This window comes from Emys orbicularis, chromosome 1 (genome assembly GCF_028017835.1).
Source record: "Emys orbicularis isolate rEmyOrb1 chromosome 1, rEmyOrb1.hap1, whole genome shotgun sequence".
In the NCBI taxonomy this organism is placed as follows: domain Eukaryota; kingdom Metazoa; phylum Chordata; order Testudines; family Emydidae; genus Emys; species Emys orbicularis.
Genome location: NC_088683.1, coordinates 287,533,934 through 287,604,784, shown reverse-complemented (window position 1 = coordinate 287,604,784; position 70,851 = coordinate 287,533,934). Strand labels below are relative to the sequence as shown.

At 44.7% G+C, this 70,851-nt stretch overlaps 3 protein-coding genes across 6 annotated transcripts; 2 read left to right on the top strand and 1 right to left on the bottom strand.

Moving 5' to 3' along the window:
* The first annotated feature begins 14,947 nt into the window (after positions 1–14,947).
* Positions 14,948–24,832, top strand: ACOD1 (aconitate decarboxylase 1). The gene is made up of 5 exons (XM_065423436.1): positions 14,948–15,007; positions 17,849–18,010; positions 19,431–19,520; positions 22,093–22,298; positions 23,865–24,832. Exons 1-5 carry the CDS (start codon positions 14,996–14,998, stop codon positions 24,814–24,816), a joined length of 1,422 nt encoding a protein of 473 aa, XP_065279508.1. The 5' UTR covers positions 14,948–14,995; the 3' UTR covers positions 24,817–24,832.
* A 4,912-nt stretch (positions 24,833–29,744) lies between these two features.
* Positions 29,745–50,234, bottom strand: LOC135886980 (glutamine amidotransferase-like class 1 domain-containing protein 3, mitochondrial). Of its 4 annotated transcripts, none has more exons than XM_065414766.1 (5): positions 50,167–50,234; positions 43,544–43,623; positions 34,862–35,033; positions 31,830–32,034; positions 29,745–30,040 (listed from the first exon to the last, which is right to left on the bottom strand). In XM_065414766.1, the coding sequence occupies exons 3-5, from the start codon at positions 35,001–35,003 to the stop codon at positions 29,848–29,850; spliced, it is 540 nt and encodes a 179-aa protein (XP_065270838.1). In that variant the 5' UTR covers positions 35,004–35,033; positions 43,544–43,623; positions 50,167–50,234; the 3' UTR covers positions 29,745–29,847. The 4 variants fall into 4 exon arrangements, with proteins under 4 accessions (XP_065270838.1, XP_065270847.1, XP_065270832.1 ...); XM_065414775.1 differs by lacking the exon at positions 50,167–50,234 and adding an exon at positions 49,141–49,247; XM_065414760.1 differs by lacking the exons at positions 43,544–43,623; positions 50,167–50,234 and adding an exon at positions 36,800–36,924.
* A 181-nt stretch (positions 50,235–50,415) lies between these two features.
* CLN5 (CLN5 intracellular trafficking protein) lies at positions 50,416–70,632 on the top strand. Its single transcript, XM_065423659.1, has 4 exons — positions 50,416–50,528; positions 54,307–54,472; positions 55,960–56,185; positions 69,929–70,632. The coding sequence occupies exons 1-4, from the start codon at positions 50,416–50,418 to the stop codon at positions 70,438–70,440; spliced, it is 1,017 nt and encodes a 338-aa protein (XP_065279731.1). The 3' UTR covers positions 70,441–70,632.
* The last annotated feature ends 219 nt before the right edge of the window (positions 70,633–70,851 follow it).

Below are 70,851 nucleotides of genomic sequence, written 5' to 3'. Positions count from 1 at the left end.
CGACTTTGTAATATCGATTCCACATATTCAATTTAAGTAAAATCGAACTACTCTTGTAGTGTAGACATACCCTAAGTGACAAAATAAGAGGGAGGTTGCCCATTTTACTTTTGAAATGTTATAAGGGACTTTCCTGATGTAGAATTTGTCCCAGGATGTTTGGCAAAGGGCATAGTTGATATTTATTGGAATCGTTAAAGTCTGATAAGAGATTCCTATTGTCTGTGCTGGAGATTTTGTTTAACTTGCGATTCTCCTGGCAAGAGGAAGACCGATGCTTTTTGAGGACAGTAGGTGGCAGTGTTGTCTCTGTTCCCAAGTGTCAAAGCACTGAACTATCACAGCTCAGAGAAGCCATTTCATGCAATATGCTAAGGGCTAGGCAACCTATGGCACGCGTGCCGAAGGCGGCACGTGAGCTGATTGTCAGTGTGGCACTCACACTGCCCAGGTCCTGGCCACCGGTCTGGGGGGGCTCTGCATTTTAATTTAATTTTAAATGAAGCTTCTTAAACATTTTAAAAACCTTATTTACTTTACATACAACAATAGTTTAGTTATATATTATAGACTTATAGAAAGAGCCCTTCTAAAAACATTAAAATGAATTACTGGCACGCGAAACCTTAAATCAGAGTGAATAAATGAAGACTCGGCACACCACTTTGGAAAGGTTGCTGACCCCTGCAAAGTTCCAGCAATCATAGGTACTTCTGCCCACAAGCAGTGGAAAGATTCACTGGAGTAGCTGTCAACATATCCTCCAAATTCAGAGTGAAACTATATAAATGCTTTTAACCAGTGACACCTATGGTATGTTTTTGCTCCACTATGTAGTGTTTTTGTGTGTTTTTATTATTTGGACGAGAGTAAAAAAGGGATCCTTCAGCTTTTAAAACGGGAAAATATTATAATGCTTTTATTAATTTTATTTTTAATTGTGCTTTTCTTTGCTTAAAAAATGAGGACCTTGAACAGCATTAATCATGCTGCTGACTCCCCTCTCTGGCAGGTGGTTAGTTCCAAACTCGCATCCCTTGCCTTAAGGTGAAGATCCCTCCTGGACCCTTTGGGGAGGTAGGAATTAATTCAGGAATCAGTCCAACGCACATCTGTTACAACACATTTATCAGCATAGATTGAATCACAGCATCCTTAAAAGCAACGGAATTAAATAAGGAACTTTTTTCTGTAGAATTCTATAGAGTGGTTTTTAAAAAAACTATAGAAAGGGTATAATTTATTAAATATATGAATTTTAAAGTAATTTGTATAGACTCCTATTACATTTCTATAAAACACTATTGGTAATGCATCTACTACATACACTATAGGGTAAAAGCCTGGCCCCATTGAAGTTTGCCATTTATTTCAGTAGGGCCAGCATTTCACCCTAGGATTTTCCCATAGGGGAGTTGTACAAAGTTTGGTTGTTTAAGAAGATAGTGGTGGTTGATCCACAGAGTGCATATAAAGAAACATTGATAACTGCACTTACTGAATGAAAAAGCTAAATTAACTTCAATGTTTTCCAAGTCCGTTTCACTGGTTCTATAGGATGTCATTTCTGGATAAGGTGTGCGTGTGTGCACATGTGCATGTGTGCGTGCCTATGAAGTGAAAATCAGTGGTCTGGATACTATATTAATGACACTGGAAAGCATGACCTTTGTTTTCTCAGTGCTCTATTTAAACACTAGCTGTGCTAATTCAGAAAGTGTTTCAATGTATGAAACAAGCAGATTATGAAAAGGAGCCTGTGGATAGAAGGCTAAAGCTGTCTTTCACAAAATATTGGTTAAATAGCAAAATTAGGGCCTGAGTTAATCCCTGCTGACTTCAACAGGGAAACTGCCGCTAATGGTTAATCTGTTCAACAATGTGATTTTTAAAAAATCGCTGATTATGTACAGAGAGAATCCTAGAATGTGCATCTTTCATTCAGTGTCTTGTTACAGCTCTTCCTACAGGCACCAAAATCCTGTGACACAAGATCAGTTCTTGCACTGCAACACTGTCTTTCCCTGGCTGCTGAGAGGGAACTAGGGTGACCAGACAGCAAATGTGAAAAATCGGGACGGGCATGGGGGGGTAATAGGTGCCTATATAAGAAAAAGCCCCCAAAATCGGGACTGTCCCTATAAAATCGGGACATCTGGTCATCCTAGAGGGAACGCCCCATCCCCACCGCTACCCTTAGGCTAGGGGAGATGCCATCCAATCCCTCCATCTCCCACCTACCGCATCACTGTCCTCTATGCCCACTCAGCCTCCCTCCTGCACCCCCTAGCCCCCTGCACCCCCTAAATCTGTCTCCTGCTCCTGCTCACTCTCCACATCCACCGTTCACACACTCTGCTGCTCCTTGCAGTCCCTGTGTCCTGTCCATCCCCCTGAACCCTAGAGATAGACACCTAAATTCAGGCACAGGGAGGTGCCTACCTCTACTAGTGATCCCCAGCCAGGAATCCCTTGCCAGGAGTCAGGCGGCTTAAGTGCTTAAACTGTTTCTTGTGAAAATGCGTTAGCTACCTGCCTCACTGCACCTGAAACAGCACTGAGAGGAAGAGGTGATTGTGCCCATCTTAGGACTTCCAGCCTAGTGGCTAGTGTACTCCCTCAAGATGGGGGAGACCCAGGTTCAATTCCCCCCCTTTGCCTGGGAGAGGGAAAGGATTTGAACAGTCGTCTCCCACCTCTCAGAAGCATGCTCTAACCACTGGGATATGGGATATTGTAAGTCTCCCTTGCGCTCCCCTGTTGAAGCTATTCCACTGTGGATAAATAATGAACAAATAATTGGACTAAAGGGACTTGAGTCTGAGTCACCCACTTCCTGGGTGGGTGCCCTAACCACAGTCTATAGAGTAACATTCTCTCTCTCTCTGGCCTGAGGACTTTTGAAATGGCAAAAATATCTCAATTGAGGGCCTCCAATTTGTATAAAGTTCTCACCACTTCTAAAACTAAATTTCTCAGAACCATGATGATGTGTGGATAAACAAACTTTTCCTTTGTAGAAGTTTACAAACTGTTACCAATTAAACGCAGGTGAAAACTCAGCAAAATCTGTGAGCAGGTAACTGAAAATGGCACTAATGGTGTTCTCTCCTGATTTCTTATAGTCTTGCCCTGTTTCTCAGGTCATAGAATCATAGAATATCAGGGTTGGAAGGGACCTCAGGAGGTCATCTAGTCCAACCCCCTGCTCAAAGCAGGACCAATTCCCAACTAAATCATCCCAGCCAGGGCTTTGTCAAGCCTGACCTTAAAAACTTCTAAGGAAGGAGATTCCACCACCTCCCTCACTCACTCATGCCCGTCACCGCAATCGGGGTATGGGCTGGCAACCACAGATCTCCAGAGTCCTTTATCCTGGGCCATTTGCTCTAGCTGGTTCCAGGTATAGTCCATTTTTATGCTATCAGCCTGAAGGTCGCGTCGCCAGGTGTTTCTTGGACGGCCTCTTTTCCGCTTGCCTTGGGGGGTTCCACTGCAATGCCTGTCTAGTGATGTTGGTTGGCTGCTTGCGTAGTGTGTGTCCTATCCAACCCCACCTTCTCCTTCTAATTTCTTCCTCTGCTGGAAGTTGACGGGTCCTCTCCAAGAGGTAAATGTTGCTGACAGTGTCTGGCCAGCGGATCTGGAGAATCCTTCTAAGGCAACTATTTATGAAGGTCTGGATCTTCCTGGTGGTTGTTTTAGTTATCCTCCAGGTTTCAGCTCCATACAATAAGACTGATTTCACGTTGGAGTTGAACAGTCTAATCTTTGTTGCCAAAGACAGCTCTCTAGAGCTCCAGATGTTCTTGAGCTGTAAGAAAGCTGCTCTTGCCTTACCGATCCTTGCTTTGATGTCTGCGTCTGTGCCACCCTGTTGGTCGATGATGCTGCCTAGGTAAGTGAAGGACTGCACTTCTTCCAGAGGGCTTCCATTCAGTGTGACTGGGTCATTACTGATGGAGTTAATCTTGAGGATCTTGGTCTTGTCCTTGTGGATGTTGAGGCCAACCTGTGATGACGTGGCTGCCACTACGTTGGTCTTCTCTTGCATCTGCTGTTTGCTATGCAAAAGGAGTGCAAGGTCATCGGCAAAGTCCAGGTCATCAAGCTGGGTACACAACGTCCACTGGATTCCAGTCCTACGCTCATAAGTGGATGTCTTCATAATCCAATCAATGACAAGGAGAAAGAGAAATGGTGACAACAAGCATCCTTGTCTGACTCCGGTTCGCACCTGGAAGCTGTTTGTAAGCTGCCCTCCATGGATCACTCTACAGTGTATGCCGTCATATAAGTTCTTAATCAGGTTGACCACCTTTACTGGGATGCCATAGTGCCGAAGGAGCTTCCAGAGATCCACGCTATCAAATGCTTTCTCATAGTCAACAAAATTGATGTACAACGAGGAGTTCCACTCCATAGACTGCTCGACTATGATGCGGAGCGTTGCTATCTGGTCCGTGCATGATCTATTTTGCCGGAAACCTGCTTGCTCATCTCGTAGCTGTGGATCGACGGCATCCTTCATTCTCTCTAAGAGGACTCGGTTGAAGACCTTCCCTGGCACCGACAGAAGTGTGATTCCTCTGTAGTTGGCACAATTGCTGAGGTCTCCTTTCTTGGGGATTTTAATAAGATATCCCTCTTTCCAGTCCGCCGGAATCACTTCTTCTTCCCATATCTTCTCAAAGAGGGGGTACAGCATTTCCACTGAAACATCCAGATCTACTTTCAGGGCCTCTGCTGGAATATCGTCAGGTCCAGCCGCCTTCCTATTCTTCATCATAGTGATGGCTTTTCTGATCTCATCTCTGGTTGGTCTGTCACAATTGATTGGATGGTCTTCGTTGGCTGGGTCAATGTCTGGTGGATTTAATGGTGCTGTTCTATTCAGGAGTTCCTCAAAGTGCTCCGCCCATCTATTCATCTGTTGCTCTATTTCTGTTATAGACTTTCCCTGCTTGTCTTTGACGGGACGCTCTGGCTTGCTGAACTTTCCAGACAGTCGCTTGGTGATGTCATACAGCTGTTTCATATTACCATTGTTTGCTGCCTGCTCCGCTTCTGCTGCCAGTCCATCCACATAATCTCTCTTATCGTTCCTAATATTCCTCTTCACTACTCTATGGGCTTCAGCATACTCTTTTTGCGCTTTAGCCTTTGCTGCTCTAGTCCTGCTGTTATTAACTACTGCCTTCTTCTTCTTTCTATCTTCTATCTTAGTCAAGGTCTCTGCTGTGATCCACTCTTTCTGCTGGTATTTCTTAATTCCAAGCACTTCCTGACATGCTGACCTAAGTGTCTCTCTCACTTTCTGCCACCTGTTGGGTACACTGTCTTCCTCTTCCTCAGACCGATCCTGTAGTACTGAAAACTTATTCTTCAGCGTCAGTCCAAAATCTTCCTTGATCTTATGATCCTTCAAAAGGCTGACGTTGTACTTCGCTCTTCTATCTAACGCTTCTATCCAGTTCTTCTTCAGCTTCAGCTTCAATCTGGCCACCACTAAGTGATGGTCGGACGCTACGTCTGCTCCTCTTCTAACTCTAACGTCCTGCAAAGATCTTCTGAACTTCTTGCTAATACAGACATGATCGATCTGGTTTTCTATCGTGCCTGCTGGCGATACCCAGGTACTCTTGTGGATCCGCTTGTGAGGAAAGATGCTACCTCCTATGACCAGGTTGTTAAGTGCACACAGATCCACAAATCTCTCTCCATTCTCACTCATCTCTCCCAGAGCGTGGGTCCCCATGACTTGTTCATATCCTGTGTTGTCAGGTCCAATTTTGGCATTAAAATCTCCCATAAGGATGGTAATGTCTTTGTCTGGGAGAATCTCTAATATTTTTTGAAGTCTGTTGTAAAAATAGTCATGCCATGAGGGTACCCATAGCAGTGCCACTGACTTGAAGGTATAAGTTGTCCCCAAATCTGAAGTGGTTGTGGGTGAGGACAAAGTCACAAAGCTCAGCCATCAGGCGTCACTATCATCGAACAAAAAAACTTCAGAAACAGACTTCAAAGAGAAACAGCAGAACTAAAATTCATTTGCAAATTTAACACCATTTATCTGGGCTTGAATAGGGACTGGGAGTGGCTGGCTCATTACAGAAGCAGCTTTTCTTCTCCTGGAATTGACACCTCCTCATCTATTCTTGGGAGTGGACTACATCCACCCTGCTTGAATTGGCCCTGTCAACACTGGTTCTCCACTTGCAAAGTAACTCCCTGCTCTCCATGTGTCAGTATATAATGCCTGCATCTGTAACTTTCACTCTATGCATCTGAAGAAGTGAGGTTTTTACCCACGAAAGCTTATGCCCAAATAAATCTGTTAGTCTTTAAGGTGCCACCAGACTCCTTGTTATTTTTGTAGATACAGACTAACACGGCTACCCCCTGATACTTGACTTTCCATAGTGTGAATTATGACCTACAACACTAATTCTTTAGACTATTCCTAATAACAACCAAGACATGTCATGTTATTAAACCATATCTCACACACTGTCAGTCTTATTGCAAAACAGCCTGAAAATAAAGCAAATATTGCTTGGGGCACTTTTATACTCATCCAAAGACTGATAACATATAGGCCTCTGATGTTAGTACCTTAGACATGTACATTGCCTCATACCATCTTACCATATGTAGTTGCAGAATGCAACTGTGACGTTATCTGATTAAAACATGACCACAGATCATTGTTGCAACCGCTGTTCTATATTTGCAACAAATCTTGTACAAAGGTTGTCAAGTGAGGTGTCTGTGGAAAGGTTATGACTCGCTGAATATAATTCTGCTATTTGTATGGATGTATCATTTTTGTATTTGAAGTTATAAGTATTGGCTCTACACCTGGATTTCAAATGTTTGCTCCTGGGGTAACGCCCACAAGGTAGTTAGCCAGCACATCTTGGAGGGACTATTCAAATTGAATGGCACATCAAAAGAACATTTAACTGACAATGAACCATGGGAGACGCCTGTTACACTTAATGGAATTTCCTGCTGTGACTAGGCGAAATGCATGGATATGTGACTTGTCCATGTGACTCCAACCACCATCTTGTTACTGTACTTTTCCACAGTAAGAACAATGGGTTTCCCTCCACATGGCAGAAGAGATAAAAGGCCCTGGAAACTCCTCCATTTTGCCTCTATCCTGCTCCAGCCTTTTTCCCGAGCAAGCCTCTGGACTATGAACTTATACTAATGGGAGCATTCTAACCAATGGACTGAGGACCTTCCAATGTTTTGGAAGCAGCCAGAGACTTGACTTAAGCCAGCAGTTTATTCCATCACTGCTACAACCTGAACCAAGAATTTAACCGGTTTTAACTCTCACCTCTTTCTTTCTTTTTATGAATAAACCTTTAGATTTTAGATACTAAAGGATTACCAACAGCATGATTTTGGGGTAAGATCTGAGTTGTATATTGACCTGGGTGTGTGGCTGGTCTTTTGGGATCAGAAGAACCTTTTATTTGATGAGACTCATTGTAAAGAACCACTCACCTTTAAATCCATTGTTTTTGGGGGGTGATACAAGGACTGGAATACCTAAGGAAACTGCTTTTATGACTTCTTGTTAGCCAGTGTGGTGAGACAGAAGTTTACTTTTATTGCTGGCTTGGTATATCTTATTGAAAAATAACTGCCAGTTTTGGGATGTAGCTGCCCTATTTCTCGCGGTTTGTCCTGTTTGGTGTTCTCAGTTGTGACCCACAAAGAGACGGTTACAGCAACAAATTTTCTTTTTCTCAAATTACTTGAATGTACCTGGACAGACCACAATGTACAGTGCCTGCAACGCTTTTATGGTGTTAGGCTGTATATTGTACATGGAGCTGCTTCTGGCATCTCATTGAGAAAATGTTTATGTTCAATAAATGTTGTTGTCCTCAGTGTACCAGAACCTAGAGCACATGTAAAAAGACTGACTTCAGCAATGTACCTACTATTGATACTAGTCAGTGTATTTCTTAAGACTAACAAAGAGTTAGGACTTGATTCAAAGAGAGTTAGGCCTAATTAGTATTAATTATCTGCACCTTCTTTAGAGAAGATCAAGAAAAGGCCATATACATAGCTGAAATCGGGAAAATAATTTATTATGATCAGGTGCAACAGTTTAAGTCAGTAAGATTTTCACAGGGTTGGGTTGGAATTTCATGGAATTGTGGTGTCACCTTTTGTTGTCAGTCACTGTTCTCTCAAGGCAAGTCATACTGTTCCATAAACACTATTAAATGGGTTCTCTTGTTAGTCCAACAATGCACTCTTTGGCTCACCTCAAACACACCTCTGTTCCTAAGTGAGAACCAAGTATCCAGTTCATGATATCCTGTCTTAAATCTGCTGAGATTATTGCTCAGTCCCCTTTGGGCAAGATGCTATGCACAGAATGTTACAGCCACATCTAGTTGCCGTCTGTAAATTAGCACTGGCTATCTCATAGTTAGTGCTAGTTGTAAATTTAAATCCTTTTTGAAAGATTACCTCTTTATACATATGTGCTATTTCTAAAGAGGAAGGAGAAGAACATATCCTGGACTTATTGCACTGACCTCGGTAAACACTTACTGGTATAAGGCATGGTGATTCTGATATTTGTTTTGAAGAAGTTGGAAATGGGAAACTCAGATGTTGCAAGTAACTTGTAGATTTTGTTTCAGTTGTCTTCAGTTTCGCAACTGAGTGAGTAACAGAGCTACAAGTAAGGGAAGTTTCCCTTCAGCATTTTACATGATTTCAAAAGTTAAACATGTCAGGTGGTCCTTTGTGGTGTAATCAGTGCGGGTGCCTCTTTTGCTATTCCCTTCTGCGGTGGTCTGCTTGAGTAGGCTAACTCAGCAGTTTCTCCTTAGCACTACTATGAAAATGGGAGGCCTGTCTGTGATATGAATTAAAGAATCCAAGGATTTATAGCTGTAAGTTTGTTAACTATAGACTAATACAACTAATTCAGATCATTCACAGAGACTCTACATGAGGAGAAGGCCAAAGTGTGGCAACATTCCTACCCCAACACCATGGCTAAAATGTCCTCGCAAAGCCATTAAACACACCAACATGTAGCAACAGAGCATATAAGCATTTGCTTCCATGTACTCCTGTTGTCACAACCAATGAACAGAGATAAGTACGTAGGTGACCTGGGGCAAAGCAAAATTGACTTGTGTATTTTATGCCAAAAGCATAAGATTCAGGGGCCAGATTCTGCCTCTATTATCTACATGCAATTCCCACTGACTGTATGTTTTGTACCTGTGAGCAGAGTTCAGCCCTAAGTCAGCAGTGGTAAAATGAAGAGTAAACAGCTTAAAAATATATATATATATATATATGTCAGTAGGAGACAAGCAACTATGGGACATTGGCAGCCCAAAGCCTCTGTCTATAACAGGGATCGGCAACCTTTCGCACGTAGCCCATCAGGGAAATCCGCTGTCGGGCCAGGACGGTTTGTTTGCTTGTGGGAAGCAGAGGCCAGCATATCCCTTGGCCCATGCCGCTTCTCGCAGCCTCCATTGGCCTGGAATGGCAAACCGCGGCCAGTCGGAGCTGCGATCAGCCGAACCTGCAGACGCTGCAGGTAAACAAACCGTCCCGGCCTGACAGTGGATTTTCCTGATGGGCCGCATGCCAAAGGTTGCAGATCCCTGGTCTATAATTAGCATGTGACTCATGTATAGCTGTCTGTGCTGTTGAACGTTGAAATTAAACTATGCCATCAGTCTGACGAAGTGGGCATTCACCGGCGAAAGCTTATGCTCCAATACATCTGTTAGTCTTAAAGGTGCCACAGGACCCTCTGTTGAAATTAAACTAGTGCATTTTTGCCTTTCCAGTTTGTTCACTTCTTAGCAATTTTCAACCAAAACTGCAGAACTGTTTCCTTTATGTCAGATTCCCTTTGTCAAAGAGGTGAGCCTTTGTCAGTCTGCAAGTAATTTACTTTTATATAACACAGTGCCACTTAAGGTTTAAAAGTCCATTTCATATAAATGGCTAAATCTGTTCCTGGTATAACTCCACTGAAGTGTTGAACAATGTATCCTACCAGTGATCTTACAGAAGGAAGGTAAGTTATATCAGAAATCAGTGTGACTGGAGACCAGTGAAAAAGTTTACCCTGTGCCAGAGGGCCAGCACGAGGCTTATGCTCCACTTAAGTCCCATTTAAACCCTATTTTGAGAGCTTAAGTGGTGTATAGGCCTTGTACAAGCCTCTGCACAGGGGAAAATTTCACCCTTTGCCTGAAATCACAGGTGTTTGAAAGTATTATGCAGTAATATTGCCTTATAGGCTGTAGATTATGATACTTATCTTCCTTTGTAAAATCCTTCTGAGAGTCCATAGAGTTACGCTTAGTATATACCCACAGGCTGGGATTCTGTGCTGTGCCGCCTGGAGACACAGCACAGAAGATGCAGCTCACCGGGAAGGGGGGCAATGGTGGCTGACACTCTTGCACCATCCCAGTTTGGGGATTTGTTCCCTAGCACAGCGGTGCACAAACGGGGGCATGCCCTCCGGGGGGTGGGGTGGGGGCAAGGATTTCTTGGGAAGGGGGGCCATGAAGAAATATCAGATTTTGGCCCTTTTAAAAAACAAAAGTGATATTTGTGTTTCACAGCACTTACTAGTGCCCCTTGCCACCCTTACTTCGGCGCTGCTGCCTTCAGAGCTGGGCAGCTGGAGAACAGTGGCTGCTGGCCAGGGCATTCGTGTTGTTTGCGGTACGGGAGGATCATATTTTTTAATCCTGCTCCCATCTTGCCCCGCAATACCCGCTCCCACATTGTTTGTTGAAATTTTTATCCCGCTCCCACTATTATGGCAGCAGGTCCTATGGGATCCCAGTCCCAGAGGGGAAGGGCATGACAAATTCTATCAATGATAACGGGGGGCATGACTGGAAAAGTTTGCACACCACTTCCCTAGCATAAATGAGAACAGTCCAGGAGTGGCTCTACTTTATGGTCTTCTCCTGCCCAGGGCTGCCTATGGACTAGTCATCTGAGTTCAGTATGAAGCATTCCCCTCATGACCATGGCATGCCCTTGCAATGGAGTCATGAGGAGAACTGCACAGTGACTGCACTGGGGAAATTCTCCCCCATGTGGCTGTGGGGCTTTTATTGTTAGTCAACACCCTTTGTGCTGGCACAGGGGCATAGAGGGGCCATAGTGGAAGCTAGAATTTCACTTAGATCAGACTCTATCCCAGATGGAAAGAATGAAAATGAGATAAGAGCATGGGGATTAAAAATGTCAAAAGGAAAAGAAAAAAAAAGAATGACACACATTTAAAGTTAATGACCTTTTTATTTAATTCAAGCTCTTACATTTTATTGTACATTCCTGGCAGGAAAGTGGGAATTGAAAGAGGAAGAAAAGTGTGGATTTTGTTAATTTAATCCTCATAACATCCCCTTTTTCAGTCTTCTGCTATCTTGAATAGCTGACAGAATTTCTCTGTTACCATTTGGCTTAATAATTTTTGTCAATTTTTGAAAATGAGGCTGGTCCAGTTAGATGAGATAGGGTGATGTGATTTGCAAGGTCCAACGTTAGGACTGTAAGGACCCCTCATCACATTCAGTGGCCCATGGGAGGATATGGATGACTGTGGTGTACTCTGGTATGTTTAGCTGGTAACTGTTCTGGCTTTTTTTTTAGTCTACAGAGGCAGCTATCATTTTGTAGGGCAGAAGTGATGCACTGCACTACAGAGGGGACATACATTGTTGTCACTTTACATGTATTCATTCTTTTGTTTTGTTGTTTCCCTTTTAGCCAAAAGAAAGTCATGTTGTTCTTTGTATACGGGGAAAAAAAGCTGTCAATTAATCGCAGTTATCTCAAACAATTAACATAAAACAAATTAACTCAATTAAAAAATTAATCGCGATTAATCGCAGTTTTAATTGCACTGTTAAACAATACTAGAATATCAATTACAATTTATTATAAATATTTTTGGATGTTTTTCTACATTATCAAATATATTGATTTCAATTACAATACAGAATACAAAGTGAACAGTGCTCACTTTATAATATTTTTTATTACAAAAATAATGTAATAAAGATAAACACTGTAATAAAGATAAACAAAAGAAATAGTATTTTCAATTCACCTACTACAAATACTGTAATGCAATTTCTTTATCATGAAAGTGCAACATACAAATGTAGAATTTTTTTATATATATAACTGCACTGAAAAACAAAACAGTGTAAAACTTTAGAGCCTACAAGTCCACTCAGTCCTACTTCTTGTTCAGTCAATTGCTAAGACAAACAAGTTTGTTTACATTTACAGGAGATAATGCTGCCTGCTTCTTATTTACAATGTCACCTGAAAGAGAGACTAGGTGTTCGCATGGCACTGTTGTAGCCGGCGTTGCAAGGTATTTACATGCCAGATATGCTAAACATTCATATGCCCCTTTATGCTTCAACTTGTAGATTGCACTATATTTTGTTTATCTTTTTTTACAGTGGAAATATTTTTAACGGTGCAATTAAAACTGCGATTAATTGCGATTAATTTTTTAATTGTTTGGAACCCTAAAAAAAAAATACTAACAAACTATATTCCTATATTGCTGTTACTTAGAAAAATGCAGTCCCAAATTTTCAACTGTCCTTGCACATGATGCATAAGTTAGGACTCCAAGCAAAACTTGCTACACTTTTTTAAGAATATTGTGACAGGGTCTGCTTACCCCGCACTAGCCCAGACAGGGTTAAGCCCATATTATTGACAGCGGAAGTCACGCCTCCCTGGCGAGACTGGGCATGCTCCAAATGCTCTAGCAGTATAAAGGAGGGAGCCCAGCTCATTCTGGGCTGGAGGCCTCAGGGGAAGGACCTGTCTGGGAAGCTCCTGCGGGGGGTCAGCCACAGCCCCTGACTGCACTGGGAATCAGAGCTGCCATGGGCCCGCCTGCACCCCGGCGACTGGAGGAGCCACCGGAGGCGAAGGGCCCCGCTGACCACAGAGAACCCGACATCTCAAGGGAGATCCCAAGGCAGACTCTGGTAGGAAGTGACCCAGGTAGGGTGACGGAGTGGTACCTCCCACCTGGGAAAACTCAGCGTGTTTCGGTAGGACGCCCCGACTGAATCAGTGGCAAGTTGTTACACCACTGTTAGGGCCCTGGGTTGGGGCCTGAAGGAGTCGGGTGGGCCTGGGTCCCCCTACTGGGGCTGCCACACCCCTTGGTGGGTGCCCCCAACTTTATAGACTCTGGCCGCTAGGCCACGCTGCCCTGCACCAAAGGGCCGCTTTACAGACTCTGGCTGTTAGGCCATGCTGCCCTGACCCTAGGGGCATGGACCGTCACAAATATATTAATCAGTCCTACATGAATGAGCCCAGCAATTTGGGTTCATATGTATCAGTCAAGAGTCCACTTTAAATTTCCTATACTTTGAATTAGTAGAAATAAGGGTTTTGTTTATAAAATAGTGTCTTGTCTTCGTTTTGTTCAGAAATTATTTGTAACCATATTTGTTTCAATTAAGTGTCACCATCCAGTATTTTGTTGATTTTTTTTTTAATGATTTCTGTAGTAATTTGTAATACTGTGTTATACAGTATACTGGGAAGCTCCTGCGGGGGGTCAGCCACAGCCCCTGACTGTGGCTGACCATACATTTGTAATGTAATAAAAAGTGTCCTGGGGTATTCACCTTAATTACTTTTTAACTTGCAATGACACATCATATCAAGTACCCCATATAAAACAAATTGTATTCCACTGTGGTTCAGATTTTCTGACTGCACTTGAAGCAAGGATGGTCTGAAAACTTCTGCTTTGTAAACTGTAATAACACTGGACATTATAACAAATACTGCAGTAAATAAATGCCGCACAGTCAAGTGGTGGATCCCCAATGGCTGGAAGCCACTGGACAAGATTTGCAGGAGGGCAAGGTGCCAGCAGCCATCCTCTTTCACTGGTATTGAACCAGCCAGTGCAGCCTAGAAAGTCAGCAAGACTCGTAGGTTTGGCCAGGGCAGCCAAAAGATGCCTTTATTCAAGCCATCTTCTGAACAGCCTTGACTACCAGGACTCCTGTAGAAACTTGGAGCCCCCTACCCAGGTTGAACCTATGAAGGCGGTGATGTCAGGAATGGTCTAGTTAATACTTAGCCCTGCCTTAAATGCAGGGGACTGGACTAGAGGACCTACTGAGGTCCCTTCCAATTCTATACTTCTATGATTCTATGGAATGAACAATGCCTGCCCTTACCTGGGGAGAGGAATCCTTGTCTGGGGTGCAGCAGCCCACTTGGGTGCAAGGGGGTAATACCCATCCCCACTGCACTCACTGTGATGACTCAATCTGAAAAAGGGTAGTTTAAATGCAAACAGCTGTCTTAATGCAACATTCTGGATGAGCTTCTAATTGCACAAAGCTCAGAGTACCAAGTTACATAAAGTACAAAGCCAGAGGAATATAGCAGGACAAAACGTAACAGGATTATGTAAATTATGACTGTACCCCACACAGGACCTGATTCTCCTCTCACATGTTTGACAGTAATGTAACTGCACTACTTTCAAGTTGAGTTATTCATGATTTATGCTGGTGGAAGTGAGATCAGGATAAGGCCGACACACATTAACTGACATCTTCCATGGGCTCCAAGCGTAAATTACCCCAATTTATACTCTTATGCCCATATAACAATGTAACATATGCCAATTTGCACATGACGTATGAACTTGCCCCACACAGTGCTGTAACCAGGAGTCTCAGCAATTTATGGTGTGGAGGAAGTTAGTCAAGGAAGACTGGAAGTTATGAAAGGGGGAAATTTCTGGGTAGAGAAGGAAGTGGGTGGGTCAGGGTGACAAGTACAGAAGCCCAGAGCTATTTGTATATAAAGAAAGCTTCCTACTAGCTTCCCCATTGCCGTTCCTTTGATAGCTTCACTCCAGGGACTAGTTGTCATCCATTGCAACATGTGGGCAAAGGTATTGCTTTGTTTTTCTGCATTTTAAGTCTGTCTCTTCATTTTAACCTTTTGTATCTTTGCTGTACATTCTTCAGTAGGCTCGTGTGGGGCCTGTAGTTCATCTGCTTTAAGTTTCTTATGTTATTTAACAAAGAAAAAAAAAAGATGGAGAAAATCACACAGATTTGATACACAAAAGTGTATTCCTTCTTTGTTCCATCAATATATTAGCCAGAGTGAATCCTGTTTTTCAGAGACATGGATTTCTGAGAAGATAGTGGGTAAGAGGAGTAATCAGGGAGCTGCGGCTGTTGGGGGATTTTGCTCTGTTGGTGTAATGGGGAATTCTGCTCAACTGAATGATTTAATCATTATGCTGTAAATTAGACCCATCTTGGAAAACAAGGAACCCAAATCAGAACTATTTTTTGCAGCATTATATTTCACCTTTCCTTTTTAAAGTATTTTTAGTGACTATAACTCTTGGGGAAGGTACCAGGTTGACAGCCCCGGCGAATGACGTACGCTATTTATTCTCAAAACATCAGGTCCCCAGAGACAGCAGCAACGGAAGCCCATCCACAACACCCTCACAATATCAGTCCTTTTCTGGAAAGAACACCTCGAGGGTTGAAAAGTGTCTGTGCATTTTATCACTGGTCTTTTCTACTACGACTGACCAACAGGGTCTCAATTCCTACCACCTGTCATGATGGTTTCTGTGATACAGACAATTGGCCTCCAAGATCTGGACTGATACCACCAAACTAGTTTCACATCTATCTGGTAGTTATAGCCCCCGTTGTCAGAGTATCTGAGCATCTCACTGTCTTTAATGCATTTATCCTTACAACACCCTTGTGAGGTAAGGAAGTGCTATTCATCCCAATTTACAGATGGGGAACTGGAGCACAGAGAGACTAAGGCCCAGATTTTTAAAGGTATTGAGATATTGCTCTGCTCAGCATTACAAGGTCCAAGTGACTTAGGATCTGTCTATACTGCAGCCAACATTGTAAATTCTAATTCAGGCAGCCATGTGTGCACTAGCTTCCATCACACTCTATCTGTGGCAGTGTGGGCAGCTGGGTATAGGAGGAACCACGAAGAGCATCTGTCCCTCCGATAAAGTGCATTTTTTCAGAACTATTGATCCCGCTCTGAAAAGTATACATCGTAATGTGAGAATTTCTATCTGAAGTACTGTAATAGCACTGAGATGCTATTGACCTAGTGGCTCATGATGGCAGCTGCACCTCCATGCCTAGACCTCTTGTATCACCCAAGGTTCTATCCTCACCCCAATCCAAGTTAACACTGGGGGGAGATTCTGAGGTGTCACTGATTTCAGTGCCAGCAATAGCTGGATGAAGCCAATCTCTGCTTGGGATGTTGAAGGAAATGCAAACAACTCCTACCTCTCCCAGTGCTAGAACCAGATTAATACCTGAATTAAGACTGAAACTAAACCTGGGCAAGATAGAGATGATGGGCTGGAACCTCCACTCTGCTTATGCAGTGCAAAGTGAACTTAGACAGCCCAGAGAAACCCCCTGGAGAATTTGCTAGGTGTAGGGAGAATCTCCAGCTGGTATAAAGCAGGCAGAGGGGGCTTTACTGTCTCCTGCACAGGCTCTACCACCCACTAATGACACTTCCTCCACCAAAGCTGCATTGTCTGGCATAAATGGAGGAGGGGCCATGTTGTGGGCAGGGAGAGGGTGTGTTGGCTGAGGGCAGGTAAGGCGTAGGTCAAAAGGAACGAAGGGGTCAGGTGAGGAGATCTGCTGGAGTGAGGTGCTGTTGCACCTGATTCTCTGTTAAAGTTACTCCCCCTGCAGCCTAAAGGTATGCCAGGGTTGGACAGAGCAAAATCAGGGAGCTGACATCAGATCCCTGTCAGCCCCCCAGTCTGTCCTGCACCTGAGCTTTGCTTGGGCACAAGGGAGAATTGAACCCATTTCTGGGATGGGGGGGGAGTGAATATTTTGAAGAACCAGCCAACATCATAATCTCACCCTCAATTGAAAGGTCTGCCCTAAAGATGGCACGCAGGCTTACAGACTCTCTGTTATTAGATGCACAAAGACCAACAACTACTAGAAATTCCTCCTTCCATCTAAAGCTAGTCAAGCAACTATGTTCTAGTTTGACAGATGCAGACTTGACCACAGTGATTTATGCAATCACAACTGGTTCTCTTAACCACTATGGTGTACTGAGAATGAAAGCAGGGTCCTCATCACCTCAAGGATTAAATTTCTATTTCGTCTCCATAACTTCCCCACAATAAAACCCATCACCCAATAAAAATAACTAACTAAAGGATATGAAAGGGACAAGGTGGGTGAGGTAATATCTTTTATTTGGCCAACTTCTGTTGGTGGAAGAGATGAGCTTTTGAGCTCCACAGAGCTCTGCAAAACTTTCACAAACAGAAGTTGGTCTAATAAAAGATATTACCTCCCCCAACCTTGTCTCTATCCTGGGACATACATGCCTACAACAACACTGCAAACATACATTGAAGTTTGACAATGAGAGAAAGAAGGAAGCAAGAGTGGGTGTTGGAAGGAGATGGAGAAAGAGAAATAAACATATTCCTGTATGCTCACTGGAAAAGAGGGGAAGTGAATCAAAGCTCAGCTAACTTAAACCTTTGGTTGACTTTATGTAATTTGTGTAAGTCAGTCATCTACAAAGTGATGGAGGCAATATAAATTATTGGTAAGTAAAGCCAGAACATTAAAAGTGCCATATTTTAGACTTGAAAGAATAAAAGCAAAACAATTTAGTAGAAATAAAATGTTGGAGTTTTTTAATGTTTTCTTTTAAATTAAGACCTCTATTTTTTCCCCAGACCGTCACTGAAAATTTTGCTAATGTTATCCATGGTTTGAAAGCGAGCCACCTGACAGATCTAGTCATTCAGAGAAGCAAACGGATGATCCTGGATACTCTGGGAGTGGGGCTGCTGGGTACCAGCACGGAGGTCTTCCACAAAGTTATACAATACAGTAAAGTAAGATCTTTGAACTTCACATTATAGAAAAGTTGTGGCTAAAAGAAAATTGAGGAAAAAGTAAATTTAAGATATTAAGGAAAAATTCCCAGTGGTGAGCTCTATTAGATGGTGGAATAGTTCCCTTGGAGGTAGAGAAGCTCCATTGCTTGAGTTACTTAAACTTACGCTGGACAAAGCACTAGAAAGTATGCTATATGGTAAATCCCTGCACAGCAAGCAGAGCATAGACTAGATAACCTACCAGGTCCTTTCTCTCACATCTGAGATTCTAGGAAAAATATCAGCAAAACAAACAATATTAAGAAGACTGTTCTAAAATGTTATAATGCACAGGATACAGGAATATTAAATACACAACATTGTTAAGGTCATTTCTATTATATAATATTCTGCTGTATAGAAACTTTGGCTCTGGTTCCCCTCCAATCTCCTTTCACTTACACAAGGGAAACTCTTTGCACTTCACTTCCTAGCATAAATGAGAGGTGGTTCGAACCTATTGTTTTATTTTAGAAGACCATGGTGGGTTAGGATTGTGTTCCAGAAGTCTGTGTGCAAAGAGGACCTTCCCAAGCTGACTTGGACTTAGCTGCCTCCTGGCACTTTGCCCTTTCCTTGAATCCAATGGAGGCCTCTCTGGTGGTTCAGAGATCCATGTAGGGGGAGGGACAGGGACTTGATGGGCCAAGGGTGGTGCAGGTTGTCCAGAAGCAGGAGGCCACACATTGTTCACCCCAGCATCCAGGGGAGATTGCAAGGAAAAGCCTGAGTCTCTCATTTTTCCCAGAGACTCTTTGCATGGGGGAATGTCTTTCAAGGGGATGGGGAAAGACCCTGGGAGTTGTGGCCGGTGGAGCTTGATGGAGGAGATACCAATGACTAAAGACACTATGGAGGCACAGAATTTACATACTGATGGCCCTGGCCTCCTGTGATCCCCTGAGATCTACAGGGTAGAGGGATGGGTCCCATGGTTTAGTTTGCAGGACAGCAAACTTTCTCACCACATCTCCTGATTGAACACTGTAGTGGAGTCACAATGAGGCAACACTCTTGGGGCTTTCCTCTCCCATGGGAGGGTGCAAATTCAGTCCCAAAAGGTCAGATTCTGATGTTAGTTACAGCAGCATGGATGCAGATTAACTACATTACTAAAACTAACTCCATTACCAAAATATTCTGTTACCTTCAAGGGAATTACTCTGCATGTAATTTGGTAATCTGGTGTTACTGTGATCAAAATCTGGCCCTATGTTTCTGCACCCTTTGGTTATTCTGATTATTCCACGGATTTAATCTCAACAGCTGGTAAAGATAATTGCCTTATAAATAATGAAAACAGTAAGAATGAGGCACAATGTATTGTCTTATGCTTGAGTTCAGTATTTTGCAGTAAATGCTATCAAATTACTCCCAGATCTACCGTTCAGATGCATCCAGCACGGTTTGGGGTCACTCGGATTTCAGACTTCCTCCTCTGTATGCGGCTTTTGTGAATGGAGTAGCTGTAAGAAACATCTTCTTTCTCTATTCTACATCTGCTTTTATATGCTATATGCAGTGATATTTTACATTTATTTTCACTACATTTGTTAATTTACTTCATCCTTGTGGCTGATGCCAGATTTACAGCCACTATAAAACACCCCTAGACTGTCCTACCAATGTGCCTCAACTTTATTCCAGGGACCAATTTTTAAGGGTGAAATAGGATACTTCATTGTCCATCTTATGACACTTATATTGTGGTAGTATGTAGGGGCCATAATCAAAGGTGAGGACCCCATTGTGCTAGGCACTGTACTTACATGTCACACAAAAAAAATCTAGCTCCCATTGATTTCAATGAGACCTAGATTTCACACACAGCAGGCAATAATATAGAAATACATTATACACACACACTGTATCATAGCAATCACAAATATATACAAGAAAATATTCTAATCTTCAGTCACACATGTTGAGAAAAACTATATATTTTGTACATACTTCATTTTATCAATAAGTAATGATTGGCTCCTCAGAAATTTAGCCCAAATTCAGACCCAATCTGAAGTTAATAGCATTCCACTTATACCAGATTTGAATTAGACCTATTTTGAATTATACAAAGCTAGTGAAGGTGCCAATCTGGGGAAATGGTATATTAGGAATGCCCAAACTAGTGTGACAATGAGGGCATAAGTCAAATCAGACCTCTCATTTCAAATGGAGGAAAAATTATTTTTGAAATGACACTTAGCACCCCTAATGGTCTAGGAGGTATTCAAGTATGACAGTTAATACATTCAGAATGTCCAAATCCTATATATGATAATTCCTCATGCCTCAAAGTCATAGGTCAAACATAAGACCTCACTGAACATCAAAGGAAAATTGCTTTACCAGTAGCATAAGGTATAACCTTCAGCTCCCATTAGGACAGGATGTTTTCATAGCTGACCTCAAAACTCTTCAGGGCAGGAACAGTGTCTACTTCTGTTTGTACAGCATGTAACACAACAAGGACCTGACAGGCTCTCTGTGTTACCATAATGATAGGGGGCATTGGTAGTGACCCCTGTATTTGGATTGCCTGACATATTCCATTATAAAAGATTCTTGCCACCTTTCTTGAGATGGGCTAATACAGCCTTTGTCTGCAGCAGGCCTTTGGAATGTGGCAAGGTAATAGCCCGCAAGCAAGAAAAGTGTCTTTTGTCCCTTAAATTCCATCCAGGTTTTGCTGAGATATAAATTATTAAAAACATCCTTTCCCTGTGTGGCTGAAGTTCCTGAGGGAAAACTTTGGCAGCCTGCCAGAATAATAACTGAAGACACAAACATTCTAAAGTACAGGACTCATGCTGCCGCTAAAGCAGCAGCAACAGCACAAACTGTACCTGGGAATACCTGTGAGCTGCCAGGGCAGCTGGAATGGGGTTGAGGAACCAGGCTAGACTGCGTTGGACCCTCCCCTCCCCAGCCCCAAATGCCCCATGAATGCAGCACATGACCCTACGGGGCTAGTGGCCCATCCTAACTCTGGGATAACAGCCTTCTCCTGATACCAGCTGTTGCTCAAGTGGTAGAAATCTGTTGTGAGGGGCTGAAATCCCACTGATTATACAAGTTGGGGAGGTTGCTACAGTTACACATAGCAGGTTTTTTTCACCTTTTCCCCAGACCTAAGCAATTACATAGAAAAGGCTACATTGTTTAGAATGCAAAGCCAAGCATTCGTGAGCTAGGAGATGCCAGATTTACAGTTGCCCATGCCATTTTAATTCTAGCCTTTATTCATAAACATGATACAGTCTTTCAGTGCATGGTCACATACTATTCTCATACCAGAACTCTGCCTCCTTCAGTGCACAGAATGAATTCACAAAGGGACAGAAATACGATTGCACAGGCAACTGTAAATCTGACATTTCCTAACTTTCAAGTGTTTTGAAACTGAAATAATATTCTTTTGGTATGTAATACAAATATTACATAAATAATGTCTGCATTCATAAGCCTACTTCTGTTGTCACTTAGGGCTGGTCTACACTAGAAACATTTTACTGGCATAGCTATGTCAGTTAGGGTTGTGAGGTTTTTATAGATATACCAGTATAAGCTCTAGTGTGCAAGCAGTTATATGTGGAGCCCATCCCGATACTGATATAGCTTATTTCACTTCTTGAACCAAAATAAGCTATGCCAGTATAAGTAATTTTATACCGGTATAACTATGCCCTCACAAAGATTTTTTTTTCTGCTTAAATTATACCCATATATTTAAACCGGCAAAGCTTTCTAGAGTAAACAAGCCTGTAGAGTTATATTGCTTTAAAGCTGGTGAAATCAAGCCCCCTCTCTGCAAAAAATATATATATAATATATTATATTCTCATTTTTCATTATCATTTTTGTGCATAGCTCAATAAAAAGAAAGCATAAGTAAAAATAAAGATTGTCCTGAAAGAAAATTAAATTCTTCAATGTTTATTTATATTTAGTTAAAATCTTTTCATTTGGGATTAGTTGATCTTGTCAGCGCAGACAGTGACTCTCTGATTACAAATCGAGGCCTCTCTCTTTCCCACAAGGTTCACTCAATGGATTTTGATGATACATGGCATCCAGCCACACACCCATCTGGGGCTGTGCTTCCTGCTCTGCTTGCTCTATCAGAAGTCCTGCCTCAAAAGCAAAAATTCTCTGGCCTCGACCTGCTCTTAGCTTTCAATGTAGGGATTGAAGTACAAGGCAGATTGATGCGCTTTTCCAATGAAGCCAGCAATGTTCCAAAAAGGTACGTAAAAGATATTTGAAATATAGTATTTGGGTTGAATGGAGATGCTATATTTATTCATTTTTTAATATAATTAAGATTAAGAGGTGAAAGCAATGCTCATTTCCAATCTCCAATTACTCTATCAGAAACCTCTCCCGAACTGCCTTTTTGTGACACTTTTTTCAAAGTCTGAATAAATTAATTTCTTTCATAGCTAGAGACAACTGGTCACTATCATCTATTCCACTTCAGGATTCAAAGTAATGAAAGTTGCACAGCTAATCTAATTTTCTATGCGGTTCCATCCAGAAATTCAAAAAACAAGAATTGAAGCCAATCTTTAAAAACAAAACAAAAACACTCTATTGTAATTTTTGCCTTTTAGAAGCACAATAAATGGCTTTGTCTTTTTAGTGTGGGGGCACTGTTTGCTGTGCAGTCAGTGAGACATTTGAAAAGACTCCATTAGCCTTTATATTGATTCAAAATGGTGAATAAAGAATGATGCTAGGGGGGAAAAAATCTCAGTCTGTCAGTTTTAATCGGACATGGGAATGCATCTGATCAGGTCTTAATATGCAAACAGAAGACCATCACTTGCTCCCACAAATGAGGATTCATCTCTCCCTAGGACAAAACTTGGGCTTAGTATAATCCCAGAGTAAACAGGCTATAGACTAAAGATGGCCTCAAAGCAGTTCAGGGACAAAAAATTCCCTTCCACTAGGATGTACGCTTTGCTGTTGCTACCACAGCCTTAGAGTTCTCTTGCTGCTCTGCTGCTCACTACACACGGAGTAGGGGAGTTAGGGGTGGATGATAAAACTGTCACAAAGGGCCACATTCACGCAGGTACTTAGGTGTTGGCCCTATGCACTGGGCTATTGGTATTCTGGAAGTAGATGGACACACTTTTTCATGAGAGATCCAAGCCTGTAGGCATGTTCTGAGAATGCCTATAGAATTGGACCCCATTGGCAAGATTGGATGGGGGGACAGACCTGGTTTGAGAAGTCTGCTTCAGGGCCTTGGGGCTTCTGCTTGCACTAGGGCTCCGTGCAGCTAATTAGCTGTTGGTGGTGTCAGGACTTAGTTGGCTTTTCACATGCCTGTCAGTGGAAATTCAGATGCCTGCAAGGTAAGTTGGCATCTGAGCAGAGTTTTTTTGAGAATGCCAGTGGTCCTCAATTTTGGTTAGATGCCTAAAGAGGCAGCTAGCCACCTCAGTACCTTGGTGAATCTAGTCCAAAGTCATTAAACCTGCCCTAAAGACTTTGTGTTCTTCCACCCCACAACAGAACTGTACTCATTCCACTGTGTTTGAAGGTTCTGAAGAGCTTTGCCTCTGCATTAATAATAATATACAGCATTTTGGTTCAACATCTAGGCAAAACAGGAGCTTCTCTGGAGTTAGGATTTAGGGACTGGACCCTGAGCTTTTAAATATATGTTGATTTATGATCGGATCCAACTCTTACTGATGTTAATGGGAGTTGGGTGAGGCGCTTACAGAGAGTTATTTCCTAAAATTCATGTCTCTCCCTCTGAAATCTGGTAATGAAGAGCTGTTTTTTGTTTTCTCAGGTTTCATCCACCAGCTGTGGTTGGTACCATAGGGAGTGCGGCAGCTACTGCTAAATTGTTAGCACTTGATCAGTTTAAATGTAAAGCAGCTTTGGCTGTTGCTGCTTCTTATGCAGGTGCCCCAATGGCTAATGCAGCAACACAAACCAAACCCCTCCACATTGGCAATGCAGCTAGGCATGGCCTGGAAGCAGCTTGCTTAGCGTCACTGAGTCTTCAAGGAAACAAACAGATCTTGGACATGGAGTCAGGGTTGGGTGCCTTTTATACAGACTATACCCCCGAGTTTCTGCCAACTTTACAATCTTATTCCTGGCTCTTGGATCAACAAGATGTGGCCATCAAGCGCTTTCCTGCTCATCTTGGAACACACTGGGTGGCAGATGCAGTCTCTTCACTGAGGAAGCACCTCGTGGAGAGTGATGACTCAGTCCCCATTAGTAGAATTAAGAGAATTGTTGTCAAAGTCCCAGATGTTAGATATGTGAACCGACCTTTCCCTAACTCTGAACACGAAGCCCGGCATTCTTTCCAGTTTGCTGCATGCACTGCTCTGCTGGATGGCAGTATCTCCGTTCAGTCATTCAGTGATCAGAACATTTCTAGGCCAGAGTTAAAGGAGCTGCTCAGCAAAACGAAGCTAGAGCATCCTGCCGATAACAAGCCTAGCTTTGATAACCTTTATTGCGAGGTGAATGTCACCCTTCAGGACGGCAAGGTGTTTAGTGAACGCTGCGATACATTCTATGGACATTGGAGGAAACCCTTGAGTACAGAAGATCTGAAGAAAAAGTTTCACTCCAATGCATCCAGCGTGCTCTCAGTGGAAGCTACAGAAGGCATTATAGAGACTGTGGATAATTTAGAAAAAGTAGAAGACTGTTTTGTGTTAAGTGCATTTCTAAAAGGGACACAGTCAACCAAAGTACTTTCAAAAATGTGCTTACCATGAAAAATAATTGACATTTATTGACATACATCCTTATAGTTACTCCTATGCGCTTAAAACAAATCCAGAATAGAAAACTCCTATCATATTGCACTCCTGTAACGTGAGCAGCATTTTAAGTCCAATATTGTGGCTCTAGTTACAAAGATTGTGTTCTGCTGTAGCTGTGCCTTGCCACTGGCTGGAAGGAAGATCCTGTGCTGGCAGTGTCCCCCTTGATTATCCTTATACCATTAGTAGAAAAGGCTCCACAGAGTACACTGCTGCTGTGGGATTCCTGCTACCACGTTCTCTGCTATCCTGGTGCCAGAAACAAAAGCCTCTTCCTAAATATCTTGCTTCTATTAGAGGATTTGGTAGTGCAGACCTGAAGTTTGGAGGGATAGGGCAGTCACTGCTTCTGGGAGGGAAGCAGTTGACAGAAGGTCAGGTAGAGAATAAGCAATTTATAGCTAAAATATATAAAAAATTCTATCTATGCCAAAAGAAAAACCCAAGACACCAAAGTTGTAGTGCTTGGTATTCTCCAAGAAACATTGCAATTTCCCCATCGAACTTGGTCTTGTATAAGCCGGGTTGACAATCACATCAATGGTAAACAATAAGATACCTCTTTAGTTTCCATATTTGGCTGCTCTAAAAACATAAGGACTCACTCTTGACAATCTGTTTCTTACTGTAGCCAAAAATTACACTCCTGTTTCGCAGTTATGTGGCGCTGGCTCTTTGTAACTCTGAGGTTGCCTCCACTATACCTTCCCTAACATCAGTCAAGTCACATTTCTCCAGCTGCAGTGTAGCTGACCAGACTTGTTAAGGAATGTATCCTTAGGATGCTTCCCTTGTCATTCATTGTCAGTACACAAGACTTGCATCATTGACAGGGACTGTCTAATCCGTCATTACAGGAAAGTTTTAGAGGGGGTTTTCACTTTTAAAAGGACAAAAATCAAGATTTAAATATTTTTAAATTAACATAACACCGTTACTAATACATCCTTGCACATTTTATACTGAAGTCTATCAAATCAGATTTGTCTTTCTCCCATACAGAAATGTATATTTTAAGTCAGTAATCGTGACAATGCAGGCAGATGGATAATATCTTGGTTCATGTGCTTAACGGAGCTTGTGCTTTACTGTGGAAGTCATGTGCACCATTTGTTTTCTGCTTTAAGGGACCAATTTGCATATTTGAGGATCTAAAAATAGGCATCTAGAGCCGTATTTAGGCACCTGTAATAGCATTTGAGTCTAGATTGCATATTTAGGTATCTACATTTTAAAATCAGGCTAGTTTAGGAGGAATGTTTGATACGCTCTTCATGTTACTGTTACATCTTGAAAAGGTGTGGATGGTAATGTGTCTGTAGTAATACAACTTTTAAAAGCTGTAACTATTTGTATGATTTTACTAAATATAACAACACTTTCTGTGATGTTTCAATTTTGTATATGAGCTATTTCTTCATAGGGGCAGATCTCTTCCACCCCTCAGCCACTTTCATATCCAGCCTGCACTGATCACTCACAATGTTATGCCTTTTGGAATTAAAGCCTGTGGTTAGGTAGATTTTGTTATGGTAGACAGAGGCCTTTCAGCATAGCTACCACCACATTAGAATCTAATCACTTATTATACTAAAAGAATGACCAGCTTCTGTGTATCTACAGTCGGCTCAGCTAGATGAGTGACTTCTGCAGGGCACCATACAAATGGCTGTTAGAGCACATATCACTAGTTACATAAGCCTGGATCCACAAAGGGACTTAGACATTGCAACACTGAGCGTTGTGGCACCTTTTAGGCACCTAGAAAAAAAAAAAAATCACAGGAACATCATGGTGATCCACAAAGCCCAAGTTGGGCACCTGGGCTCCCTGTACAATGAATTGAGGGAGAGAGGAACCTTAGAATGCGAGCCTTAAAAGCCAGCACACTAGGCCGGGAGCTGCCTAAACTAGGCAAGATGGCAACGAGAGGTATGACCTAAGCCCCTCCTCTCTCTCAGAGGGAAGCATCTATCTCTGCTTAGTAACCCACACACAGGAACCTGTCTCCTGGAATAGGGTGGCTTTGGTGCCTAAGCGGTTTCTTGAAGGAATGAGAGAGGTGCCTGCTTTGCTGGAGGAGGCAGCAGTAGCATCTCCCACCTTATAACTCAGTGGTTAGAGCGCTTACCTGGGATGTGGGAGAGCCTGGTTCAATTGCCCCCTCTCTGCCATGGGGAGAAAGGATTTGAACACGGGTATCCCACTTTCCAATAGAGTGCTCTAAGCATCTGAGGTGTAGGATATTCTGCTGTGGGGCTACTGTTACAGCTTCAGGGTAAATGCACCTGTGTGACCCCTCTGTCTCTGGAAGGCACCCACATAAGGTTTCCAGCTCCAGCTGTCACCTCTCTCCAGCCTGGTCATGGTTTTAAGGCTGCACAGCTCCCTATCTCATACCATGATGTGCCCAGCAAGCCACTCTGCTTAAGGGCCAGTGCCTGTGCGTTGCTTTCTCTGAGGGCTATGAACAGGGTGGTGCCAGCCAGTTACAAGTGACCACACTACTCCTTCTAAGCAAGCACCTTTGTTCTTAAGGGAAAAGCATTACAGAGAAAATTATTAAATAACAGAAGTTTCTATACACATGCTAAAAGCTTACTAGAGGTTACTAGTCTGTCTTATGGGTGCTTGAAGGCCAAAGGCCTTCCAACCCTTCTGCAAAGGTTGGGGCCCTTGGACAGAAGGTCCTGTCCATTTGCTGGATCAGAAAGAAGGTTCTGAGTCTGCCTAAGCAGGGCCTTTTTAAGGAAAAAGCCCTTCAAATTTCCTAGTCTCTGGGAACTCAGCTTGAACAAGTATCTGTGAACCTTTACTGACACACACTCTCTCTCTCTCTGTCCCTGAGGGAGCTGCAGTAACCCTCCTCCCAGAGAGTAACACACACTCAAATAATCCCTGGCCCACAGTACTACAATATACAACCACCTTCCCCCAAAGATACTGCATGTGGTTGCAATACTTGTCACAGGGCTCCTTCAATCTCTCGGTGAAGCTGTTCCTCTGTGGATAAATAATGAATAATTGCAGCAGGGGGCCTAGATCCTGGCTCTCCGGTGGCCCAGCTGGGTACCCCTACCTCCAAGCTACAAAGTCATTCTGTCTCTTCCTCTGTGGCCCAATGACTTTTCCACTGTAGATAAATACTTTACTTAATTACTGTATTTATCCACAGGGGAAAAGTCATTGGAGCAGAGAGAGGCGTGGTTAGAGCACCCACAAGGGAGGTGGGCAACCCAGGGTCCAGTCCCCCTTGTCCAATCACTCTCATTATTTATCCAAAACAGCTTTAACATGAGATTGAGGGAGATCCACATCAGAATAGCTCAGTGATTAGAGCACTCTCCTGTGAGTTAGGAGACTCCTGTTCAAATACTTTCTTCCTCTCAGGCACAGGGGGAAATCGAATCTTTGTCTCCCATATCCCAGGCAAGTGTTTTAACCACTGGGTTAAAAGGTATAAGGTGGGCACTGCCCTATCCTCCAGCTAGATTCTGAAAGGTGCTGATCTGGTAGGTGGCCTCAGCACACCTGGCTTGGCCCTGCCCATGAGATAGGCATCTGCCAATCTTCCCCAATTAGTGGATTGCTCTAGGGCTTAGGCTAGAGATAGGGGTCCAAATACCTAGAGTTAGTTAGTGTGCATGCTCAGAGACTGAAACTTAGGTGTCAAGGGAACTTTCACCAAAAAACTTGGGTGCTGAAGGAATTTAGGCACCGACAGGGTTTGACAGCAGTTTTGTGGATTGCAGCAGAGCCTAAACATGAGACTGAGGCACTTAAGTACCTTTGTGGATTGGGGCCATGGAACCCAATCCGGTCAAGTTTTTAGTGCCCTCAACTCCTACTGAAATTAATGGAAGTTAACATTTAGGCACCGACAGGGTTTGACAGCAGTTTTGTGCCTAGAAGAAATGCTGACTTCTGCCCCCACATCTTAGATGAAAACGGATGGTTTTGAGTTTTTATAATCCACTTGGTTGAGTAAGTCTTGCCCTTGCAATTTGTGTGTGCAAACATCTATAACTGAATTAATTCCTCCTAACTGAATCCTTCATTATTTCATTTAAAAACAGCAAAGATAGTGTAACTTGACTGTAAAAAAAGATGATTTTCAACAAAATAAATTGTGTTAAATTGCAAACACACCATCGACGCATGAAGCTAGTTTGTCTAGCTCAGGGGTTCTCAAACTTCATTGCACGCCACCCCCTTCCGACAATTACTATACGACCCCAGGAGGAGGGACCGAGACCTGAGCTTGCCCAAGCCCCACCTCCCTGGGTGGGGGAGCCAAAGTTGAAGCCCAAGGGCTTCAGCCCCAAGCAGGGGGCCTGTAATCTGAGCCCCGCCACCCAGGGCTGAAGCCCTCTGGCTTTGGTCCTGGCACTGGGAGGCTCGGCTTGGCTCGGGCTTCGGTCCTGGGCCCCAGCAAATCTAATGCCAGCCTTGGCGATCCTATTAAAATGGGGTCGTGACCCACTTCGGAGTCCCGACCCACAGTTTGAGAACCGCTGGTCTAACTGGTGTAACAAATATTAGCGTTAGGCTTATTTAAAAAGAGTCACAGGAACACAAATCCCAGATTATATCCCTGTTTTTGCTATACTGATTTAATTCTTCTGCCTGATTTAAATCTGTCTGTCACACTTTCAACCTAGATGAGTAATTCACTCATCTTTTCTGCTGTCACATTTTATTATACTTGGGTATTACAAAAACCCATTTAGGCAAGGAGGATTCCTACCCAAGTCTCTGAGCACATTTAGACTCGCAATAAAACTCAAGAGATGCTGTCTATATTTCAAATAAAGGAAGAAAAAGTGATAAAAAGTTCTAGAGATGGTGGTGTGATGTAGGACTTAAAAACCAGACTGAAGCTCACTAACTGCATTATTTTATTAATATAGTTAAGTACAGGTAAATGGTTTATATTTACTGGTAGTCATTTCACTGCAGGTGATAGCAGACGTCAGAGTTCCCTCAGCTGAGTTTCAGGACTTCTGCCACCATTGTTCCTACTCCATCAAAGATTTCATGCAAAGGAGCTTTGCACATGAAAGCACAAGTAGTGACTATTTTGTTGGTGGCATCCACGTGGGATTCAGTTACATCTTTACAAATGTGCTTGCATCCAAGTTCTACTATAGCAGATGCTGTTTCAGCATCAGGAAACCTGTTAACATTAAACAGAAAACATTGCAGCCATATGATTTTGGCAACCCACTTCAGTGAGAGAGTTACAGAAACAGTCAAACCACTTCTAGCAGTGATGACAAAGGCTATGATTTAGTCACGGAGGTTGTGGAAGTCATGGAATCTGTGACTTCCAGCGACCTCCATGACTTCAGCCTGCAGCGGTTGGGAGCTGCAGGGTGCCCCAATGCCCGGGGGGGGGAGGGGCAGGGAGCTGCAGCGTACCCCTTCTGCCTGGCGGCCCCCACAGCTCCAAGCCACTGCAGGAGGTGGGAGTGCACCGCAGCTCCTGCTGCCGCAGGAACCCAGAGCTGCAGGCGGCAGGGGAACCCCTAGAGCTGCAGGCAGCAGGGGAACCCCACAGCTCCCAGTCATGGGTGGTGGGGGACCCTGGAACTCTGACACTCAACCCATGGTGAGGGCCCCGGAGCTCCTAGCCACCACACAGCTGCCCCGGTGCAGGCAGTGTGGGGACCTGCAGATCCCCATTTCTTCACAGATATTTTTAGTAAGAGTCATGGACAGGTCACTGCTTCCGTGAATTTTTCTTTATTGCCCGTGACCTGTCCATGACTTTTACTAAAAATATGCATGACAAAAATCTTAGCCTTAGTGATGACATGAAGGGATCTTGGAGAGCCAGATTTGAGATTTACAGAGACTTCAGCAAAGAAAAGTACTCCTTCTCCACACCCTATTTACCACTGATCTGATATATTGCCAAATCAAGATGTTTTGCCATCTACAGTACAGATCCATGATCTGAATAACTGCAAAACTCTAACAACAATCTTTTGATGAATTTATGAGGAGATGCCAATCATAACAACGTTTGGCACTCAGAAGTATGTTTTCCTGAGGGGCCTGGAGGAAAGGTTAGGCTCCCAGCAACTTTAGATCCTCTTCCAGGCTCTTCTAGTCTAGACCTTCTACCACATCTGCAGGGAACTGATTTTTGTTCTAAGGAGAGGGGTGAAACAGCTGGTTTGCCCATCATCACTCTTGGCTGGCTCTATAGAATTCCATTCAGATATCCTATCCGAGTTAACATTACCTGAAGAAGCATTAACTCCTGCTAGGTTTCCTTCTCAGCTGCTACCTGCCCATGCCCAGGCCTTCAAAACCGTCCAACCAGAAACAGCAATTCCATTAAAACAATGAGAGCAAGGAGAATGGCAAAGGCATGATATGGGCCTAAGATTCTGTTAAAATTATTTAGTGTTATCATTTGGATGTCTGCCAGCAGCCAAGTTTAACATCCTGAAACACAGAACTGCCATACTGAATCAGACCAATCCAGCAGTGGCCCAGTAGCAGATGCTTTAGGGAAGACACAAGGACAATACAAATTGGACAGTACAAGGACAGTACAACACAAGGACAGTACAATTCTGGAATACCATGCCAAGAGGGGAAGTTGCTGTCTTACCATAGGCACCTAGTAACCTGATTGTGCTCTGAAGCATATATCCCTTAGACAGAATTAAAAAAACAGTGTAACACAACTATGGATGTTGTTAGCAGACAAGTACCAGGCCAGTGTATTTCTTGATTAGGGGTAAATTACTATTCCCCCTCAAATGCATGACAAGCCAACCAGCCTCACACATTCAGCCCTCTTGCTCCAAAAGTGAATTTCCTACCGCTATTATGAAATGGACAGCGTAAAATAAGAAAGGATGTGACTAGTGCATTCTCTGGGAATGCTGACATCATAGGCCTGTGATTTTTTGTGCACATAAAATAAAATGTCTTTAACCCTTTCTTACCTTCCATCTACATTTTTATCATGGCCAACTGTGACTTCACAACCTGGGAAGACTTTAGCTGCCAGCACTGGGGATATACAGCACAAACCAATGGGTTTCTTAGCACTATGGAAAGCCTGAAGAGTGGACTTCACAAGCTCATTGATACTACAGTTCTTTCCATCCACTGCCCAGGAACACAGATTCTTTGCTACACCAAATCCACCTTCGGGGGAGAAAAAAAAAGGCATACCTTCACATTTAAGGCAGTCTGAAGAGCAATTAGCTAGCTGCTACAGCACCAGAAGGACATTGCACCCTCCCCCCCCCTTTTTTTTTTTAAGCCAAAGCAGAGTTTTTAATCATAGCCTTATCTACATTTTTTGAAGTTAGTGGGCTGTAACCATTCAGCATGCAAAAAGTGATGGATTTACAACATTAACAATTGAAATCCTGGATTGTATAGACAGCAGGTGTGCAAGCATTCCCACATGTCCCAGCAAGGAGGCTCAACCCTCTTGAGGAGGTGAGAGAACAATTTAATCTTCAGACCCACCCAACAGAGGCCTCTCCCCACTAGGTTTTACCACTTGATCTGCACCTACCAACACATAAGAAGGAACTAAAAAACAAGAATGATGATACATTAAACCAAGAATTGGACAATACTTGTGTAGTTCATGAGTATAGGGGGAAATCAAGCCTCCATTCAGCTTATAAATATGATTAAGCATTCTTGTTGTGGGCTAGGCTACTTTATGAGGCAGGAATCCTTTGTCCCAATCCCTGCTGGTTTTCTTTGGGACAAGAAGCACGAGTCTTCTAGACATTCCAGATGAAGAAAATGGAGATTGATGAAGCCAATATATTTTATCCCCCAGAGTAATTTCTTTTGGAAGTTTTAGTTCAGGATATAAACAATTATAAAAAATGTGTTTTTCTTTGAACTCTTTCTGGGCTTTATAGTTTTTATTGAGATAACCCAGTATGTCTCAATTTTTTTAAAGACACTGCAGTACTAGGAGCTTTGGGCTGTATCTCTTGTGAATTATAAAGCAATTTGCTATTATAAAAAATAAAATAAAGACTGCATCTTTGGAGATGCACTATAATAAGCAACCCTGTGTCTGCATTTAATCCTCATTTCTTGGTAGAAACAGATTAAATTTTACTGCCTTTTCATTTGCTGGATTTACACTAGTTTAAATTATCAAAGTAATAAAAAGTTATTACCAAGTGTAATCATCCAGTAATATTTGATTTGTTGTGGAATGCACACAACCATTGGCATTCCTATCATAAATGATGATAGTGCTGCAAGAACTATTTTAAGGGACAATATTTTAATTTCTTGCTTTCAGCCTATTCCCATTATTCAAAACAGTGAGTTATCTTGGAAGTTCCAAAGAAATATTTTAATCTTAAAGTTTACATTGTTTCCCTTTGATGGTCATTCTTCCCAGCCCCCTCCACCAGGTTTCTAATGGAGCAATAACTTCATATGGAATTTGTTAACTTGCCTATGCACCTGCAGCAGTGATGATGTTACCAACTCACCACAGCCCTGGGAAATGGGTTTATTAATACAGTAGAAGCTGTCTTATCTGGCATGTTGGGGAAATGGAGGGTGCCAGTAAGTGAAAAATGCTGGTGAAATAAGAGGGAGGGAGTTTGGGTGCGGGAGGGAGTGCGGGGCTGGGGTGCAAGCTCTGGGAGGGGGTTCAGGGCAGCAGGTTGGGGCACAGGAGGGGGTGCAGGATCCGTGGTGCACTCACCTATACAGAGGCGTGGCAGGCAGCTCTGTGCGCTGCCTCTGCCCGCAGGCGCTGCCCCCGGGGCTCCCATTGGCCATGGTTCCCAGACAATGGGAACTGCGGAGCTAGCACTCGAGGCAGGGCGGGGGCAGCGTGTGGAGCTGCTTGACGCGCCTCCAGCTAGGAACAGCCGGGACAGGTTGCTGCTTGCGGGGAGCAACCCAGAGGTGAGTGCCCCCCAGATCCAGCACTCCCTCCCACGCCCCAACCCGCTGCCCTGAGCCCCCTCCCAGAGCTTGCGCCCCAGCTCTGCACTCCCTCCTGCACCCAAACTCCCTCCCTCTTAGTTCACCAGCATTTTTCATTTACCGGCACCCCCCATTCCCCCAACATGCCAGAGCCCGCACTCCGCACCCGCCCCACACACCCCAACCCTCTGCTGGCCCAGTGCCAACCGGACTATAAACTTGAATTTCCATGAAGATCAGAAATACCGGTTTATAGAGCTTTCTGCTTGGTGAAGTGCCAGATAAAACAGCTTTTACTGTACTGTATTATACTTGTGCTCCCTCTACTGGCTCTACTGCAGAAAACGCTATCATAATTTAAAAATGAATACTGCTAATGGCCAATTGAGGTGCTAGTACTTTAAATTTTGTAGAAGTGTTTCTGGAAAGTGATCTTGAGCAAGTCACATAATGTTTGTGTGGTTTGATTTCCCCACCTGTAAAATGGAAATAATAATTACCCACATTTGTAAAGCATCTTAAGATCAATGAATGAAAGAAGTTATACAGTGCTAAGTGTTGCTATGTCAGCAGCAAAGTGGAGCTATAATTTCAACAAAATGTCAGACAGGGAATGTCATCCAGCTCGCAATCATTTTAGTCACTAAAGTACAGCAAGTGTTGCATAATGGCAAGTTCTATCATTGCTCTGCTCTTCCTCTGTTCTGGTCCGTAGGTAGGGAATTGGGAGTTTACAAGATTTTTAGGGAGAAGGAAGGAACAATGTGACGTGTATGCTAACATTAAACCCAGCATCCTGACACCTATACATTGGGATAACAATACTTGCCTAACAATGAGGGCTATATGGAGTAACTTTTATTTAAAAGTATTTTGAGACCCTCTACAAAATTCATGTTTATAAGAAAAATTCTCAAGTTGCACAGGTCCAGAATGTCCTTTATTTAAAGGGATTTGTAAAAAAATTAGCTACAGAAGGTTAAAATAGTTACTTGTAATTACAGTTTATGGGGGTGGGGCATTTTCTGTTTATTTTTAAAACAAAACTCACCAGGAAAAATGACTGCATCAAATTCACCAACTTTCAGTTCAGCCAGATCTTCAATGTTGCCTCTTGCTAGCCTGGCACTTTCAACTAACACATTTCTCTTCTCTTCTGTTGGACTTCCTCTGAAATGATCCACTACATGCATCTGCTCTATGTTGGGTGCAAATATCCTTACCTAAAATACAGGTACAGAACAAAATAGGTTGTATATAGAAACAAATTAAGACTAAGAAAACATATTGTAGCTGCAAAGCTACAGGGATCATATCAATTCAACAACTTCACTAACAAACTAGAGACACTTACCCAAGAATGTTGGATTGGGAGAGAGAGGTGTCTGAGAATCGGACCACAAAAGCCAGCATGCTAGGTGGGGAAACACCTAAAATAGCCAATGGGTGATGCCGAGGACAGGGGTGTGTCCAAAGCCCCAACCCTTTCACAGAGTAAGGTACCTAACTCTGGGCTTCAGGGAGCTGTCTCTCTCTGTTTGTGATCCACAGTTGGGAATCCTTTCCCAGAGACAGGCAGCTTAGGTGCCTGCCTCACTCCACACCAAATGGCAGGAGGAGGAAGAGAAGGAGGAGAAGTGGTCGTGGTGCCCAATTTATAACTTTTAACCCAGTGGTTAGAGCAGTCATCTGTCATTGGACCACAGAGAATGGCTCTACAGCAGAGTGGTTAGGGCACCCACTTCTAGGAGGTGGGGGACCCAGAGTCTAGTCTAGTCTTCGCACCGCTTCCCGCAGCTTCCATTGGCCAGGAACGGCGAACCGTGGCCACTGGGAGCTGCGGGGAGCCGTGCCTGCAGACAGTCAATGTAAACAAAATGTCTCGTGGCCCGCCAGCGGATTACCCTGATGGGCTGTGTGCCGAAGGTTGCCGACCCCTGTATTAGAGAAAACTTTTAAAAAATGTTTCTAGAAAGAGCAATTTTATTGGCTGATATTTTTCTGCTTTTCTCTGTCTGAAAATGTGCTGTCTACCTCACAGTCATAGCTCACTGCCACGGGAATTGCATTTTCATCCAGCAACCTATCTTTTTGTTGAAAGATTAAAGAGGAAGAACAAAATGGTTTTAAAAGAACACATTTCTTCAACAAGCCTTTAGAAGTCAACATGAAAAACCATGAACCCTCAAAAAAAGTGGCATATTTTTACATAACTGCTATTTACACCTTTCATCGGTTGCATTTATTGCATTTTGTACAACCGTGACAAATATCTAATTTTTAGTCCATTAATAAGTCTCAAATCTGTACCCAGGCCCCTGATTGTGATGGACTCCCAGTGCTGTTGCCTAGGCCAGGCACTTCGTTATCTGTTATGCACAACTGAGATGGGGCCATTCTCTGCTGTCTGAATACAGCAGTGGGGCCCAGGCACAAAATTTAGATCAGGTTCAAATGTCTCCCAATAAATCTGACTTAGCCCAAGATTCATAGATTCTAGGGCTGGAAGGGACCTCGAGAGGTCATCGAGTCCAGTTCCCTGCCCGCATGATAAAGATAAAGGCTAGCAGCAAAAATTGGATCCAAAGATGGGGGGAAGCAGGTATTTGGATCAGAGTTTTTAAACGGAGGCCCACCTCTACTTTTCACTCTCTTTCTGTCCCTGGGCTGGGAAGGGGGCCATGAGAGGAGGAGGAGGCAGGCAGGGGGACTTTCACTGCAGTCCCCTGGCTCACCACAGCTGAGCGTCTGCAGCGTGCAGGGAAGGGTCCCTGTGCCAAAGGCCCCAGCCAGCGGTTACTTTGGACTGAGCCACGAAGGGTCCCACCCGCGCTGCAGCAGCAGCAACTGCCCCGGGGCTCCCGTGGGGATCAGGCCCCGCCAAGGGGCGGCGGCCGTTCCGGCGTAGCGGCCTGCAGCCCGGCCTCCTCCGCTGCGGGGCTGCTCCAGAGCCGGGGACCTGCCCCGTGCAGCGCGGCTCCGCTCTCACCTGCGCTCCGCCCCTGCTGAGGTGAACCAGGGCGGCCGAGGCCTCGTGCACCTCGCTGCCATCGAACACCCCGCAGCCGGCCAGCACCAGGGCCACCCGCTTCCCCATGCCTCGCTCGGTCAGAGCTGCCCGGCTGCCTGCTCCGCGCCTGCTGCAGGCCGCTTCGGGAACTGCGGGCGCCGGAAGCTTGGGACGACACGCCCCGCGGTGCAGGCCGCAGGTCCCCGTACGCCGCCGTGTACACGCGCTGCTGCCCAGCGGCCCTTGTGTTAAGCGCTGCAGGGGCCCCCTCCAATTCGAGCCTCGGGGGCTGCGGGGACGGGCAGGGAGCGGGGATTTGCTGATTTGGAGTCAAGTCAATAGGAAAGGACCAACCATAACGTCCGTAAAGGGACTATGCCTGTAAAGTGCTTCACCCGCTTTTGATTGTAATCACATTATCGTTTGTATTCCTGAAGCAGCTAGCAACGCCAAAGAGCAGGGAGGGCCCCATCGTGCCAGGTGCTGCGCAGAAAAATAGCAAAGAAGCTGGTCCCCTAACCTAGAGAGCTTATCATCTACATGTCATGCAGTGCTCAACAGGTGGCCCTTAACAGTGTTATGGGCGCTGTACGGTCTCTATCTCATGTTACACAAACGTGTTCCCTGAGACAAATTATGAGTATTCAGCTGCAGTTGATGCTCAGTAAATATGCATAAGCCAATTTTTCAAAGGGCTTCCAGTTTTCATGCACACATAATCCATGTTCATATTATGGCCCTGATCCTGCAGAGATTTATGCTCATACTGATTTCAATGGGACTATACAGTGCTTAAATTAAGCATGTACAGGAAACTTTACAGGATTGATGGCGTCATTAGGCCTATATATGAACCAGAGTTCTTCCATGTTTAAACTCTGTTCTTCCATGTTTAACTCTAAGCGGCCTTAAAAGCCAAGGACAGGAATTGGAATGTGTAAATAGTCAGTTACCTATTACGACCTTGCTTATAACCAGGTCCTAAGCAATAATGATGAGGTTTGCATGTTTCTAGCTGGAGGAAACATGCAAACATAGTAAACTAGAGTAAATAGGACCCAATGATTGTTTAGAGGAATGTTACTAACAAGCTCGATTTATAGCCCTAGAATGACTTAACGGCTTAAATGTATAAACATGTCTTTGGTAGAAAGGGGAGGGGGAGTGGGGGGGGTGATACAGAGGGAGAGAAGGGGGGGCTTGATTGTAAAGTATAAGAAGAGAGAAGCTGCTTTGTTCTGTGTGCTCGATTTGAGATTTGCCTGTCTCCTTGCACCACTTTGAGATCTCAAATAAACCTTTGATTGTTTCTCCACCCCGGTGTGTTTATTGGCGCGAAGCACGCCGGGCAACGAACCCCTGTTGCTTTGCCTCGGGCACCTCTGTGCCAGCAACAGGATTAAGGCCTATATGTGCAAAACTGGGTCTTTCCAGTTATAAATCAGGTACCTGACTGCCTGATCTGCTACACGACAAATGGGTTTTGCATGTGAAAGAGTGAGTTTTGTAAATGAGAAATCCTTTAGAAATCTGCCCCTAAAGTTCTTTTCCTGGTTACAAAATTAGAATTAAGGCAGGATGCAACCTGGTTTATAGTTATTTAACCCTGAGCGAGGGTTACCATATTGCAGTCCTGGAAAAAGAGGACACTCCAAGGGCCCCCGGCCCTGTCCCAACTCCGCCCCTTCCCCGCCCCAGCCCTGCCCCAACTCCGCCCCTTCCCCAAAGTCCCCGCCCCAACTCCGCCCCCTCCCCTGAACGCTGCTCGCCCCTGCTCCTCCCCCTCCCCTGCTTCCTGCAAATCAAATGTTCGCGGGAAGCGTGAAACAGGCAGGCAAGCAGCAGGTAAGCTGGGGCAGCGGCGCGAGGAGGCGCGGCCCAGTCCGGCCCCTCCAGCCAAGAGGCTCTGGCCCCGGCGGCTCCGGCCCGGCTTGGCTCGGGCCCTGGCTGGGGCGCAGGCCCCGGCCCCGGCCGAGCACCCCTGGCCCCAGCCCTAGCGACTCCAGCTTGGCTCGGGCCCCGGGGCACGGCCTTGGCCCCGGCTGAGTGGCTCCAGCCCAGCCCCGGCCCTGGCCGAGCGGCGCCAGCCGGTGGCCGAGCACCCCCAGCCCCAGTTGCTCCGGCCCAGCCCGGCTCGGGCCCTGGTTCCGGCCGAGCGGCTCCGGCCCAGCTGCTGGCCGAGCACCCCCAGCCCCGGATGCAACCTGGTTTATAGTCTTTAACCCTGAGCTAGGCTGCCCAGCGGCCCTTGTGTTAAGCGCTGCAGGGGCCCCCTCCAATCCGAGCCTCAGGGAGCGGGGACTCGGCGGCCGAGCACCCCCAGCCCCGGTCCCAGCGGCTCCGGCCCGGCTCGGCTCGGGTCCCGGTTCCGGCCGAGCGGCTCCGGCCCGGCCCTGGCCGCCGGCCAAGCACCCCCAGCCCCGGTCCGGCTCGGATCGGGCCCCAGTTCCGGCTGAGCAGCGCCGGCCGGCAGCAGCATCCGAGCTCGCAGCCGCCTCCTCCTGGGCCCCAGCTGCTGCTGCGCTGGGGAGAGCGGCGGGAGCCAGGAAAGTTGGAGCCCGGGGAGGAGGCGGTCCCCTTACCATGCCTCCCTATTTTCCCAGACATGTCCCGCTTTTTGGAAATTCCTCCCGGACGGGGATTTGAGGAACAAAAAGCCGGACGTGTCCGGGAAAATCCGGACGTATGGTAACCCTACCCTGAGCCCCCCATAGTGCTGGTGTCCGATGTGACGTCACTTTTCATTAAGATGATGCTGGCGGATTGAAATATTATACCTTTAATTACAGACTTTGTAGACAAATGAAATTTCCATTCTACACGTGGCAACAAATAATTCTTACCATATGATTTTTCCACCTGCTGTGATGGAGTGAGAATAGAGAATGAATCCAGCTTTTTGTAAGAATAAAAGAAATTATGCTCTCTTTTCCATTGCATTTATGTTCACACTTATAGAATAACTCTATCAGTATGATAAACTATTACCTGAATCAACTTAAATGTATGACTGGAAGGAGGTAATTAAACTCATAAAAGGATTGATCAGTATTGTCAACTTATGGGTTCTTTTTGTAGCCTATAGGAAATTTGCCTATAAATTAAATCATCTCTTTCTTTGGCAGACATACTCTTCATGGTAAATCAACACACTTGCCCAAACCGTTCCAATCCTCCTGACCATGTTCAGTATAATATTGAATAAAACTATGTATATAATAATGTGCATGATCCATGCACTGTAAATAGATCTCATTTTTTTACTTTTCTTTCTTTGTTTGGCTTATCACAATATACACAAAACGCTAAAGGATTTGTATTTTGATTAGCATGAGCAGTTTACATTACTACAATATGTACATACTCAGGTGCTTTCCAGTGTGGCTCCACTACCAAAAACATAGATTCCTAATTTCAGTTCAGTTTGAGTTAATATAAAATGTCACTGGCAACTAGGATTGAATAGCTCTGGAATACCTGTTCCTTTGGTTCTATATGAGAAACACTTCCATCTTTATTTATTCTGCATTCCTTGTCCAACCTTCTCAATACAGTGGGGTGGTAGCACCACTAGAGTTAAGGCTGAGAACTTTTAACAATTTTTAGCCAGTTTTCTTAGGTGCTGTAAAATCCATATTATTATTTGGATTGTCTTGAAAATTGTGGTGCATCTTGAGGTCTGGGGTAGGGTTAGTGGCCCAAATTAGAGGTTATTTCTGAGATACAGCTCCAAGGTAAAACAAATTTAAACCTCTCAAAACCAGGAATTACACAACAACTCCATGCCATAACCTTAACTCTGCCCTGCTGGAGCAATGCCCCAACCTGCCCTTGTCAGACATCCTTCTAGATATGAAGCACTGTGCAGACATAACACATAGGAGAAACTGTCAGACTGTGCCCTCACTAAGGCAAAAGTTGTCTGTAGAGTGGGCTTTGCAAACACCAGCTGGATATGCCTGGCCTAATGTTGACGACTTCACCTACTCTTCACAAACCACCCCAGAGTCACCAGATGTTATGACTCCTTGACCATTGTCCTAAGGATTCCTTTTGGAACAACACCTGCACTTACACTTCTGCATCATAGTGCACTGTCAGGTGTGCTTCGAGGCTGCTACAATCCCCATGGCAAGAATAGACTATTTTGCTCCCCTTCTTGCACAACCAACATAACTCAGCACAGAAACAAGAGGTTCATGACCCCTTTGGCTGCAGATGCACTTCTCATATCGCTGTGGCAGGTAACCTGCTGCAGGTAATCCCTGTACCAGTCAATGCAGCTGTCCCTAACACAGTGAAGGGCCATTGGAATGCATGCAGAAGAATGGTTTCAGAGTAGCAGCCGTGTTAGTCTGTATCCGCAAAAAGAACAGGAGTACTTGTGGCACCTTAGAGACTAATACATTTATTAGAGCATAAGCTTTTGTGGGCTACAGCCCACTTCTTCGGATGCATAGAATGGAACATATATTGAGGAGATATATATACACACATACAGAGAGCATGAACAGGTGGGAGTTGTCTTACCAACTCTGAGAGGCCAATTAAGTAAGTGAAAAAAAACTTTTGAAGTGATAATCAAGCTAGCCCAGTACAGACAGTTTGATAAGAAGTGTGAGAATACTTACAAGGGGAGATAGATTCAATGTTTGTAATGGCTCAGCCATTCCCAGTCCTTATTTATTCCTAAGTTGATTGTATCTAGTTTGCATATCAATTCCAGCTCAGCAGTCTCTCCTTGGAGTCTGTTTTTGAAGTTTTTCTGTTGTAAGATAGCCACCCGCAGGTCTGTCATTGAATGACCAGACAGATTAAAGTGTTCTCCCACTGGTTTTTGAGTATTATGATTCCTGATGTCAGATTTGTGTCCATTAATTCTTTTGCATAGAGACTGTCCGGTTTGGCCAATGTACATGGCAGAGGGGCATTGCTGGCACATGATGGCATATATCACATTGGTAGATGGTATCAGAGGGGTAGCCGTGTTAGTCTGAATCTGTAAAAAGCAACAGAGGGTCCTGTGGCACCTTTAAGACTAACAGAAGTATTGGGAGCATAAGCTTTCGTGGGTAAGAACCTCACTTCTTCAGATGCAAGACAGATGGTAGATGTGCAGGTGAATGAGCCCCTGATGGTATGGCTGATGTGATTAGGTCCTATGATGATGTCACTTGAATAGATATGTGGACAGAGTTGGCATCGGGCTTTGTTACAAGGATAGGTTCCTGGGTCAGTGTTTTTGTTCAGTGATGTGTGGTTGCTGGTGAGTATTTGCTTTAGGTTGGGGGGTTGTCTGTAAGCGAGGACAGGTCTGTCTCCCAAGATCTGTGAGAGTGAGGGATCATCTTTCAGGATAGGTTGTAGATCTTTGATGATGCGCTGGAGAGGTTTTAGTTGGGGGCTGAAGGTGACAGCTAGTGGTGTTCTGTTATTTTCTTTGTTGGGCCTGTCTTTTAGGAGGTGACTTCTGGGTACTCGTCTGGCTCTGTCAATCTGTCAATCACCTGCACATCTACCAATGTGATATATGCCATCATGTGCCAGCAATAATCATAATACTCAAAAACCAGTGGGAGAACACTTTAATCTGTCTGGTCATTCAATGACAGACCTGCGGGTGGCTATCTTACAACAGAAAAACTTCAGAAACAGACTCCAAGGAGAGACTGCTGAGCTGGAATTGATATGCAAACTAGATACAATCAATTTAGGAATAAATAAGGACTGGGAATGGCTGAGCCATTACAAACATTGAATCTATCTCCCCTTGTAAGTATTCTCACACTTCTTATCAAACTGTACTGGGCTAGCTTGATTATCACTTCAAAAGTTTTTTTTCACTTACTTAATTGGCCTCTCAGAGTTGGTAAGACAACTCCCACCTGTTCATGCTCTCTGTATGTGTGTATATATATCTCCTCAATATATGTTTCACTCTATATGCATCCGAAGAAGTGGGCTGTAGCCCACGAAAGCTTATGCTCTAATAAATTTGTTAGTCTCTAAGGTGCCACAAGTACTCCTGTTCTTTATGCAGAAGAATGAGAGAATACAATTCTGTAGGACACACGATACCACATAAAACAGCACATTTACTTAGTCATTCTTCACATCTGCTTATTATAGGGGATCCCTACCTGAAATATACCGGTACTTACAGTATACATCATTTAAGACCAGATTCTCAAAGGTAATTAGGCCTCTAAAGATGCAGATAGGTGTCTAGTGGAATTGTCAAAAACACTTAAGAAGGTTAAGCACTAACCCACTTAGGTGCTTTTGAAAATCCCAGTAGGTGTATATCTGCTTCTTTAGGCTACCTTTGAAAATCTGACCCTTAGTCTCTTTATGCCTCAATTCTCCTCACCATTAGGATAATAATACTTTCCAACTCCTTGTCCATCTTATCATATGTATTGTAAGCTTTTTGAGGCAGGGATTGTCTCTTACTATCTTGATACAGTGCCCAATGCAATGCTATCTCAATTGGGGCCTTTAGAAGCTACTATAATATAAATAATAATACAAATAATATGTTGTACTCACATTGCACTTTTCCTCCAAGTGTCTCGAAGCATTTACAAACATTAATGCAATCCTCTCAACATCCCTCCAGGGCAGATAAATATTGCCACAGACTTCTTGCATGATCCTTGGGCAAGAACATCACTTAATCTCTCTGTGTATCAGTTTATCATCTGTATAATGGAGTGCTCTTACCTCCCATGGCCTCTCTTGACAGTTTAGATTGTAATCTCTTCACAGCAGGGACTCTCCCTCATTATCTGTATGCAGGGGACCTATCACAAAAAGACCCTGATCTTAGTTGGGCCATCTAGGCACTGCAGTAATACCAATGATAAATAACAAAATTATGGTAATATTTTACATGTGGGGAAACTGAAGCAGAGATTGGTTAAGGCTAACATTTTAAAACTTTTCTGCCCAGTTTCACATCTAAATCAGCAGTTGGATACCAGAATGAAAATAGGGCAGTATTCAAAGGAGTTGAACTACTGTAGTTCCCATTGACTAAAGTGATAGCACCTCTCAAAATCAAGAATTCTTTCAGATGCTGAATCTGGGCTTATGTTTCCCATCTTGTCTAGTCTCTTGTACTCCCCAATGGAGTTGTGTGTTTTGTTTAGTTTCTTTCTGTTCATTGGCAGCAATCCTGAAGAGTGTGCTTTAGAACAAGTCTTTTTTTAGACTTTCTGCTACTGGTATAGCTTTACAGCTATCCAGCTATGTCTCTGACTACTGTAAATAAATTAGAAAGGGCTTGGTGTTGCATGATCGGGTAAGAGACTTCCCATCCTCTTTTATGTGATGGTATAATTTATTCTGGATTTATTTTACTGATTTTTCATGTTACTAAAAATATAAGACAGAAACATAGGTTTGACTTTTCCTCACCTAGCCTCCAAAGTTCTCTTTTGTGCACACATGCAACCTTATTCGCATATGCAAATACTGAATTCTGTAGTTCAGTAAAATAGGGTCACCCCAAACTGTATGCACATTTAGAGGCTAGGTACTGAAAACTTAGCACACAGAAAAGTGCTAGGATTTTGGATCAGCAGCAACAAGCTGTCAAGACTCTGGCATGAAGAAGTACAGACACCATAGAAAATGTGAGAGACTGGGAAAATGCAGAATGCGTATTATAGTGAAGAACAGAGACATTTTGTTTTAGCCTAAAATTGTGTGCCCTGAGCATGCAAACATGGAGCCTTTTTTTAACAACATGCTTTCTATGCTTTCCATGTTCTCTCATTTCTTTACAAACTATTTATTTATTTAGGAAGTAATAACAGGTTTTATAAATCATTGCCATGTAACTATCAGAAACAAAACAATAATCATTACAAGAGCGACCTTATTTTTTGTTTCAAGAAACATTATTCTATAATATAATCATCTAATCTATTTAATGGGGTGTTACCATATTACAGAGTGAGCCTCTTTACCCCATGCATGAAGTGTTGTTTCTGCTGATTTTATTAAATCGAGTAAAACTATTGACTCTACTCATATCAAATCAGGCATGTCTATCAAAGGTTAATATTTAAAAAAGTTGGACAGTTGTGTTGTGTTTTTTTTTTTAAATAAAATGTACTTTTAGTACTGAATAAATGGTAAACACATATCTAAGCATCTATTTGTCCTCTGTCTATTTTGCTGGGTATGTAACCACTGCAATAGTTTTTCTATAACAACCACCTCACATATGTTTTGAAACCATTCTTCTAGTTTTGGACTATTTATTTCCAATGAGAGCCTGTCACAAGTGCTCTCATTTCTTTTATCTGGCGACTTGAAGTCTCAGTCCTTCATTAAATCATTCACTTGGGAAAAGTAATAACAAGCACCAAATGCAAACAGGCACATCTTATTTCCTCTGCTATATTACTTCAGTATTATAAGAGAAAATGTGTTGTAATCTGCATGGTTCATGGAGTCTTAGATCTGCTTTTATATAGCTGTAGAAGCTGTTGTGTATTTTCCCAAAATGAATCCAACTGAGCTTTGAATTAACTCCCATGGAACAATCTCTAAATAGGTCACTGTTTCAGTATAAGATGATGGGAGCAGTCAAACTACTGGATATCAGATTCATCAGCTGTGATCCAGCTACACTCATAACTTTCTGATTGGATGGCATATTGTCTGCTTATATGCTGACAGATGTGTACTTGAACATAAGTATCATGCAGAGATGTTTTTGCAAAGGCAGTTTTAATAACATAGCAGCTGTTGCTTCCTTATCAAGAGTCTCTTCTCTGTGACTATTAATGCATTTTTCCCCCCTGCGGCTTTATACGGTCACACCTCATCTAAGGATTCAGTTGCTGCAGAAGTTCTATCTTGCCTCTTTCTTTCTTTTTATTCCTTATAGCCTCTGGCCCTCTGTCATGCAGAAATGGGAAAGGTGCTGGTTTGTATTGATAAGTCACAGAGCATCGATTAGAATTTCTTCAACAAAATTTTTAAATTTTATTAAGACACTTTCAGAGACTGAGATCAAAAGAGCAGTCTAACTAGCTCCCAGAAGCTGATCTCTACAGCTGCTCCCAGCTCTTCTGCATTGCTTGTCTGCTGACAGAGGACCTGATTCCACTCCATTTAAGTCAAGGGGAGTTGCATGGGGCCCTCAGTTAGGTTCAGACTAATTAACTAGACTCAGCTGCAGACTCAGAAATAGCCATTAACGTTGTAGTTCTTGGATTAAAATATTGTGTAAAGTACATACATGAAAAGGCAGAGCATGTAACTGTCAATGTTGTCTTGGACCTGACTTCAGTGCATTCTGTGCAACAATCCTGCTGCTGGGTAAGACTTTCAGTAGACTTGCCATCTTATAGCTGTCTTTTAAGAACACCCTCAGCAGCTGTGTCTACTTAATTTTAATGTTACACTTGGTTATTATTTAGATTTGTAGACAATCCATGCTCACTTACTGTAGGGCAGTATGGCCTAGTAGATAAAGCAATGGACTGAGACTCAATCAGGAGACTAGTTTTTTTTTTTTATTTCTAGCTCTGCCAGTGACCCATTGTATGAGCTTGGGCATGTCACTTCACCTCTGTGCCTCAGTTTCCTCATCTGCAAAATGGGGGTGATGATGCCTACACCTTCCTTTGTAAAGCACTTTGAGATCTACAGAGGAAAGTGCTATACAAAAGCTAGGAATTAGTACATTCAATAAAAATACATGCCTTTCTGGCAAAGGAGTTAACATTTAATATTACAATACTAAATGCAAGGTAGGAAACAAATCTGAATAAAAGAACAGTTTATTTATAGCATCTATCTACGAAAACAGGAGCTCCACAATAAAACACACACAGATACAAAGATTAAAAACATAAGATTAAAACACTAACAATAAAATTGGTATCAACCTAAATATATCTGTATAAAACTATAAATAAAATCAATGTGCCATGATGACGGCCTTCTGAAATCTGAACATTTTACAGAGGCACGGGATCTATCTGGGGACCAGTTACAGGGTACAGACCCTTTCACCTCTAATTTGCTGATTTAAATTTAGCCCAAATTAGTAGCCATTCTAAATTGTCACCATCTAATGGCTCTTTGTGGTCTATGTGAAGAGATTTGGTAGTGTCCCTGTGGGTCCTGATGGACAAGGGTCCATTTTACAACACCACTGCAAGCATCACCAATTGGCAGTTTTACTAAAGAAGCCAAGGTCTGAAATGGCCTGGCCACTGAACTCAGGCTCATGAGGCCTGCAGTTCACCCAGGCATTTCTGCAGACTCTAGAATGGGCAAAACTAGAGTCACTGTGGGCTTGTCTACACTATGCAGCTTTTAGTGACAAGGCTGTGTTGCAGGGGCAGTTGGGGGGAGAGGGGGTACGAGGGGGCCCTGGCTGGGGCAGTTGGGGAGGCACGGGGGTCTGGCTGGTGAAGTGGGATGGAGGAAGCACATGGGGCCCTGGCTGGGGCAGTTGGGGGCGGGGCGCACAGGGGCCTTGGCTAGGACAGTTGGGAATGGGGGAAGCGCACGGAGGCCCTGGCTGGAGCATTTGGGGGGGCACACCGGGGCCCTGGCTGGGGCAATTGGGAGTGGAGGTGCATGGGGGCCCTGGCTGGGGCAGTTGGAGATGGGGGAAGCGTACGGGGGCCCTGGCTGGGGCAGTTGGGGATGGGGGAAGCGCATGGGGGTCCTGGCTGGGACAGCTGGGGACGGGGGAAGCGCACGGTGGCCCTGGCTGGGGCAGTTGGGAAGACGGGGGGTGCATGTCTTTTGTTTTTATTTTTATTTTTTCACCATCAATGCTGTTTCATACAGTGCCCCACCACCGACGAGCACTTATCCCTGATGAGGGCTAGTCTACACTGGCGACGTTAAAGCGCTGCCGCGGCAGTGCTTTAATGTGGCTTGTGTGGTCGGGGCAGAGCACTGGGGGAGAGCTCTCCCAGTGCTCTAAAAAAACCACCTCCACGAGAGGCGTAGCTACCAGCGCTGGGAGCACGGCCAACACTGGCACTTTACAGCACTGAAACTTGCTGCGCTCAGGGGTGGTTTTTTTTCACACCCCTGAGCAAGAAAGTTGCAGCGCTGTAAATCGCCAGTGTAGACACTTGCCTGCCTGGCTCGGTCTGGGGCGGTAGGCCAGGGGCGTCGCCGGTGAGGGTCAACAAGCTGTTTGCATGTGATCTGCGCTGGGTGCAGCATCGCCTCGTCTCCGCGGGTGGCTCTTCCCAACTTGCTGGGTCTTACGCGCATGTCTGTTCAGAGCCTGCCTCCTGTGAGCGGCCCCAGGCGAGTTAGGAGCCTGAGACAAGCAGCTGGAGCTGGAAGTACTGGGGCGGAGCAAGCCTGCAGGTGCGTTTGGGCTCCTGGCCTCTTCCGACCAGGAAACCATCCTCAGCCTTTCGCATGAGAGAGGGAATCACTACTGCTTTGCAGCTCCACACTGGCTCTGTGCGGCTGCTGCTGCTGCTTCGCTGATATGCAGCCGCTGCTGCTGCCTTGCTAATATGCACCCTTCAACGTGAATTTTTAGCTATTTAATGGAGGGCAAAATCTGGTACCGGCCAACCCTGCTCCCTGTTATTCTGCACTTCTTGCTATTTTGGATTAACCTCCAATTAACCTCCCCCCTCTCAAATGAGAAGGGGTGAGATTGGCCAGACACTTAATTTGCTATTGAGCCCCGTGCGCCTTCACCCCAACTGCCCCTGCCAGGGCCCCACATGCCTCCTCCACCCCACTTCCCCAGCCAGACCCCCATGTCCCCCCACTGCCCCTGCCAGACCCCCATGCGCCTCCACCCCAACTGCCCCAGCCAGGGCCCCATGCACCCCCAACTGCCCTCCCAGACCTCCATGTGCGTCCACTAGGGTTACCAACTTTCTAATTGCACAAAACTGAACACCCTAGCCCCGCCCCTCCCTGAGGCCACGCCCCCTGCACCCCCTTCCCCGAGGCCCTGCCCCCTGCTCACTACATTACCCCTCCCCTACTTCCACCCCCACTGCCACTCGCTTTCACTGGGCTGGGGCAGGGGGTGGAGGCAGAAGGGATGAGGGCTCTAACTGAGGGTGTGGGCTCCAGGGTGGGGCCAGAAATGAGGGTTTCAGGGTGCGGGAAGGGGCTCCGGGCTGGGGTAGGGGTGGGGAGGGCTCCGTCTGGAGGTGCAGGCTCTGGGATAGAGCCAGGGACAAGGGGTTTGGGGTGCAGGAGGGGGCTCCAAGCTGGGGGGTGGGGAAGAGGGGTTCAGGGTGTGGGAGGGTGCTCTGGGTTTGAGGGGGCTCAGGGCTGGAGCAGGAGTGCAGGCTTACCTCCAGCGGCTTTAGGTCAGTGGCGCAGCAGGGGGGCTAAGGCAGGCTTCCTGTCTGTCCTGACTCCGCGTTGCGCCTGGAAGCAGCCAGCCTTAGGCAGAGGGGCGTGGGCTGCTCTGTGCGCTGCTCTCCCCCGCAGGCACCACCACCACAGTTCCTGCCCAATGGGAGTGTGGAGCTGGTGCTTGGGGCGGGGGCAGCGCGCAGAGCCCTGTGGCCCCTTGCGTAGGAGCCGGACCTGCTGCTGGCAGCTTCCAGGGCGCAGCGCGGAGCCAGGACAGGTAGGGACTAGCCTGCCTTTGCGCCGCAGCACCGCCAACCGGACTTTTAACAGCCCACCACCCCTACCAGGGCCACCATAAACCCCCCAATGCCCAGCCAGACCCCCACATGTAATCCCCACAGTGCTCTGCACTGTCCGTCCCCCAGGCTCCCCCTGCATCGCCTCAAAATGTAGATACCTCACCTACAGCCTTCATTAGACCAAGATTCTGCCCCCCCCCATTTCAGACTCTCCCCCTGAAACAGGGTCCTTTAGCCCCTCCCCCGGGATTTCCCCCATCACATTGCCCGGGCCTCCATATCCCCTCCCCCGCCCCACTCACTCTCTGAGGTCCCCCTTAGGCGACACCTCTCAGTGCCCCTCCCCCACACAACCCCCCTCAAGGGTCCCCCCTCGCAGCCCCCGCTGGTGCAGGTGCACCACCACCAGAAATGCACCCCAACACCAAGAAAGAGGGACCCACACACAGCTGAGCTTTTAATAAAATACAAAATTATTATTATTATTATTAATAATAATAATAGTAATAAAGCGGCGCCCGGCCGACGCAAGGTACAGCCATAATACAACCAGACCCCTCTCCCTCCGGCTGGTGCATCACACCACCAGCCTGGATGCCCAAAGACTGACCAACCAGTTGGCAGGGGCACGGTGCCACTCCCCTCCCTCCCGCTCTGCTCAGTCTGCTACCTCCCCTCCCAGTCTCCAAACCACAACCCCTCCCCCCGACTTAGTGAGCTCACCAGCCACGTGGGGGAGACGAGTAGAGGGCGGCAGGCAGGCGGCAGCCTGAGCCAGGAGGAAGGAAAGGAACCCGAAAACGAAAGGAAAATCGAGGCAGTGTAATTCCCCCGCCCTTGCCAGGGCTGAGTCACGGAGCCCATGTGACGGGCAGACTCCAGTCAGCTGCTTCATCCCCACCCGGGACAGCTTACTGTGGTCAGGCATCTGGACCAGCGGCCAGGGGCTGTCGGCGGGGGCTGCGCCGAGGGATGAGGGTCGGTTGCCACCGGGAGCTGCTGTTGCTGCTGCTAGTGGTTGGGATGCCTGCCTCCCTTGCAGGATCCCAGCCCCAGCAACAACACAAGTGGCCTGTGCCTTACAGGTGAGTTGGTAGCCTGCACTGGAAGCAAGGCTGGCTCACTGTGTGTGTGTGTATATATCACTCCCACTTTGGGGTTTTAGACACTTAATTCAGAGCCTCTTTCCCTCTCCTCTTTGGGTGAGTGTGTGTAAACCAGATATCATTTTAAAGCTTCCTTGTTCAGGGGATCACACGGTTAAAAAGGCCTAGGTTGAGTGTCAGCCTGCAGCACTACAGTGACCCCTGGATTTGATTGCAGAAGTGGCTAATCATAGATACACAGCCAGGAGGAGTCTCTGTCCAAGTAGCTCTTTTTGAAATCAAAGGGCTGACTTATATCAGTATACAAGTGAGTAACATTTTGCAAGTTGCAGTTTTGGTCAAAGCCTTAAAAAACTTAAGAATGGCCATACTAGCCCAGCATTCTGTCCTCCAACAGTGGCTGGTGTCTGGTGCTTCAGAGGGAATGAGCTAGTTGGGCTAGATCAGGGGTCGGCAACCTCTGGCCTGCGGCTCGGGCCGGGCCGGTTTGTTTACCTGCCGTGTCAGCAGGTTCGGCCGATTGCGGCTCCCACTGGCTGCGGTTCGCCGTCCCAGGCCAATGGGGGCGGCGGGAAGCCGCGGCCAGCACATCCCTCACCCGCGCCGCTTCCCGCAGCCCCCATTGGCCTGGGACGGCGAACCACAGCCAGTGGGAGCCGCGATCGGTCGAACCTGCCGACACGGCAGGTAAACAAACTGGCCCAGCCCGCCAGGGTGCCTACCCTGGCGAGCCGCGTGCCAGAGGTTGCCGACCCCTGGGCTAGATGGACCACTGGTCTGATCCAGTATGGCCATTCTTATGTTTTTCTGTACAGCACATTATAAATCAAGCCATCTCTGAACTGTTTAAGCATAGAAACTGCAACTACTTCCCTTTTTCTGCCTGTAAAAGGTAGATTCTTAAACAAATACAAAAATCCAGGGGCAGTCTCTGAAAACAGGTTTCATAACTCCAGGAAGTCATTGGGCTTCACTGGTTTGAGTTGGCAAAAAGTTTTGTGAAATATTGTGTAACTAATTAAGATGGCTTTTTTGGTTTTTGCTTTCAAAATTCCAGTCCAGATTAGGAAGTTTGTAATGAGTCAAGAGCAAGCCTGAAAATCGCAGAGTGACGAAAGACGTTGAGGTCGCCATTGATTTCTTTTCTACAATGATTTTCCATCTTCTAAGGGTGTTGTTTAAGTGTCCTAAAAATTGGAGCATCTGTGTCAGGACTCCTTGAACCATTTTAGTAATTTTTTTACTAGTTCTAGTACATTAGTAAATCTAGTTTGCCAAAGGACTGTTTAAGTGAGACACCTGCTTTTTTCTGATACCTGTTTTAGTTTGGTAGACTCCATCCTCGCATTTCATTATTATACATAATGAGGTGTTAATAGTGATAATAATAATTAAAGTTTGGGATTTCTTTTTTAAGTCATTCAGAGTAATTCCTTGTTTGTCAGTGGCATCATATCAAATTCTCAATTTACAAGAGGATAGGGCCTTGTAGACTTGACCTGGAATCTGAAAATCAAGCTGTGTTCTTTCTAACTGGTGGATCTTGGCCACAAACAGTAATAAGTGCCATAATTTTTAGTGATACTTATAATTTAATTCTTATTGTAGTAAGCAGGAGCTGCAGGTGCCTGAGGCCTCAGAAAATCAGGTCAAAATATTTTGTAATTGTAACTTAGTTAACAATCGATATTGATGCATGAACTGATATAGAATCCTGCTCACTGTTCTATGGTTGTATGGAATCTTCAGTGCTAACAGAAGTTAATTGTGCCATAGAATTTTTTTCTTTAATTTAAATTAAAATTAAATATTCAGTGTTATAAAGTGAGAAGATAAGATTCTGAATACACACAGGGAGCTGATCTGTTGAAGGTGATATTTTTGCATAGCCACTTTTTGTTTTTCCTAGGTTGGCCTTTGAGCATCTGCAGCAGTTTTTGGTGAACCAAATATGTTAAATATTTTCACACACATGCTCTCTTTCTCTCTCTCTCTCTAATTCATGTGAGCTAATTAACTTTATTAAAGGTAGATACATAAGATTCCAGTCCTGCAAACACACATGCTTAACTTTAATGCCAGGAGTTGTCTCACTGATTTAATTGTATTAAGCTATATGCAGTCCACAGAACAAATTTTAATCTGGTTGATTATTTTTTTATTTTAAATTAACAAATACAAAAGCCTCAAAGAAACTCTGCAATCAAAATTACAGTGGAAGAATATTTAGGACTCAATTCTGTATTTCTTTCCCTTCCTCTATAGCTGGAGCTTACTACTGAACACAGATGAAATTCTATGTCTGGTAGGAAGTTTCAATCCTGCTCCATAGCCTGTACATTTAATAAACAAATGGAATTGTGCATGTGATTGTAGGAGGATTTTGGGAGAAGGGATAGTAATACATGTAGAAGTTTTGTCTGACTTATGTGGGGAAGGACTTGTGGGAGTGGGTAGAGAGGGGTGTTAACTATTACATCTAGTGAGTGTATGGGGGATGGAGGGGGCAGTGTGTTCCTAGTATCAAAGACTGATTACTGAATGCTAGAAAGGAAACAAAACACATAGTAACTGAGGGATTGTTCCTCCATCCACTGAAGTCAGTGGGGGTTTGACGTTGACTTCAGTGGGCGCAGAATTAGGCCCTATAATTTCAAACTTGTTGAAACAAAACCAACCCTTATAAAGCATATAAGGGCCTGATCATCTCATATCTTTACTGAAATAAGCATATTTAATATCTTGCTCTTGTAAGAGGGGGGAGAATATTTAAGTTGTGTGTTTGGATGCTGTTTATAATTTAATGTGAGGAGGAACAGGACCTAAGTGAAATATAGTGAATGAGTTAGAGTAGAATTTGAAGGTCGTTGGAGAACTTTTGAAGTGGAGAAATCATGGTTTTATGGTCTATATTGATAGTACTGTACATGTAGAGTCTGTTTTTTCAGTTATTTTGAAAACAAGGTATGATTACCTAGAATGAGGTTTAATGGGAGAGCTGAAAATCTCTGGAAGAAATGTGTGGATTTCAGATTCTTAGGCCTTCTTTATATGGGGGAAATTGACTGGCATCATTATTCCAGAATAGCTGTTGTGGTATAATTTAGCTATTCCAAAATAACTCCTTTTATCGACATGCTGTTTCAGAATAAAAGTGATCTCATTTCTGAATAATTACTCCACTTTGTGAGGAGAGTAATTATTTTGGAGTAAAGTCACTTTTATTCCAGAATAGTGTCTACAGGGGTGCTATTCTGGAATACTTATTGCTGAATGGTTATTCCAGAATAGCTATTTCCTGTGTAGATAAAGCCCTTGGGACCAAATTTTGAAACAGATCTTAAACCAACCTCTAATCTTGTGACCACAGTGTAGTGTGTGCAAGTTACTTGCGAGTACAAGTACATTACAGTGCAATTAACATTGTTTCCCACATTAGACATCTAAATGTTATTATTTGCACTCACATATTGAAGATGCAAGTTTAAGCCTCAGTCCTACAAACATGCACATGAGTAATCCCATTAACTCATCTGTGTACGTGTTTTCAGGGTTGGGGTCTTATGACTTTTAAAGGTGCTGCACACCCATAGCTCCCATTGACTTGAAGGGGAGCTCCAGGTATTCAGAACTTCTAAAAATCAGGCCATTAGAGGCTGTTTTGGAAAGTGGCTCTTAAAATAAGTGTCTTTGTGGCATCCTACTTTTCCTCTGAAGCAACACAGAAAGTTTTCCATGCTTTTGTTTTTAAACGTAGGCGTTTTGATTACCGTCCGAAAACAGATCCCTATTGTCAAGCTCGTTACACTTTCTGTCCTACTGGCTGTCCCATTCCAGCAATGAAGGATGAGGATGTCATTGAAGTCTATCGATTACAAGCTCCAGTGTGGGAATTCAAATATGGGGATCTGCTTGGACATTTGGTAAGGTGATGTTTTCATTTAACAAAAATGTATTAGTTTCAAATCAGTTAAATTCAGCAGCAAATGTCAACAGTAGGACTTCATTCATTATAATATTTAAGCATAGTTGTGTGGAATATTGGAGGCTATGGGCTAGAAAACTGCTAACCTTGAAACAAGAGTTATGGAAGTAATTCAAGACAGATTAGGAAAAGAACATGATGTGGTATTTTTGCCCTTGCATACCAAGGATTGGAAATGTATTGTGTGTGCATTACCTTGTATTTATTTGCATTTTTGCATTGACTTTAACATCACTTACAAAGAACACTTTGAATTGGTCCTTTATGACAAAATATCTGGCTAATGTGTAGGAAAGATCTTGTTAATCTTATACATCTACAGCTTTGTTTTTTAAAATGAAGAAGTAAGATCTCACAGTAAACAAAGTCTGATTTGAATTAAATTTTGTATGAACATGGATATCTGTCTGATCTGAAAAACAAGCTGCAGTCTGCCCTGTGGATCACTCACTGACAGTGTTGCCAACTCTTTCGACTTCTATTACAAGTCTCACAATATATGGTGTTTCTCTTAAAGCCTCAGCTCCTGGAATCATGTGAATGCAACAGAACCTCAGCTGCTTTTTTTTTAAAGTAAATATCTAGCTGTTATGGTTGCAGAGGGAAGCTTAAATATGCGCACTATAGAGCAGTGGTTCTCAAACTAGGTCCGCCGCTTGTTCAGGGAAAGCCCCTGGCGGGCCGGGCCGGTTTGTTTACCTGTCGCGTCCGCAGGTTTGGCTGATCGCGGCTCCCGTTCGCTGCAGCAGGAAGCGGCGCGGGCCGAGGGATGTGCTGGCCGCCCTTCCTGCAGCCCCCATTGGCTTGGAGTGACGAACCGCGGCCAGTGGGAGCCGTGATCGGCCGAACCTGCGGACACGGCAGGTAAACAAACTGGCCCGGCCCGCCAGGGGCTTTCCCTGAACAAGCGGCAGCCCTAGTTTGAGAACCACTGTTCTAGAGAGTAAAAAATGAGAAGGCAAATAAACTGAATCCAACACTTATTGTTAACAGCATGAATTTTAAGGTAATTCCATGATTTTGGGGCCTGACTCATGATTTTTGAATGCTTGTAGATGGCAACACTGAGGTTTTCAAATGGTTTACATTACTTTGTACAGGATTGAGTCCACAAAAGGAGCTTCATTTGTTGATCCTTGGTCCACAATTTGGGAGGTTGGAGGGGGGATATGCAGAGATAAGAGGAAGTTTGATGCTTAACTCCGATTCAATATCTAACTCCTAATTACCACTACTACAGGCTGCAAATGGAAGTCGGTGCAGGATCCAGACAAGTATGATGTGAATCAATATTTGTGTAATTTAGCGTGGTACATCCCATTTTACAGAACCCTATTTTCTAAACTACTGTACAGTAGGTAAGTAATGCAAAGTGAAGTAGGCCCTACAAAACTGTTTTCCTTTGTGTTCATGACCTTTCCTCAGAATATTATGCATGATGCTGTTGGCTTCAAGAGCTCTCTAACTGGCAAAAACTACACAATGGAATGGTATGAACTCTTCCAGCTTGGGAACTGCACATTTCCACATCTCCGGCCTGACATGGATGCACCATTCTGGTGTAATCAGGGAGCTGCATGCTTTTATGAAGGAATAGATGATGTACACTGGAAGGAAAATGGGACCTTGGTTCTGGTGACCACTATATCAGGTAGATTTCAGAATCCTGTGGTGACACTAATACCATAATGTACTAAGACAGGCTCACATTCACGTCAGACAGTATCTTTCCACTCACTTTTTGTGAGTCATTTGCAATGCAGAGTGATTAAAGCTGTTAATTTGAAATTGAAATATTACTCTTCTAATTTTCTTAATATAGGAAGTGATATGGTAATACTGTCCTTTGAACAAGCCATGCTAAAAAGATGCTGTTAAGTGAGAATTGCTTGGAATGTCACATGAGCACCTCTGCAAGAATAGTGGAGTCTTTTGAGTGTAAAAATAGCCTCTTTTCATACACTTGTGCTGGAACACAACCTCCTGCTGTGAAGTGGCAGATGAATTTTTAAATGGAAAAAATTGAGAGAATTGTGTTGTGCTCTTGAACTGATAAGTAGGACATAACAGGAAATGCTCTCAAGAACAGCTACAGTCACTCATCTTTTTCCCCCCCAACTGTTGTATCATAAAACTGCAAATAATCCCAGTAGCAGTAATAGGCCTATCTATCACATACTGCGGGTCAAGTGGTGTATTTATTATACTTAGTCTTTTTGTATAGCTCACCAAAATAGCTTCTTGGTTCAATCTACAGTATGGGCTCATCACAGCTCCTCAATGTGAAACTGAAATGCTAGAATAAAAAATAACTCTCTCCTTAATAAATACTGAACAAATTGCATGCAAAGCTCATACAAGAATGTGCTGCCTTTTAAATAACGTGTAGAAGTATTCAGTATGTTCATCTAGCCTGCTAAGGCTCTGGCACACTCTACAGGCTGCTTTTCTTTCTAAGCAGCGAAAATCAGATTAAAACTACAGCCCTGTGTGTTTCAAATGCTAACGTGATGTGTTATTCTACCTAAGTTCCCTTCCATTTTCATCAGTTTGGCACCTCAACCTTTGAGTCTGCAGATTCCATCTGACCGATGCTGCTAAGAAATAAAAAGCAGCCCATATAATGTGACAGAGCCGTAACTTATTAAATACGTGGGCCTCCTCCATGTTGATCAGATGTCCACACCAGTTCTTTCAGATCTGTTGGTAGCTTCTGGTACTGTTGATCATAATGTATTTTTGACCTTTCCTGTGGGTCCTAGCAGGAGTGGTTAGAATATTACTTGTGAGGTACTTTCCTCTTGGGGAGATGCTATAGTGTAGTTTTGGCAGGTTGCTCATTTTCCCAAGGGACTTTTGTGAAGTGTAATCCTTGACTCCATTCCATTTTCCCTGTTCTCTGGCACATATGTGAATCTGCTTGGGGAGAAAGTCAGATGGTTTGGGTTGTACTGCTGCAGCATGTTGATGACACTCATACATCTTTGACCTGAATCTCTCTTACCATGTGTCTTGTATAATCATATGTACATGTGCAAATTGGGTGTAGATAGGAATTGCCAGACAGGATCAGGTCCATGGTCTATCTACTCCAATTTGCTATCTCTGACAATGGTCAGCAACAGGTGCTTCAGAAGCAGGTGCAAAAAACCTACAGTAGGGAGATGTGGGATAATCTGCCCCCCCATGATGGCCTCTTACTTCCTAATTCAGGGATCGGCAACCTTTGGCACGCGGCTCGCCAGGGTAAGCACCCTGGTTCACTGGTTCAGCCGATCGTGGCTCCCACTGGCCACGGTTCGCCGTCCCAGGCCAATGGGGGCTGCAGGAAGCTGCGCGAGCCGAGGGATATATTCCTTCTGAGACTCTGCTATTGTTTCCTTATGCCATATCTAAGGATTTAACTGCCTTTACTTTTGACTTTAGGGCATTTTTTACTAGTCTCCTCCTTTTTATTGAAATATTCCTTTCTAAAGTTTAGTGTAATTATGTTGGGTTTTGGTACCTGACTTCCCCATTGGATGTTGAATCTAATTGTATTGTGGTCATTACTACTTAGTGCAGGGGAGGGCAAACTATGGCCTGTGGTCCGGATCCAGCCCGTCAGGGCTTTCAATCCGTCCTGCGGGACTGCCAGCCCCGTGGCGCAGCGAGGCTAAGCCAGGCTCCCTGTCTGCCCTGGCCCTGCGCCGCTCCCGGAAGCGGCCTACACCACGTCCCTGCGGCCCCTGGAGGAGGGGGGGGCCGAGGGCTCTGCGCAGGCACTGCCCCCCGCAGCTCCCATTGGCCGGGAATGAGGAACCGTGGCCAATGGGAGTTTCGGGGGTGGTACCTGCAGGCGAGGGCAGCGTGCAGTTAAGCCCCACCCCCAGGAGCCACTGCCGGACATGCTGGCCACTTCCGGGAGCGACGCGGGGCCAGGGCAGGCAGGGAGCCTGCCTTAGCCCCGCTGTGCGCCGCTGCCACCCCGGAGTCGCTCAAGGTAAGCGGTACCGGGCTGGAGCCTGCACCCCAAACCCCTTCTGCACCCCAACCCCCTGCCCTGAGCCCCCTGCTTCACCCCCATCCCTCCTGCACCCAACCCCCAGCCCTGAGTCCCCTGCCACACCCCTCCTGTACCCCAACCCCCTACCCTGAGTCCCATTTCCCCCCCCCCCCCCCGCACCATATGCAGAACATTGCAGAATTTTAATTTTTTGGTGCAGAATTCCCTCAGGAGTACCAGGGTTCTGTGTGGCGCAATCTGGGTGCAGGCAGCTCGGTGCGGGGTTCTGGATGCAGGGGGGATGGGACTCTATAGGGGAGTCCAGGTGAAGGTGGTTAGGGCTCAGTGTGTGTGTGTGTGTGTGGGGGGGGGGGGGGGTCAGGGTGCAGCTGATCAGTGGGATGACCTGGACCTCCGCACCCAGACACACACACACACACATGGTGCAGAGCTTCCTGCAGCCAGGGGAAGTTTCTGGGGTTTGATCTGGCCTAGCCCTGGCTGCTCTGTGCAGGGAAGGGGGAACTGCATCTCTGTCCTCCCCCCACCTCCCCCTCCAGTTGAGACTAATGTCCCTGGGCGGCCAGGACATGCCAGACCCCCCCTTCTCCCAGTGACAGAACAGAGGCATCTGAGCTGCCAGGGAGGGATGAGTAAGTACTGGTGCAGCTTCTTTTTGCTTCCCCACAGAAACCATTTTCTGCAAGGAAGCAAAGGGAATCTGTGTGCGCGTGTATGTGTGTATTTTTCTGCTGCATCGCAGTTGTGCAGAACTTCCCCAGGACTATCAGTTCTTTCAACCTTTCCTCACAGATCAGGTTTTCTAAACCTTTTATCGTTTTTGTTGCTCTCTTTGGACTTTCTCCAATTTGTACATATCTATCTAAAGTGTACTGTGCAAAACTGGAAGCAGTACTCCAGCTGAGGCCCCACCAGAGCTGAGTAGAATGGAACAATTACCTTCCAGGTCTTGTATATGACACCTTGTTAATATGTCCCAAAATTACATAACCTTTTTTGCAATTGTCCCATTGTTGATTTATATTCAGTTGTGATATAGTATAATCTCCAGATCCTTGTCTGCCGTGTTATTGCCTACCCAGTTATTCCCCATTTTTGTATTTGTGAATTTGAGTTGTGAAGTTTAGTACTTTGCACTTGTCTTTTAGATAATTCCATCTTATTGATTTCAGACGAATTCTGCAATTTATCAGTATCATTTTTGAATTCTAATCCAGTCCTCCAAAGTGTTTACAACCCCTCCCCCTTGGTGCCAGCCACAAATTTTATAAGCACAATCTCCACGCCATCATCCAAATCATTAATGAAAATATGGAATAGTGTCAGACCCAGGTCTGTAGGACCTTCTTGTAGGTTTTGGTCCTGATGACCTTGGGGCCCAATCCTGCAAAAACTAAGCAAATCAGCACTACCAAGAGTCTGCAGTTTTGGGCTCCTAACACCACAGAATTTCTTGTGCAATTGTGGCTTTCTGGTATTTTCACTGTGATAGGAGAATGCTCTGGAAATCACTTTCTTCATTGCTCTGACGATGGAGTGTGTTGACCTTCAGAAAATACTGCATGGCACTTTTACTCCCTGAGACCTTAACTTAGTAAGAAATGTGTGTGGGTTGAATTTCTTCAGCGGGTAGGTCTGAACGTTTTTTGAGTAGCTTGTGCCAGTTTTGGCGATTTGACATTTTGTAATATTTGAAAATCACTTTAAAGGGGCACAGAGTTGTTAGTAAGGACATGTGTTTTGAAACATTAAAAAAGTAAAGAAGATAATTTTATAATTTCAATTGCATGCCCAGTTCGTGCATAATCTTTTAATAAGTTGTTTGTTGCGGCCAGTGCTTTTTATTTAACAATAAAAATCCCAGTCTTGTGAAGAGAGGGAAACGCCATCCCACGATATACACTGCAGTACACTCCAAGAATATGAAGTGTAATTAAAATTCCTCTCTGTGCAGCATACAATGGCAGGGTAGTTGTTAATACAGGATTTATGACTTGCTATATTATGAACCTGAATCATAGGCAGTTCCAAAAATTCAACCAACAGTGATAAAAGAATAGGATTGTTGTTGTTTGTATTGCAGCTATGAAGCCCCACTTATGGCTCAGGAGGACTCCATTGCTCTAGGTGCTGTACAAACACAGTACAAAAAGACAGTTTCTGCCCCCAAAGAGCTTCCAATCTAAGTGAAAACAGGTGGATACAGACAGACAGGGGAGTACAAGGAAACAATGAGACAATATTGGTCAGTATGATAGGCAGTGGTCTCAGCAAACCGTTGTCAAGTTTTTTGTAGACTTTGGGGCAAAGGTGCTGTCAAGGCTGTATCCCTACTTTGAACTTTAGGGTACAAATGTAGGGGCCTGCATGAAAACTGCTAAGCTTATCTACCAGCTTAGCTCTGGTCCCGCTGCCACCATTCTCGATGGATTCCCTCCCTGGGAAGCCTTGAGAAACCTTTCACCAATTCCCTGGTGAATACAGATCCAAACTGCTTGGATCTTAAACAAGGAGAGATTGACCCTTCCCCCCTCCTTCCTTTCACCAACTCCTGGTGAATACAGATCCAAACCCCCTTTGGATCTTAAAACAAGGAGAAATTGACCCTTCCCCCCTCCTTCCTTTCACCAACTCCTGGTGAATACAGATCCAAACCCCCTTTGGATCTTAAAACAAGGAGAAATCAATCAGGTTTTAAAAAAGAAGGCTTTTAATTAAAGCAAAAGGTAAAAATCATCTCTGCAAAATCAGTATGGAAAATAACTTTACAGGGTAATCAAACTTAAAGAGCTCAGAGGAATCCCCTCTGTCTTAGGTTCAAAGTATAGCAAACAAGATAAGCACTTTAGTAAAAGGTACATTTACAAGTTGAGAAAACAAAGTAAATCTAAGACGCCTTGCCTGGCTTTTACTTACAATTTTGAAATAAGAGAGACTTGTTTAGAAAGATGGGGAGAACCTGGATTGATGTCTGGTCCCTCTCAGTCCCAAGAGCGAACAACCCCTTAAACAAAGGACACACACAAAAGCCTTTCCCCCCCCAAGATTTGAAAGTATCTTGTCCCCTTATTGGTCCTCTGGGTCAGGTGTCAGCCAGGTTACCCGAGCTTCTTAACCCTTTACAGGTAAAAGGATTTTAGAGTCTCTGACCAGGAGGGACTTTAGTACTGTACACAGGAGAGCTGTCACCCTTCCCTTTATAGTTATGACACGCCCCCCAAATCACAGATAGTGTTGGACGTTCGGTTCCACACTGGCTGGGATTTCTTCCTGGAGTTCTAGGAGAAAACAGAGTTAACAAGACACATGTACCTTTAGACATACTACTGATTATATAAAAACTAACAATATGTTTCATTACAAGAACAATTGTTAACCAGTTAACTCTGGGAAACTTTCCCGGGAGAGTGCATCAGCCACTTTGTTAGAAGCTCCCGAAATGTGTTGTATTTCAAAATCAAAATCTTGGAGGGCTAAACTCCACCGAAGAAGTTTTTTGTTATTTCCCTTGGCGGTATGAAGCCACTGTAGCGCAGCATGGTCTGTTTGTAGTTGGAAACGCCGTCCCCAAACATATGGGCGTAGCTTTTCCAGCGCGTACACAATGGCGTAGCATTCCTTTTCGCTGATTGACCAGTGGCTTTCCCTCTCAGACAGTTTCTTGCTGAGAAACACGACAGGATGGAATTCTTGATCTGGTCCTTCCTGCATTAAAACTGCTCCCACGCCTCGCTCGGAAGCATCTGTGGTTACTAGGAACGGTTTGTCAAAGTCTGGGGCCCTTAGCACAGGGTCAGACATGAGTGTTGCCTTAAGCTGGTTAAAGGCCTTTTGACACTTATCAGTCCACTGAACTGTATTTGGCTGTTTCTTTCTGGTTAGGTCTGTCAGCGGGGCGGCGATTTGGCTGTAGTGTGGTACAAATCGCCTATAATATCCGGCCAAGCCTAAGAAGGATTGGACCTGTTTCTTTGACTTTGGAACCGGCCACTTTTGGATAGCATCCACTTTGGCCTGTAGGGGATTTATAGTTCCTTGACCCACCTGGTGCCCCAGGTACGTCACTCTGTTTTGGCCTATTTGACACTTTTTAGCCTTAACAGTTAGTCCTGCCTGCCGGATGCGCTCGAAGACTTTTTTCAGGTGCTCCAGGTGTTCTGTCCATGAATCAGAAAAAATGGCCACATCATCGAGGTAGGCAACTGCAGATTCTCCCAATCCTGCTAGGAGACCATCTACAAGTCTTTGGAAGGTGGCGGGTGCATTTCGCAACCCGAAAGGGAGTACATTGAATTCATACACCCCTGCCTGGGTGACGAAGGCTGACCTTTCCTTAGCGGGTTCATCTAGTGGTACTTGCCAGTACCCTTTGGTTAAGTCTAAAGTAGAGATGAATTGGGCATGTCCCAATTTTTCCAATAGCTCATCTGTGCGTGGCATTGGATAGTTGTCAGGACGAGTTACAGCATTTAGCTTACGGTAGTCCACGCAAAAGCGTATTTCCCCATCTGGTTTGGGAACTAGAACCACTGGAGATGCCCATGCACTGGTAGAGGGGCGGATTATACCCATCTGTAGCATGTCCTGGATCTCCCTTTGTATAGCCGCTTGGGCATGAGGTGACTCCCGGTAGGGTGGGGTTCTAATTGGGTGAGCATTACCTGTGTCAATGGAGTGGTATGCCCGTTCGGTCCGTCCTGGAGTGGCTGAGAAAATCGGTGCAAAGCTTGTGCATAGCTCCTTTATCTGCTGTCGCTGCAGACGTCCCAGGGTCGTGGAGAGGTTCACCTCTTCCACGCCACCATTCCTTTTTCCTTCATAGTAGACACCTGCAGGCCACTCCGCGTCATCAGTTTCCTGGGCTGTAAACTGGCAAACGTTTAATTCTCTAGAATAAAAGGGCTTAAGAGAATTAACATGGTATACCTTAGGCTTTATGTTGGAGGTGGGGGAGGCTATGAGATAGTTAACAGCTCCTAGGCGCTCCTGGACCGTGAATGGTCCTTCCCACGACGCTTCCATTTTATGGGCCTGGAGCGCCTTTAAGACCATGACTTGGTCTCCTACTTTGAAGGACCGTTCTCTGGAATGTTTATCATACCAGGCCTTTTGCTCTTCCTGAGCATCCTTTAGGTTTTCTTTAGCAAGGGCTAAAGAGTGTCGGAGGGTGTTTTGTAGGTTGCTTACAAAGTCTAGAATGTTAGTTCCTGGAGAAGGCGTAAACCCCTCCCATTGCTGCTTCACCAACTGTAATGGCCCCTTAACCTCGCGGCCATACACAAGTTCAAATGGTGAAAACCCTAAACTGGGATGTGGTACAGCCCTGTAGGCAAAAAGCAACTGCTGCAACACTAGGTCCCAATCATTGGAGTGTTCATTTACGAATTTACGTATCATGGCCCCCAAAGTTCCATTAAACCTCTCCACCAGACCATTGGTTTGATGGTGATGAGGGGTGGCAACCAAGTGATTCACCCCATGAGCTTTCCACAGGTTTTTCATGTTCCCTGCCAGGAAATTAGTTCCCGAATCTGTAAGGATGTCGGAGGGCCACCCTACCCTGGCAAAAATGTCTGCTAATGCCTGGCACACACTTTTAGCCTTGGTGTTGCTTAAGGGTACAGCTTCCGGCCATCGGGTAGCAAAATCCATGAAAGTCAGTACGTACTGCTTTCCTCTGGGTGTCTTCTTTGGGAAAGGACCCAGAATATCCACAGCTACTCGCTGAAATGGGACCTCAATTATGGGTAGTGGCTGGAGAGGGGCTTTAACCTGATCTTGGGGCTTTCCCACTCGTTGGCACACCTCACAAGACCGGACATAATTAGCAACGTCCTTGCCCATTCCCTCCCAGTGGAAGGACTTCCCCAACCGGTCTTTGGTTCTGTTCACCCCAGAATGGCCACTGGGATGATCATGGGCTAAGCTCAAGAGCTTTACCCGATACTTAGTGGGAACTACCAACTGTCTTTGAGGATGCCAGTCTTCCTGGTGCCCACCAGAAAGAGTCTCCTTGTATAAAAGTCCTTTTTCTACAACAAACCGGGATCGGTTAGAAGAGCTGAGAGGCGGTGGGGTGCTCCGTGCCGCCGCCCAAGCTTTTTGAAGGCTGTCATCTGCTTCCTGCTCGGCCTGGAACTGTTCCCTTGATGCTGGAGACATCAGTTCCTCCTTGGACTGTGGACTGAGGCTTGGTCCCTCTGGAAGCGATGCAGGTGCTGGGGCTGTTTCCATTGACTGTGAACCGCTGTCCGCTGGTGCACTATGTGGTATTTCAGGCTCTGGCTGAGCCTCTTGGGTAGGGTTATCTGCTGCTTCCACCAGTTCAGACTCGCTGGTGCCCTCTGGCATTGGAGTTGTAGACGGGCTTGCAAGCGCTGGACTCAGTGCTGGCAATGGTTCTGGTGCTGGGTGCGTTGCCAGTTCCGGTTCCGGGACTGGCTTTGGCTGGGTCTCTGGGATTGGATCCACTACGGCTGTTGCAGTCGTTGGCAGGGGATCCGGTTCCACCACCTGTGTTTGGGTCTCCGGTAACACAGACGGGGCCCTGGTGGACGGCTCAGGAACAGGGATGGGGGTGAAAGCTTGCTTAGCCTGGCTGCGGGTGACTATTCCCACCCTCTTGGCTAGCTTCACATGGTTGGCCAAGTCTTCCCCCAGTAGCATGGGAATGGGATAATTGTCATAGACTGCAAAAGTCCACATTCCTGACCAGCCCTTGTACTGGACATGCAACTTGGCTGTAGGCAAGGTTACAGACTGTGACACAAAGGGTTGAATTGTCACTGTAGCCTCCGGGTTGATGAGTTTGGGGTCCACTAGGGATTGGTGGATAGTTGACACTTGTGCCCCAGTGTCCCTCCAAGCGATAACCTTCTTTCCGCCCACTCTCAAGGTTTCCCTTCGCTCCGAGGGTATGAGAGAGGCATCTGGGTCTGGGGTTCTTTGGTGTGATTGGGGTGTAATGAACTGTATTCGGTTGGGGTTCTTGGGGCAGTGAGCCTTTATGTGCCCCAGTTCATTACATTTAAAACATCGCCCTGCTAAGGTATTACCGGGGCGATGTTGGTTGATGGAGACTGGTGTGGTGGGGTGAGAAGGCGTCTGGGGTTTTCCTTGGGATGTGGGTGGGGCCTTGGGTTGTCCCCGGTGATAAGGTTTTGTTTCGGCTTGCCCCTTCTGATATTCGCTCCAACTGCTACTAGCTTTTTTTTTTTCTGTCACCTCCACCCATTTGGCTCCAATCTCCCCCGCCTCGGTTACAGTTTTGGGCTTCCCATCTAGGATGTACCTTTCTATTTCCTCAGGAACACCCTCTAAAAACTGCTCCATTTGCAATAGGAAGGGCAACTCTTCCGTAGATTTAACATTTGCTCCTGATATCCAGGCATCCCAATTTTTCCCAATGTGGTAGGCATGTCGGGTAAATGACACATCAGGTTTCCACCTTAGGGCTCTGAACCGCCGACGGGCATGCTCAGGTGTTAGCCCCATTCTGATTCTGGCCTTGTTTTTAAAAAGTTCATAACTGTTCATGTGTTCCTTAGGCATTTCAGCCGCCACCTCTGCTAAGGGTCCACTGAGCTGCGGCCTCAGCTCTACCATGTACTGGGTTGGAGGGATGTCGTATCCAAGGCAGGCCCTTTCAAAATTTTCTAAGAAGGCCTCAGTATCATCGCCTGCCTTGTAGGTGGGGAATTTCCTGGGATGGGAAGTGGTACCTGGAGAGGAGTTGTTAGGATGGTCTGATGCACCCTGCCTAGTCCTTGCTGCTTCCAGTTCCATCTCTTTTTCTTTCAGCTCCATCTCTCTTTTATGGGCCTCCTGTTTGGCTTTTTCTTTTCTTTCTCTCAGCTCCATCTCTCTTTTATGGGCCTCCTGCTTGGCTTTTTCCAGCTCCATTTCTCTCTTGTGGGCCTCCTCTTTGGCTTTCTCTTCTCTGTCTCTCAGCTCCATCTCTCTCTTGTGGGCCCCCTCTTTGGCTTTCTCTTCTCTGTTTCTCAGCTCTATCTCTTTTTCTTTCAGCTCCATAGCTCTCTTGTGGGCCTCCTCTTTAGCTTTTTCTTCTTTGGTAGTCATTTTCCTGGTTTTCTTGTGCTGGGTCACACCCCTCTGCAGTTGACTGAAACTGGGATGTACTTAGCTCAGGCTCCTGCTGAGTGCTGCTGAGTTAACAGAGACTTTCTAACAAGCTACTCCCGAGGATGTAAAAAGAAAAAAAAAAAACAATTCACCTTGTAAATTACCTTTACTAGATCAAAGTTTGCTCACTTATTGAACCGTTCTCTTAACAAAGGACCTTGTTAAAAAAACTTAACACCTCTGCCTTCAGGCAAGGAGAGATAAGATATGCATCTACCTTCAGCTCTGCTTTCCAAGCAGCTAGAAGGAAAAAAAAATCTTACTGGCTTTTGGGTTTAAAACGATCCCACCGCTGTGCCACCATGTCAAGGCTGTATCCCTACTTTGAACTTTAGGGTACAAATGTAGGGGCCTGCATGAAAACTGCTAAGCTTATCTACCAGCTTAGCTCTGGTCCCGCTGCCACCATTCTCGATGGATTCCCTCCCTGGGAAGCCTTGAGAAACCTTTCACCAATTCCCTGGTGAATACAGATCCAAACTGCTTGGATCTTAAACAAGGAGAGATTGACCCTTCCCCCCTCCTTCCTTTCACCAACTCCTGGTGAATACAGATCCAAACCCCCTTTGGATCTTAAAACAAGGAGAAATTGACCCTTCCCCCCTCCTTCCTTTCACCAACTCCTGGTGAATACAGATCCAAACCCCCTTTGGATCTTAAAACAAGGAGAAATCAATCAGGTTTTAAAAAAGAAGGCTTTTAATTAAAGCAAAAGGTAAAAATCATCTCTGCAAAATCAGTATGGAAAATAACTTTACAGGGTAATCAAACTTAAAGAGCTCAGAGGAATCCCCTCTGTCTTAGGTTCAAAGTATAGCAAACAAGATAAGCACTTTAGTAAAAGGTACATTTACAAGTTGAGAAAACAAAGTAAATCTAAGACGCCTTGCCTGGCTTTTACTTACAATTTTGAAATAAGAGAGACTTGTTTAGAAAGATGGGGAGAACCTGGATTGATGTCTGGTCCCTCTCAGTCCCAAGAGCGAACAACCCCTTAAACAAAGGACACACACAAAAGCCTTTCCCCCCCCAAGATTTGAAAGTATCTTGTCCCCTTATTGGTCCTCTGGGTCAGGTGTCAGCCAGGTTACCCGAGCTTCTTAACCCTTTACAGGTAAAAGGATTTTAGAGTCTCTGACCAGGAGGGACTTTAGTACTGTACACAGGAGAGCTGTCACCCTTCCCTTTATAGTTATGACAGGTGCTTTTTTAAAGGAAGGATTTGAAGGAGAACAATGAAGTGGCTTTTGGAGTGTGTATGGGGAGCCTCTCTGAAACAGTGAGGGGCAGCATGGGAGAAAGCACAGGTGCTTATTTGAAAATTTAACAAGTAAGTGATGGATGCTGGCATCATGGGCCAATTAGAGGCTAGTGAATGAGAGATGGCTAGGTAGAGTAGGGATAGACAGTTAAAGGCTTTACAAGTGAAAATCAGCAGCTTGTATTTGATGCAATAGAGAAAGGGGATGAAAGAGAGAGGTGATGTGGTCAAGGAACAGGCTAGGAAAAGGGTCTTTGCAAGAGCATTTGAATAGATATGAGAAGGGCAAGACTGCAGCGGCGGCCGATTTAGCACAGTAGTGAAGACAAGCCCTTAGAGTTGTGTAAGGCATGTGACTTGGCACCATGTGACATTTTGATTAAAAACTAGAATGATATAAAATTAACGTGGCACACATTAAATTGATTAGAAATTCTCTAGTTGATAGGTCTCAAAATATAATTATAAGCAGGAAATCATCATTGAGTGGGTGTGTTTCCAGTGGGATCCCACAGGGATAGGTTCATGGCCCTACACTATTTAATATTTTTATCAATTACCTGGAAGAAAACATAAAATCATCACTGATAAAGTTTGTAGACACAAAAATAGCAGGAGTGATAAATAATGAAGACAGGTCACTGATTCAGACTGATCTGAATTGCTTAGTAAAGTGTGTGCAAGCAAACAATGTGTGTTTTAATATGGCTAAATGTAAATGTATACATCTAAAAACAAAGAATGTAGGCCGTACTTACATGAGGAGGGACTTACATGATGAGGGAAGCGGTGACACCGGAAAAGATTTGGGGTCATGGTGGATAAACAGCTGAATGTGAGCTCCCCGTGTGATGCTGTGACCAAAAGAGTTAATGCAATCCTAAGATGCATAAATAGTGGAACCTCTGTTTTTATAACCCTATATTTTACCTCTGTCTATATCCCTGTATTCTATCTCTGTATTTGGCACTGGTGTGATCACTACTGGAATACTGTGTCCAGTTCTGGCACCCACAATTCAAGAAGGATGTCGACTAATTGGAGAGTTCAGAGAAGAGCCATGAGAATGATTAAAGGATTAGAAAACGTGCCTGATAGTAATAGACTCAAAAAGGTCAATCTATTTAGCTTAACAAAGAGAAAGTTAAGGGATGACAAGGGGAATAAATGTTTAATAACAGGCTCGTCAGTCTAGCAGAGAAAGGTGTAACATAATCCAATGGCTGGAAGTTTGTTAGACAAATTCAGACTGGAAATAAGGTGTAAATTTTTAACAGTGAGGGTAATTAATAAGGCTAAGATTTTGTTATGAATATTTTTAGTAAAACTCACAGACAGGTCAGGGGCAATGAAGAAAAATTCACAGAAGCCCATGATCTGTCCCTGACTGTTACTAAAAATATCCATGATAAAATGGGAAGGGGCTGGGCAGCTGTAGGGTGGCTAGGAGCTCTGGGACCCCACCACCCGTGGGGCAGAGAGCTCCCCGGCCCCCCTGCCCCCTCCCCGGCAGTGGGAAGCTGCGGGGTACCCCCACTGCCCATGGCGGCTCAGAGCTTGGGGACCCACTGCCTCAGGTGGTGAGAGTACCTCACAGCTCCCTGCCGCTGCGGGAGGCAGCAGGACCCTGCAGCTCCCAGCCGTCGGGGCTGAAGTCACAGAGGTCTTTGGAAGTCAAGGATTCCATGACTTCTACAACCTCCATGACAAAATCATAGCCTTAGTAATTAACCATTGGAACAATTTACCAAGGGTTGTGGTGGATTCTCCAGCACTGGCAATTTTTAAATGATGTTTGGATGTTTTTCTAAAAGGCATGCTCATCGTGAATTATTTTGGGGAAGTTCTATGGCCTGTGTTATACACGAGGTCAAACTAGATGATCACAATGGTCCCTTCTAGCCTTGTAATCTATGAATTGTATGGATTTGTCAGTATTGTTTTTCATAATGCTTATGGACATATCCTATTTCTATTTTTTACAGGAACAATGTTTAACCAAATGGCAAAATGGGTACAATATGACAACGAAACTGGGATATACTATGAAACCTGGACAGTTCGAGCAAGTCCTGACAAGCATGCGGTAGTGTGGTTTGAATCTTATGAATGCTCGAAATTTATATTAAGAACATACCAGAAGTTGGCCGATTTAGGGGCTGTATTTAATAAGATACAAACAAATTATACCAGCATTACTTTGTTTACTGGAGAACCCATTTATTTGGGGAATGAAACATCTATTTTTGGACCTTTAGGAAACAAGACAGTGGCTGCAGCCATAAGAGATTTCTACTATCCATTCAAATCTCATCAGTCTATTGAAGAGTTCTTCTTGAATGTCTTAAAAATAGTAGATCAGGTTGTCTTAAACCACCAGTTTTACCTCTTTTACAACTTAGACTACTGGCTTTTACCTATAAAGTCCCCTTACATCAAAATAACTTATGAAGAGATCCCTTTACCTAATGAAGACAATACACGGGTTGGTTTGTAATTATTTCATTAGGTGTAGGTTCTATGGATATGCCTTGGGTGAAGAAAGAGTCCCCTTTCTTGCTAGCTGCATTACAGCCCCAGAATGCTAAAGGGGTTTGGACCTGTCATTGGCCACATGGTTGCAAGTCATCTGCTTCTTCTTAAAGAGGGGAGTCTACAGGAGCTGGTTACCAGCAGACACAGTGGCTTGCTAGCTTAACTCCATCAAAAATGTACCTTCTACCTGTTGGAACACTGTACATTTCATATTTGATGGAACTGGGACCAGTTGTCCTGGAACATGATGAAGTCAGCAGACATGGAAATGGGTTGAGAGCTGGTGGTAGATTACAGCTGTCATGCTGATGACTCCTTTGTTAGAAGGTGGTGGTGGTTGTTTTTGTTTTGCTTTTGGACAGCCTGACACCTT

What these genes read in the sequence shown, in the direction of transcription:
- ACOD1 (XM_065423436.1), top strand. An exon ending in CTTTTGTGAATGGAGTAGCT is followed by an intron (nt 19,521 to 22,092) that starts GTAAGAAACATC and finishes CTTTCCCACAAG; the next exon opens with GTTCACTCAATGGATTTTGA. An exon ending in GCCAGCAATGTTCCAAAAAG is followed by an intron (nt 22,299 to 23,864) that starts GTACGTAAAAGA and finishes TTGTTTTCTCAG; the next exon opens with GTTTCATCCACCAGCTGTGG.
- LOC135886980 (XM_065414760.1), bottom strand. Translation starts at nt 36,907, where the DNA reads ATGGGGAAGCGGGTGGCCCTGGTGCTGGCCGGCTGCGGGGTGTTCGAT. An exon ending in TCAGCAGGGGCGGAGCGCAG is followed by an intron (nt 35,034 to 36,799) that starts GTGAGAGCGGAG and finishes CCTGTATTTTAG; the next exon opens with GTAAGGATATTTGCACCCAA. An exon ending in TGATGCAGTCATTTTTCCTG is followed by an intron (nt 32,035 to 34,861) that starts GTGAGTTTTGTT and finishes TCTCCCCCGAAG; the next exon opens with GTGGATTTGGTGTAGCAAAG.
- CLN5 (XM_065423659.1), top strand. Translation starts at nt 50,416, where the DNA reads ATGAGGGTCGGTTGCCACCGGGAGCTGCTGTTGCTGCTGCTAGTGGTT. An exon ending in AAGTGGCCTGTGCCTTACAG is followed by an intron (nt 50,529 to 54,306) that starts GTGAGTTGGTAG and finishes TTTTAAACGTAG; the next exon opens with GCGTTTTGATTACCGTCCGA. An exon ending in GGGATCTGCTTGGACATTTG is followed by an intron (nt 54,473 to 55,959) that starts GTAAGGTGATGT and finishes ACCTTTCCTCAG; the next exon opens with AATATTATGCATGATGCTGT.